A 70,598-nucleotide genomic window follows, 5' to 3' on the forward strand; every position below is an offset into this window, starting at 1 on the left:
AAGCATTAAATCGGTTGTTATTCAGAAAAAAAAATTGTAAATCACAAAGAATAATTTGTATCATGAACTGAAGCAAATGAAAATCGCGGACTTACATGTATACACATTGACCAATACGTAGTATATATAGTACACAACTACATACATACAAGCATATATATATATGAGTACTCTGGTACGTATGATCTACAGCAGTTATTACAACAGCAGTAAGCTGGCCGCACGACGTAGTGCCGGGACTGCCACAAGAGAAAATGCACACAAGTCCTTTGAGCTCTTTGGCCCGTGAAACGATATATATTCCCTTCTTCGTATCTTATACATATCTTTCGTTCTTGTTTTTTATATATATTTTTTTTTGTATAAACTTTACGTGTAGTATATAAAAGAAAAGAGACAGAGTATATGTATATACACATATATATATGCTCACCTTGTCGAGTTTAACCGGTGTGTCTTCTCCCGCGGGGTCAACCGAGTATCGCTCCGGGATACGAGCGAATTCTCATGCATCGATTCATTGTTCTTTTCAAATAGACACTAATTTTTATAACTTAACATTTTTTTTTACTGTTTATTTATTTACTTAAACGTTTGTTGACATTTCAGAAAGAAATCACATATGTATAGAGTACATACGTTTCTTAGTTCATATATTTTCTGTAGATGATGAATGGATTCAAAAATTATAATTTTGGGCTGATAACGAATTCTGTAAACGAAATCTGATTAATATGTAGATCAAATATAATCTTTTCAAAAATTTAGTCGATTCATAAATCTGATCCATAGATTGGTGATATAGGGAATGGAAAAATTATCAAAAACACTTTTTACAGACATAAAATTCGGTCTAACGTCAAGTACCGGATTCGAACGCTAGACCTGCCGCGTTATGGACTAAAGCCATACGGAACCAACCACTCGGCTATGGCTGACTATAGTGTGCTGTCAACTGATCCCAACAATTTCACACCACGAAAAGTGATCCCTGCAAATTGATCCCATCGACATACGGTTGAAAATGATAAAGATGAAGATGATGATTGTGAAAGTTATGGAAATCTTGATGAAACTGATGAATTAATAGACCAGTTGTCAGTTGGATCTAGTTTGTGGGATCAATTGTCATGTGATTACTTGTCTGGGATCAGTTGTCATGGAGCACCCATACAAAAAAAAAAGAATCAGCCCATTACTGGGTTGTGAATGGCTGTCAGTTTTGAAGCATCGGCCGAAGATCGGCTAAATATCGGATGATATCGGTATGCCAAGCATGGCAATCGCAAGCATTGGCCAATCGTGACAAGCAATCATCGGCCAAAGCTTGGTATCAAGCATCAGCCAAAGCTTAATTCATCTCAATTATTTAATAACAACTATACTAAATAAAAATGATGAATTCGCGTTTCTACGCATTGATATGAACCTCTGACATGGTAAATAAATTGAAATGTAAGATTTGTTCTTCAATAAAATTTGAAATAATCATTTATATAAGTTGAGAAAATAAATAACGGACACAGAATCAGCTAATATAAAGCAAGTAGCGCTTGCGCGAAGAGCACTCGATCAAACCGTTGGCCAACGAACGGCTGTTAATTGTACGCCATTTTCATAAGCAAAAAGACGGCTGCCATGCACGGGCCAGTAGTTAGCCATTTATTGGCCAATCATTGCAAACCAGGCATCGGCCGATCTATGGGAAAATTTCGAAGCTCGGCGACTTTGTATGGGCATAGTAATGGTTACATTACTTTATAGTTTGTATAAGCAATCACATAGGAGCGACGTGACTCAAAAATATAAAGTAATGTAATTTTTACTATGCTGCATAGGCATAATTTACTTGACATTTCTCTCTGTGTAGCAAATAATCATACAAGTGATATCTGATTGACGTATGAATCATATAAAGTTTAATCGAAGAATGATTCCTTCATGGCTAATATTTGAACCAAAAACAGTCATCAGATTTATAATTACGGCTTGGACCAAATATTGAACACAGTTATGACTTACGAGTCAGATATTTACTAGGCTGATTATTGCTAAGCCGAAAAATTTGAGTGATTATGTTTGAGAACTCAAAAAATGCAACTTTGAACGAAAATAATGCTGAGGTAATTTAAATAAAAGAGATGAACATAAAATCAAGCGGGAATCGTATAAAAAATTGACGAGGATCCCGGAGTGCTATGGGTTTTATATTCAGTTATACAGGTTGCGAGGTGAGCTGGGCTTGGAGACGAATAAAAAAAAAACTAAATAATAATAAAAAGAAAAGGTGAAATGAAAGAGGTAAAGAGAGGGTTGAGAGTAAAATGGAAATAAGAGATAGAAAGGTGAGTGTGAGAGTGTGGTAGTAGGGCGCAGTGACAAATGAAACAGCTACAAATTGCGCTCGCTGGGTTCTCATTCTCATTCACCACTTGTTCGCTATCACGATCTTTAAATCATTTGTTAAATCTAATGCTTTATATATATTTTTTATTTTTATTAATAGAGATTTATAATTTTTACTTTTATTTTTGTTCTTTGCAAACAAATTTTTTTTTTATTGTAGGATTATTTAGTTGAATGAGTGATCGCGGGCGAAATGATTCTCATAAATAATTTTGAGGTAAAAAATTCGAATTAATAAATTATTTTTGGTAATTTCGAGTTGAGCTGCAGGTTATGGACTAGGGACGATAATTAATAATTAGGAAATTTATGGAAGAAAAAATAAAAATATGAAATATATACTTAAAAAAAAAAGTATATGTATAATTGGATAATGTCAATATTTACATTTTTATGAATCATGAGAAGAAATGACTCAATAAAAAGTATTATAAAATTCTTGGAAGTTGTCATCGACGATCTAATATAAGCTTAAGGATTAAAAGGAGGAGAATGAGAGAATAGAGAAAGAGGAAACATTAAATTGTGGCATATTAACACGTAACATATCAAGAGACTATAAATATTTTATATGTATTATATATTATACTGAAAAAAATTTGCATGGGTTAATATTTTTTTTTCCACTTTATGTTTTATGGTTTTTAAAAAAAAATTTTAAAAAACTTTTGATTTATTTGAGTAAAAAAAAAATAATTCAGATTGCCAATGAGAATGAGATACTGCTTATATATATATTTTATAATTATAACAAACAAAATTTTATTCAATGCAAAATAAAAATTTTAAGTCACAAATTTTGTTTGACCGAAAATTAAATGGAGCCACTAAATTACCAAAATTCTCATTATTATTTCAATGCCTTGTATATTTTTGAATTAATAATTATTTAATTAATCAATCGCTTCCCTAATTATCCATATTTTGAGTGAAACCGTTGCGTAAATATTCAACGATCCCTAATTACTTGCAAAATCTTAAGAAACTGTACTCCGAAATTCAAAAATAAAATTTCGTACTAACGATACAGGCAGGCATTCCTTTGTAGGAAAAAAAATATTGACAAGGGGCCGGTCTTGGCACAATACTGGGCTGCCCAGGCTCGGCCTCCAAAGGTTGGTCCGAGATCCGACCAACGTTCAAGTGACGAGCCTCGGTTCGCCAGTCTTGGGCCAAGATTCAGCCACTACTCAAGTAACAAGCCTTGGTTTGCCAGCCTTGGGCCAAGATTCAGCCAATACTCAAGTGGCAAGCCTTGGTTTGCCAGCCTAAATAACAAATGGTATCTAAAAACCTCTGGGTTCTATGAATATTGTAACAGCCTAGTGGATAAGACACTTGCCTAGCAGCTATGAAAGACCAGGTTCGAGACCCAGCAAATGCAAAAGAAATTAGTTTCATCGATCTACCTGATATCTCTGTGTACAAATTTATTTCCATATGTTACCATCACGCACATGTCTACTAATTTTTTTTTTTTTTTAATTTATTTTTAATAAGTATAGGTGCTTATTTAGCAACAATGTTGGCACAATACTGGCTCTCGATATTGGCTCAGTGTTATCATTTCGATGCTTAGACAAACTTGGGCCAAGCTTAGATTTCAAGCTTCCCCCAGAGTTAATAAGTCTTGCGCCAAGCCTCGGCCAAGCTTGGGCCTTTTGTTTTTTCCTATAAGGGTTAGACAGAAAAGTAGAAGAATTTTTAAGTATGTGATACATTTGCACGCAAGTAGCAAAGTTATGAGATTAAAATAAAAAACAATTCATAAAACAAACAACATCCTTATTTTTGAATTTATGAATACATAAAATTTGGATACAGCTGCCATAACATAATAATGCCCTTATTATTATAATAAATAACTTATTTGTTTTTTTAAACGATCCTTGAAAAATCATAGTATTATGCTAATGCAGTGATTAATATATATAGGGGGAGGTCCGATGTTAATATTTCAAATTTCTCACTATTCTCTTGGGACCCATCCAAAATATTCCACACTCGGCGGTTTATAAACTCAAGGCGTAAGGTCAGATTTTCAGGAAAAAAGTTAAATGATTTAATACAAGTACTTTTTTTATTTTTAATTAATGGTTGCAATTTTTTATAAAATTTGCAGACCTTAGTTTACAAAAAAATATTTAATAAGATTTAGATAAAATGTATCACAATGTCAGGGTTGCTAATAAAAAATAAATAATTTTGCGATAGATATATAGGTGATGATAAAATAATAATAAAAAAAAAGGTTGAAATGGCCGTTGGTTGTAGGCCCTTAGGTAAGACTTAAATGTAATTAGCGTGAGCCTATCATTATGTGGTAGCGAGACCACTCCCCCGTCACATTATATGTTTATAAATCAGCCCCGTGTGGTAATAAAAAACGAGCTAGCCCGAGTAAAAAAAGCAAAAAGAAATTAAGGAACGCAGAAAAAAAAATGATAGAAATGGAAAAAAATAAAAATAAAGTTCCAGGATCAGACTCGCGCGCGCGGTTCCCGCCGAGATGCTTGTTGATCAGGTAGAGGAATTCTTATGCTAATGATTTTATGACTTGGGGAAACGAATACTCTCGTCATATTACTTTTTAATCGTTTGTTGGGATTTTCACATGGATGGATACACAAGAACTAGGCGAGAAGAGACATGGAAATTATTTCCTGGTGAGTTTATTTTACTTATATCTTTAACTATTTTATTACCCCTGTTAGGTATAAATTGTTATCATGATTATAAATGTATCATTCATTTTTATGTCCATTTATTTTTAAATTACATTTTTACAAGATCTGTTAATTATTTAATTTTTTTATTTGCCCAATAAAAATTATTTTAATTATTATTTAATCATGTGATTCTGTATATTTATTTATATTAAAAACAATTGTTTACTGCAGTACAACCTGGTTATAAAATTCTTCCGCTCAATTCTTTGTATATTACTTGTTGTTTCACTCATTTTAATGATTTGGGTATAAATAGTGCGTATGGCTTCCGCTAGGTGGCTTATGCCCGAAAATTATCTCGCATTTGGTATCAGCTTTGCCTCGGCCTTTATATCACATGCCCCAGAAAATCCACCATTCTGGCCTACGATCGTAATATATTACACGGAGAAGAAAATATAGTAAATTTTACTAAATAATATGAGAATAATTATTAAATTTGGATAGTAATCTTGAAACGCTTATGATTTATATGAAAAATTCATAAACAGATTAGCATACTTTACAAGTTGTTTAGTAAATTCTACTGTATTAGAATGGAAAAAAATAAAATAAAATTTTTAATAGTTTTTCAACTTTTTATTATTATTACTATTATTTCTGTCATCTGTATGAGTGTTGGTGTAGACTTTTGTTTTTTAAAAAATCACTTCATTCAACCGAGATTCGAACCCTGATCCCCCGCGCGCGAGTCCTTTCCTATGTCTGACGGCCTGATGTCTCCTTTGAAAAAAGGTTTCAGAACTTGTAATACATATTTGTATATGCTATCCCCACCAACTTTTAATTTTATCTATACATAGTAGAAGTTACTATACAGATAGTAAAAAAATATAATCTTGTTAGCAAAAAATACATTGCGTATAGTAATTTTTAATATTTTGTATAGTAACAAATCCTATATTGTATTAGAAAATTTACTTTCTTAAATTTGTATTTATTAATAATACTGATAGTAAAATTTACTATACAAATAGTAAAAAATGGAATCGTCTTAGCAAAAAATACATTACGCATAGTAATTTTTAATATCTTATTATGTAATTATTACTAACTAGTAAATTTTACTAAACGTTTAGTAATAATTACAATACAGAATGTATTTTTTCATATCTGTTAGTAAATTTTAATATAATATTGTAATTTTTACTATATTTTTTTCTCCGTGTATTAATTATTTAATTTTTTTATTTGGCCAATAAAAATTATTTTAATTATTATTTATTCATGTGATTTTGTATATTTATTCATATTGAAAACAATTGTTTATTGCAGTACAACCTGGTTATAAGTTTTTTCCCCTCAATTCTTTTATATTACTTGTTGTTTCACTTATTTTAACGATTTGGGTAAAAATAGTGCGTATGGCTTCCGCTAGGTGGCTTACGACCGAAAATTATCTCGCATTTGGTATCAGCTTTGCCTCGGCCTTTATATCACATGCCCCAGAAAATTCACTATTCTGGCCTACGGTCGTAATACATTACTTATATTTATTTCCCTTTCTTACTTTTCGGCGTAAGTTAATAATTAGAATAATTGGCAGATAATAATTTCTGGCAATTGTTAAATTTGTAGAGAGTAGAGTAAAGAGGTCAGAAAAATAATAAATAAGGAATAAGAATAAATACAAACAAATATAAATAAGATAGAGGATAAAGTGTAGGTGGTTCTCAGCTGTTGCATATGAAAGATGCACCTGCTCAAACCGCATGAAGCATGTATAGACATGTTGCAGAAGCGAGAGAATGTAATGTTACAAACTAAGCCTACTAACAACAGAATATAAGTAACGAAAACAGATTGTGTTAATCCATGATGTAACATTTCATTTACATACTCATATATTTCGCCTAAGTTGCAATAGTTGCCTCATGCATTATAGTTTTCCATTTATTTCCTTTCTACGCCACGACTACTTTCAATTTAAAATATGTCTTTTTAGTTCCTATTCTATTGATTTATTGACTATTAACGGAACAGGATTTCGATTAAAGATCTATAGGGTTCGATGTAAACGTTTATTAATCCGTTTTAAATACTACGGATAATGATATTTGTTATATAAATTTATTTAAGAGTTGGAGTAATTTTTATTGAAGGTGTTGATACTCGAGGGAGTTTACAAACCAGCAAGGAAGTGATAACGAAGCGAATCCTGATGGCAGGTGGTCTTACGTTTGATGTTGAACGACGACATGACGTGCTCGGTACACGTGTTACGTACCATGTTAAACTGCATTGCACATGCTCATGTAAAATGTTTTTTTTTAAACTTTTTTACTCTTTCTATATATATGTATATATATATATATATATATATATATATATATATATATATGGGTCAAAATTAACATAAAACGTTAATTGCGGGTGTAAGTGCGTGCACTCATCTGCAAGTACATATACTAAAAAGTATAATATTATTTGTTAAGTCTTTATAACGCAGTAACAAGTTAATAAAAAATAACATAAAAATTTATTTATATCCAGTGACCTCTGGAGGTCAAATTTTATTTATCAATTATATTTTATTGCCCATTTAATTTTCTCGAATTAAAAAAAAAATAACTCATCAATAAAATTTATTATTAATAAGTATTATTTAAAATTATTTTTTTTTTTATTAAAAATATATGATGAAATGGTCGCCATTTTGTAAACTGCCTACCTCAGTAGTAGTTTGATATATGATCCCATTGGCTACCAAGCTGTTTAGACACTCACTCAAAGAGTACTGGAGAGACTGGAGACGCTCAAGACTCTCGACCTCAACCCTTGCATTATATTAAACATATATATATATATATATATATATGTATATATACATATACCGGTAAGCGAACTGAATAAGAGTCTGAGACCTATAACCATATAAGTAAAAATTTTTTTATCTTGTTCTCTGGCAATTAAAATTCTTTACTCCCACGAATCACGCTTCTCTTTCTTCTCATTCTGTATTATATATTTATAAATATATACCTCTTTTATCTCGTATAATGCTTCCTTCATTTATATACTTTGTCTGTGTTGCCAACTATCAAATCTTTTTCTCCTTCATTTCGATGACGTTTACACGGTTCTCGACTCCTGGTGAACTTTGGGGTTAAGCTGATTGACAGACTACTTCGTTTCAGCTTCTCCAGGTGTTATTACACCTTTTTAATTTTTCCTATTCATATTTATTTTTTTTTAATCATAAAAAAAATTTTCATTATTTATTTTATAATTTTTCTATTTTGTTGCCATTGTTTAACTTTTTCGAAGCACTAACTTGAGAAAGCTGTTATGAGAACCAAAGAAGTTCATAAATGTGCAAGTTCATATATATATATAGGTATACGTTGTATGTACGAAAGTATATTCCTCGTGGGATATGGTTCTTATATATTCTCTCTCTCTCTTTTTTTCTCTCTCTTACGTATCTTTGGTACATAAATAAAAGCGCATCTCGAGAGGTATTAAATCACGTAAAATCGCGTGTATGCATCGTAACAAAAATAATATTAAAAAATATCATAATAAGGGTATAAAAATATAACTTTTGTTTCCTGACTGACAAAATATAATTTATGAATAAATATAATTAATGAATTATTAATTATCATTTTTTAGACTAGACCTTGATCGAGTGACAGCGCGACAGAGAAAACGTAACCTCACATTTAGTGAGCGGTAAGATATTTTACTATGATAAATATTATTTACAAATATATAGGATAGTAAACATAATAATATTGATATATCGAATAGATTGTGGGTAAGACAAGACATTAATGTAAGAAGCTGGTAGGTGCTCGGGAATGTTGACGTGGAATATCAAAACGGTCAGTGGTGAAGGTTAGTACGCATGCGCCACCCCCCGCAGAGCCAATCACCGCCCGAGAAATGGTAGTAGCCGCGTCCAAGTCAGCTTCAGGAGTATTCAACTGCTTCTCTTCTCTTACTTGCTCTCACTTATTCTGGCTGACGAATAATAAGGAACAGAAAGAGAAGAAACGAGTTCAGCTTCTCAGCTTCTATTTTAGTACTCCCTCTGTATGAAATCATCTTCACTGTTGTATAGAGTATGGAGTAATGAAAGATGACGAAGAGAAGACGAGACAAGAGTAATAAGCTAAAAAATAATAATGATGATAATAATAAGAGTAAGACGAAAAGAAGGGGTTAAAGACTGTATACAAGGATCCGGTAAAAGAGTAAAGTTGATTGCGTCGAGGCTGCGTAAATCTTGTTGATGGAAATTGTCCGCGTACCTTCAGTTTGTTCGGCAATTACATCCTGCCGTGAATGCGTTGGTCAGTAGCACTATACTCTCTTCCATATACTTATGTATAACCTCTTCCTCCTTTTATTTTTCTCGGTATGTAGTCCGTAGTTCATCGGATGCCTTTTACCTTCAGTACTTATCCAACCCCTGATCGCGCCTTTTATTCCACCCCGTCGAGTCTTCCAGAGATTAATGATCCTCTCTCTTAAGATTTTTTAATTCTAAAGACTGTGCACAAATAACTACCGTCATCTGTCTTGACCATCCAATTACCGTCTCAGTTATGTGTGGAATAACATTTTCATATTATTCATACTTTTTTTGGTCATTTATTCGTCATCAGTTATCGTCAACCAAATTCACTGTCGAAATAACTGAAACTGCAAGAGTTCCTAGTTTTTTTTCAGAGCTTAACATAATATTGTATGTACATAATAATAGAAGGAGTTATCGTACTGTTCCTTACAAGACGCTTCTGTTGAAAATTTAAATTAACTCTTAATTTAAAATTAACAACTCTGAGAGTCACTGTAGTGTATCAACATCCAGCGAAGTAACTGTAAAAAATTAATACTGTCTATCAATAATAAGACATTGATGCTTATATAGACGAATAGAAGAAATAATTGAAAAAAAAATAATACACTCGATGGATAGAGGACGAATATCGTAACAGTAAAATATATATGTATATATACGACAGACCGTGACAGTAGTAGTGTAGTGTACTAGATGGAGTAGTGTTGAGAAAGAGGGTGCAGAGGTGGGTTGGGTGAAAGCTGTCACAGGCAGAGACGGCCGGGGAGATGGTTCTCATCCCCTTGTACCTCGTCCTCATCTGTAATCGCGGGGGCGGCGACGTCCTGTCCTCGACAGGATCACATTGCCACTGAACTATACTACTGTATACGCAACACAGAACAGACCGACGCGGCTTAAACCCTCCTGGCATCATCCCTCTTCACCTCTCTACACCTAATACCAACAGCAAATCTCTCTCTCATCATTGCAAACTTCTCTCTTCTGTAGGTTGCCAGTCGACACGGTGCCAATTCCATTCGCTTAACGCAAAATCAACACTGAAATTGTCGATCAGCTTCATAATATAAACATAATACCAACAATATCGATAACCAAAAATATTCTTATCCCAACATTTTGCTTAACAAACTACTAAATAACAAAATTAATAAGTAATTTTATTTTTAAATAATGTACTGTTCAAAAATATTATCACGTTTCTTTTATATACGTCAATCTCCAAACAAATGCATATATCTATATCTATATATGTATATATAAATTGATTCGATCACCAGTAGCACAACATTTCGTCTCAATACGTCGAGACATTTTTTTGTTAGTATAAGCAGTAGTTTAAAGTTTCATCAAATGACAAGATCCATGGGAGAATTATATAATGAATAAGACAAAGAGAAGAGTCAAGAAGAATAAGGGACCTACACGTGTGTGTCACTCTGTTATGTTCCGTTTGATGTTGGATAGTGATCCCAGAGCTCCAGCTTGGCGGATTGCCACATACATATTGCATGCCCGCGAGCGACGACCACCGAAGACATATTTATTGGCATCTCCACGCATTGCCGCTAAAACCATGCTAAATATGTCCCTATGTAACCAAGTCAATACTTGTTTATAATATAACCACATTTATCTTATACTTATATAGATGTTTATTTATTTTTAAAAAGTATTAATAAGGATACATCGATATATATGTGAACAATAAACGCATGAGCCTTTTTTTGAGGACGCGTGGATGGATTGATAAAATCGATGATCGATATCGAGATAGCTTTATGACATTTCATTGGCTATTTAATTGGTTACGAGAATTATCGATACTTTTTTAGGGCTGACGAATAGGGAGTGAAGAACAGTTTATCGTTTATTAGTGATTAGAAGACTGAATTAGTTATTAGTTATTAGGTTATTAGTGAGGGTGAGTAAGTGCGATAATGTAGGATCGATAAAAAAGAAGATCAATTGTGTAGAACAATGTTGATTGAAAGGAATTGTGAGAATATTTATGTGGGTATGGATGGATGTTAGAAGAAGAAGGAGAAGAAGAAGCGTGGATTAACACAGGAAACGCATCGGGTAGTCGCGGATCGCGAGATGGATAGACGATTGACTCTGATGTGGAGAAGCAAAACATTAAAGAGAATCGATGGATGATTCGATTGAACGTATTAACGATCTCATCAATTAAACTCGCGTCCCCCAGGATATATGTGTATTCTCTGTAGCCATTTTCGACGAGCCATTGAAAGATACAAAGAGCCAGCAGACTAAAATTTATACATTGTTGAATACTGTAATTACGTTATTAATTTTGTTGGTAAAAAAATAATGTTTAATGCATTTTTGGTGAACGCTTTTTACTATATTTATTTACATTTTAAATTTATTATTGTTTCTTATAAACTAATGAGATTAATAAATAAGGGAATAAATGGAATAGATTAATGGGAAGGAAAAATTAGAGAAGAACAGATACTACTGTTGGATGAAATGATGAACTGTTTGATGGATTGTGTGCAGAATTTGGTGATAAGTTTTCTGGAGATGTTCCGGATGATGGCAGGCAATTTGTTGATAGAGAGTCTGTGGAAGCACCAGAAGAAGCAGGATTCGGTATCATGCAAGGATTAGGTTTTGGGTTGTTTTGAGATGAAGTAGGGTTTGGATATGCGGGTTTAGGGAATAGAATTAACTCAAGTGGATTGAAGGTAAGATGGATGCCAGAATGAACGGATGAAGGTGTTGCTGATGCAGATGAAGATGGAGTTGTTGGAAGAGAATCTGGGTTCAAAGCAGATGGAGGCGCTTGTGAAGGGTTTGTTGCAATAGAAGTGTTTCGAGAAGGATTGAAGGAAGTGGAGGATGGGAAGACATGTGGAAATGTAGAGGTTGAATTATTATATGGATTTATGAGTGAAGGAGGCAAATGTGGAGGCGTCCTTGTTGTTGTCGTTGTAGTAGTAGAAGTTTTTGATTCGTCAGATGGCGAAGAATCATTGGAAGGGTCTATTGTTGATGATAATGTCGTATTAGAGAGAAGAGGCACAGAATTAGATGTTGCTGAAAAAAGACTATCCACATGAGTCATCCCAGACAGATCAGTTGAAGATGTTGTTGTTGAAATTACACGCTCCGAATCGAAAGGGGTTTCATTAGACAGTATTGGAACGACTGTGCCAGGGCCAGCTGGCGTGGTGACGATATTTACTGTAGCATTATTGGTATTATCGATCGTATTCACATCCATTGACGGTTCTGTTGTTGATACACCAGTAGCAGGCAAAGGACTGTCGGTATGAGTCGTTCCCAATGGATCAGTTGAAGTCATTGTCGTTGAAATTACGGACTCAGAATCAGTATTGGTTGTATTAGACATTATTGGAACGACAGTGCCGAGGTCAGTTGGTGTTGTGAAATTATTTACTGTAGCATGATTAGTGTTCTCGACGGTATTCACATCCATTGACGGTTCTGTTGTTGATACTTCACCGATAGGTAGAGGACTGTCGGTTTGAACTGGTTTAGACGGATCAGTTGAAATCATTGTCGTTGAAATTACGGACTCAGAATCAGTATTGGTTGTATTAGATATTATTGGAACGACAGTGCCGAGGTCAGTTGGTGTCGTGAAATTATTTACTGTAGCATGATTAGTGTTCTCGACGGTATTCACATCCATTGACGGTTCTGTTGTTGATCCTTTATCGATAGGTAGAGAACTGTCGGTATGAACCGGTTTAGTCGGATCAGTTGAAATCATTGTCGTTGAAAATACGGACTCAGAATCGGTATTGGTTGTATTAGACATTATTGGAACGACAGTGCCGAAGTCAGTTGGTGTCGTGAAATTATTTACTGTAGCTTTATTGGTGTTTTCGACGGTATTCACATCCATTGACGGTTCTGTTGTTGATCCTTTATCGATAGGTAGAGAACTGTCAGTATGAACCGGTTTAGTCGGATCAGTTGAAATCATTGTCGTTGAAATTACGGACTCAGAATCGGTATTGGTTGTATTAGACATTATTGGAACGACAGTGCCAAGGTCAGTTGGTGTTGTGAAATTATTTACTGTAGCATGATTAGTGTTCTCGACGGTATTCAAATCCATTGACGGTTCTGTTGTTGATCCTTTATCGATAGGTAGAGAACTGTCGGTATGAACCGGTTTAGTCGGATCAGTTAAAATCATTGTCGTTGAAATTACGGACTCAGAATCGGTATTGGTTGTATTAGACATTATTGGAATGACAGTACCGAGGTCAGTTGGTGTCGTGAAATTATTTACTGTAGCATGATTAGTGTTTTCGACAGTATTCACATCCATTAACGGTTCTGTTGTTGATCCTTTATCGATAGGTAGAGAACTGTCGGTATGAACCGGTTTAGTCGGATCAGTTGAAATCATTGTCGTTGAAATTACGGACTCAGAATCGGTATTGGTTGTATTAGACATTATTGGAACGACAGTGCCGAGGTCAGTTGGTGTCGTGAAATTATTTACTGTAGCATTATTGGTGTTCTCGACGGTATTCACAACCATTGACGGTTCTGTTGTTGATACTTCACCGATAGGTAGAGGACTGTCGGTTTGAACTGGTTTAGACGGATCAGTTGAAATCATTGTCGTTGAAATTACGGACTCAGAATCAGTATTGGTTGTATTAGATATTATTGGAACGACAGTGCCGAGGTCAGTTGGTGTCGTGAAATTATTTACTGTAGCTTTATTGGTGTTTTCGACGGTATTCACATTCATTGACGGTTCTGTTGTTGATCCTTTATCGATAGGCAGAGGACTGTCGGTTTGAACCGGTTTAGACGGATCAGTTGAAATCATTGTCGTTGAAATTACGGACTCAGAATCGGTATTGGTTGTATTAGACATTATTGGAACGACAGTGCCAAGGTCAGTTGGTGTTGTGAAATTATTTACTGTAGCATGATTAGTGTTCTCGACGGTATTCACATCCATTGACGGTTCTGTTGTTGATCCTTTATCGATAGGTAGAGAACTGTCGGTATGAACCGGTTTAGACGGATCAGTTGAAATCATTGTCGAAGAAATTACGGACTCAGAATCGGTATTGGTTGTATTAGACATTATTGGAATGACAGTGCCGAAGTCAGTTGGTGTCGTGAAATTATTTACTGTAGCATGATTAGTGTTCTCGACGGTATTCACATCCATTGACGGTTCTGTTGTTGATCCTTTATCGATAGGCAGAGGACTGTCGGTTTGAACCGGTTTAGACGGATCAGTTGAAATCATTGTCGTTGAAATTACGGACTCAGAATCGGTATTGGTTGTATTAGACATTATTGGAACGACAGTGCCAAGGTCAGTTGATGTTGTGAAATTATTTACTGTAGCTTTATTGGTGTTTTCGACGGTATTCACATTCATTGACGGTTCTGTTGTTGATCCTTTATCGATAGGCAGAGGACTGTCGGTTTGAACCGGTTTAGACGGATCAGTTGAAATCATTGTCGTTGAAATTACGGACTCAGAATCGGTATTGGTTGTATTAGACATTATTGGAACGACAGTGCCAAGGTCAGTTGGTGTTGTGAAATTATTTACTGTAGCATGATTAGTGTTCTCGACGGTATTCACATCCATTGACGGTTCTGTTGTTGATCCTTTATCGATAGGTAGAGAACTGTCGGTATGAACCGGTTTAGACGGATCAGTTGAAATCATTGTCGAAGAAATTACGGACTCAGAATCGGTATTGGTTGTATTAGACATTATTGGAATGACAGTGCCGAAGTCAGTTGGTGTCGTGAAATTATTTACTGTAGCATGATTAGTGTTCTCGACGGTATTCACATCCATTGACGGTTTTGTTGTTGATACTTCGCCGATAGGTAGAGAACTGTCGGTATGAACCGGTTTAGTCGGATCAGTTGAAATCATTGTCGTTGAAATTACGGACTCAGAATCGGTATTGGTTGTATTAGACATTATTGGAACGACAGTGCCGAGGTCAGTTGGTGTCGTGAAATTATTTACTGTAGCTTTATTGGTGTTTTCGACGGTATTCACATCCATTGACGGTTCTGTTGTTGATCCTTTATCGATAGGTAGAGGACTGTCGGTTTGAACCGGTTTAGACGGATCAGTTGAAATCATTGTCGTTGAAATTACGGACTTAGAATCGGTATTGGTTGTATTAGACATTATTGGAACGACAGTGCCAAGGTCAGTTGGGGTTGTGAAATTATTTACTGTAGCATGATTAGTGTTCTCGACGGTATTCACATCCATTGACGGTTCTGTTGTTGATCCTTTATCGATAGGTAGAGAACTGTCGGTATGAACCGGTTTAGACGGATCAGTTGAAATCATTGTCGAAGAAATTACGGACTCAGAATCGGTATTGGTTGTATTAGACATTATTGGAATGACAGTGCCGAAGTCAGTTGGTGTCGTGAAATTATTTACTGTAGCATGATTAGTGTTCTCGACGGTATTCACATCCATTGACGGTTCTGTTGTTGATCCTTTATCGATAGGCAGAGGACTGTCGGTTTGAACCGGTTTAGACGGATCAGTTGAAATCATTGTCGTTGAAATTACGGACTCAGAATCGGTATTGGTTGTATTAGACATTATTGGAACGACAGTGCCAAGGTCAGTTGATGTTGTGAAATTATTTACTGTAGCTTTATTGGTGTTTTCGACGGTATTCACATTCATTGACGGTTCTGTTGTTGATCCTTTATCGATAGGCAGAGGACTGTCGGTTTGAACCGGTTTAGACGGATCAGTTGAAATCATTGTCGTTGAAATTACGGACTCAGAATCGGTATTGGTTGTATTAGACATTATTGGAACGACAGTGCCAAGGTCAGTTGGTGTTGTGAAATTATTTACTGTAGCATGATTAGTGTTCTCGACGGTATTCACATCCATTGACGGTTCTGTTGTTGATCCTTTATCGATAGGTAGAGAACTGTCGGTATGAACCGGTTTAGACGGATCAGTTGAAATCATTGTCGAAGAAATTACGGACTCAGAATCGGTATTGGTTGTATTAGACATTATTGGAATGACAGTGCCGAAGTCAGTTGGTGTCGTGAAATTATTTACTGTAGCATGATTAGTGTTCTCGACGGTATTCACATCCATTGACGGTTTTGTTGTTGATACTTCGCCGATAGGTAGAGAACTGTCGGTATGAACCGGTTTAGTCGGATCAGTTGAAATCATTGTCGTTGAAATTACGGACTCAGAATCGGTATTGGTTGTATTAGACATTATTGGAACGACAGTGCCGAGGTCAGTTGGTGTCGTGAAATTATTTACTGTAGCTTTATTGGTGTTTTCGACGGTATTCACATCCATTGACGGTTCTGTTGTTGATCCTTTATCGATAGGTAGAGGACTGTCGGTTTGAACCGGTTTAGACGGATCAGTTGAAATCATTGTCGTTGAAATTACGGACTTAGAATCGGTATTGGTTGTATTAGACATTATTGGAACGACAGTGCCAAGGTCAGTTGGGGTTGTGAAATTATTTACTGTAGCATGATTAGTGTTCTCGACGGTATTCACATCCATTGACGGTTCTGTTGTTGATCCTTTATCGATAGGTAGAGAACTGTCGGTATGAACCGGTTTAGTCAGATCAGTTGAAATCATTGTCGTTGAAATTACGGACTCAGAATCGGTATTGGTTGTATTAGAAATTATTGGACCGACAGTGCCGAGATCAGTTGGTGTAGTGAAATTATTTACTGTAGCATTATTAGAATTATCGATCGTATTCATATTTATTGATGGCTCTGTTGTTGATACATCTGTTGCAGGCGAAGGTCTGTCGGTATGAGTCGTTCCAGACGGATCAGTTAAAGTCATTGTCGTTGAAATTACGGACTCTGAATCAGTATGGGTTTTATTCGACAGTATTGGTACGACTGTGTCAAGGCCAGTTGGTGTTGTGAAATGATTTACTGTAGCATTATTAGTATTATCGATCGTATTTATATTTATTGATGGCTCTGTTATTGCTACTTCAGTGACAGGTGAAGGACTGTCGGTATGAGTCGTTCCCAATGGATCAGTTGAAGTCATTGTCGTTGAAATTACGTGCTTAGAATCGGTATTGGTTCTATTAGACAGTATTGGGACGACTGTATCAAGGCCAGTTGGTGTGGTGAAATCATTTACGGAAGCATTATTGGTGTTATCGATCGTATTTACATCCATTGACGGTTCTGTTGTCGATACATCAGTGTCAGGCGAAGGACTGTCGGTATGAGTCGTTCCAGACGGATCAGTTGGAGTCATTGTCACCTTTTGACTATCCAAACCCAAACTATCTCTATTCAGAATGGGTGGCACATTCGTTGGAGATTTGGGTGTCAATAACGAAATTACTGTAGTTGTATCTTCTGACTTTGTTGTCATCCATGTATTATTAGAGGATTCTGTCGTGGCCATTGGCGAATCTGATGTCAAATTATTTATATCACTAGTCATTGAAATATCAGCAGGAGTTTTGGTTGTCGATACTAATCTTTCAACAGATTTAAGAGTCGAAGACATTGTCAGTAAAATTGAAGTAGTGGTTGTAATTATTTCAGTATCATGATTTATTGGAATTGAATGGGGATTTTCTGTCGTCGTTGTAAATAATTCTTCGTTCAAAAGTGTTGTTGTTTCCTTGGTTGAATCTGTAGCTGGATTCTTTTCCAATCTCGCGAATGTAGAATTAGAAGCTGTTGTATTGTTTGTCAATTCCATCGGTAATGTTGTCTCTTCTGGAGATGTTGTCGTTGAAGTGGTTAGAGTAGAATTTTCGGTCGAAACTATTGATGAGTCTGTTATTGTCTCCGAGGACGGTGATTCAAATGAAGTTTGCGAATCATAAGATATCTGTTCCATTATCTTTTCAAATACTCTGTTACAATTTACGATCTTGCTGAATACACTCAAGTTTTGTAACTGCAAATAAAATCACATGTTCTGTATTATTTCCGTTATATTTCTTCGTTTGTCGTATTTATAAAATATTCAACATTTACTTACATTCTTTAGCTTAAAATAAACATTACATACATAGGTCTTAAATTGTTTGCTATGAACAAAATCAGTGGGTGACTCCGTAGATCCACTTTGATTTGCTTGCTGTTAAATAAAATTTTTTAATATGATTGATTGCTCCATTTATTAAATAAATGCTGCCTTAGATAATTGAAAATTTATTATCCATCCAATGACTTACAATTTTCTGTTTCGATTCCTTTCTAATACGAATTCTTTCTAATACCAACTTTATAGTTTGTGGAGATAATTGATTTTCAACTTGAACATCTTTTATCGCATTCAATTGTCTCGGCAACGATAGATCATTTTTTATTTCCCAATTTTGTGAATTTTCTTCCTCTAAAACCTGAAAATAGAATCACATGTATTTCTGCTATAGCTATAACTCTACTATATATTATTTGATTATTTCTATTGCTATATTCCTGTTCAACTATAGTATATAATTTGAATAATTTAATTTTCGAGTGTTTTTTTGTTTTTAAGAGAGTTCTGACAGCTTTATCTCAAAAATTATTTTATTTTTAAATTTTTATATATTATTTTGATCAAAAATTTTTGAAATCAGTCGTTTTTCAAAACTTCGAATGAAAATAATTTACCTCAATTTTTAGGTCTTTAACTCAAACGGTATTCGAGAAAAACCTGTTTTTTCGAAATTATTTTTATTTTTATAGTCAAATCCAAAATTATTCAATGATGATTTTTTCCCAAATTCTTACGAGTCCAAAACATGAAAAAATCACATGATCATGATTCTCAAACGGAAAGCCGATTTCTAACGGAGAAAAGAAAATTATAATCTTTTTTTTTTAGCCTTTTGAAGTATGTCACTCATTAAAATTCATCAGAAAATGTCTTTTATACTCCTCTATACTTAGAATTCCTGATATATTTTTTTGAACTTTTTAAAGTTGTGGAACAATTAAAAAAAATTTAAAAACTCATTTTTTCCTTAAAATCTTGCGTTTTAAGGAACTTCTATTTTTTTCTAGTACAAGTAAATACGTAAAAATTTTTTTCATTATAATTTTTTTTTTCGGTATCAAAATTCAAAATATTTCCCAATAGTATGAAAAAAATATAAGTATTACCTTTAAGTATCTTTTAAATCATTATTAACTCTTCTAATTACTTTAGGCTACTGATTGTTAATGTTTATCTGTTGCAAAGATATGTTTTTGGTAAAAAAAAAAAAATTTTCGACGTATTTATTTGTACTAAAAAAAAATGTAAGTTTGTTAAAACGCAAGATTTTAAGGAAAAAATGAGTTTTTAATTTTTTTTTAAATTGTTCCACCACTAAAAAAAATTTTAAAAAATTCTTGAGTATAGAGGAGTATAAAAGACATTTTCTGACGAATTTTGATGAGTGACATCTCAAAAAGGCAAAAAAAAAAAGATTATATTTTTCTTTTCTCCGTTAAAAATCGGCTTTCCGTTTGAGAATCATAATCATATGATTTTTCTATGTTTTTGACTCGTAAGAATTAAGAAAAAAATCATCGAATAATTTCGAATTTCACTATAAAAATAAAAATAATTTCGAAAGAACAGGTTTTTTTGAAATTTCCGAATACCATTTGAATTAAAGAGCTAAAAATTGAGGTGAATTATTTTCATTCGACACCAAATCGATCCCCTAGGTATGAGTCAAAAAAGCCATGGGGGCAGAATTTCCATATTAACCCGGCTATACACTTTATCACTATTATCCTCTATCATTCTTCAAAACATATACTTTTCAAAAATATAATCGTTGTAAATAAAGAAATTAATAAGAAAATTTTTTACCTGACAATTTATCCCAGCAAGTAAAATAAGTATAAGTATACGTAATAACATTTTCATTCAGTATTTCACACATGTAACGACAACTAGTTTACTATAATTCACTTCCTCAGGAAATACAATACTGCCTTCAAAAAGGGATTTCCTTGATCTTATATAACTTCATTATCTTTACAACCAAATTCGGAGAGACGATTTCTTATGAACATTTTTTTTATCATTTTCCTTGGCATTGTGAGTTACAAAATAACTAACAATAAAATTTAGTATCAAGAAACAAGTTTATTGTTTAATAAACAATATTTATTAATTGATACTACCGAGTGGAAACTCATCTTGTTCTGTAATCTAAAATAATTATCACATCACGTGACTTAGGTCCCGAACTATCACTAGATAAATATATAAAATTTATCTGAAAATAGAACGGGTTATTTTTTATCGGTCATTTAAAATTTCATTTTTAGATAACAATATTTTTTTTTTTCGTATGGATTTAATTTTGAATGTAGTGGGTAATTTAATTTAAAATGAAAATATTTTTAGTAATATATATGAATGAGATAAAACTCTATTAGCAGGAAACTAAAAATGTCTGTGAATGTTTTAAACGAACAAACTAATTGACATTACGCAGATGGAGATGGATAAAGTTGAGGTGTTGGTGGTATCAATTTTAGTTGCGCGTATACTAGGATAAATAAACTATGTATTCGAGCATTCCCACACGTCGACTCAGATGTTAAAAAAAAAAAAAAGAAAAATTAGACAGTGTAGAGATAATATTTTTTTATTTTCAATTTACATCTATTTTGTAGATCATAAATATTTTTAAATTAGTCATAATATTTATTCATCAGAAAATAGTTAAATCCTCAATTTTTTCATCAATGCTTATTAATATCACTATCATGAAAATTTATAAAGGAATTCAAAAAATTCCAGGAAAAAAATTCGATCCTGAAGTCAGCAGACTAAAAGATTTCCGGTTTTTTTTTATCGACAAATTAGTTGCCAAGTTGCTAAAAAAACAGTGTTCTAATCGATTCTGAGAACGTGACATTAAAATGGAAATAACTAAAAGAGAATGCAGAATTTAACAAAAATTTATCAAAGATAATTTGTAAGAAATAAAATTGTCTACAAAAAAGATTCTACGGCATTTTATGATAAGTCCGAAAGTTTCGCCGGAAAAGTAAAAAGATCTCGAAATTTACTCTAACGTGACTTCAAGCTCCAATAACTTTTGAACAAATGGATTTATCAAAAAATGAAAAGAGACTTTTTTTGTAGAGCATTCAATTTCCTACAAAAAACTGTATCGAGAATTTCTAAATTTTCATTAGTTGACATGGTATAAAATTCAGAACGAGCAAAAACAAGTTCTTCGAATTATATCAAACTTTGACATCAGATATCTCGTGAATGGTTGAATTTATGCAAAAATCATAAAAGAACTTTTTTGTAGATCAGTAAATTAGCTACAAAGTTTTTCAAAAGAGACTTTTTGTATCTTGATTTTTTCGGAACTTATGTATTTTTTACCATGTTACTAAATAAAAAATCGAAAATTATCAATAGCCACCTCTAAATATCAATATTAAGAGCTCAAATTTTAACTGTCATCATATTTTAAGATACCCTTTCGATTTTTCAATGTTCGTAAAAAAAAAAAATAGTCTCCTAATTTTGAAACAGTCTAATATACATATGATATATCCGTAGATATTAATATATTTTCTTTTCATTTGAAAACTACATCCCCTTTATTTATTTTCTTATACTGTTTTCAATATAAAAATATTTTCATCATCTATGTTTTAAAAAAACCATCAGTAAGATTCATAATTCATAACAAAAAAAAAAAAACATTATCATTTTTTAGATATATATGTACAGTTCTTATAAACGAAAACATTAAGTGAGATTTTTGTTAGATAATTTTCTTAATTTTAAGAGTTCAACGACTTTACTTTTGTTATCAGGCATAAAGCTTATCGAAGGTTCAAGTAATTCGGTCGCATATAGTATCAGCTGCACTAAGAGATAAAAAAAAATGACTCTTATTAATTAAAAAAAATTTCAACACTCTTTTTTTTGAGTTGGGAAGTTACTACACGTTAGTTATATAGTATATATAGATATAAATATATATATATAGTGTATAGTGAATCTCACACCCTCCGGTGATTCCGGTCTGTGCCAACATCCGGAAATCCGTGAATCCCCATAGAGAATCCACCAAGCATGGAACATAAGCGTAGGGTTACCACGATATTTTTTTGTATATATGTATATGTATATATCTATATATGTATATTCTATCTTACTCATACTTTACACACCCGATTATGATGAGTATAAAAAATACCGAGGGTCTGAATTATTATATTGATAGAAAAGTGAGTGTGATAAAGATCAAGACAGTTAAAACGACTATAAAAGAAAAGAGATATTAGATATAAATATATAATGTATGAGAGCAAAAGACATTAGGCGATGAATTCTAGACGCACGATTATGATTTAGTTTCAAGGGAAAATTCGGGGGACAAAATCTTTGTCCTCTCACGCGGTGATTGCTTACATTATTTATGATAATGTCTTTTTTGTGAATTCGACACTACAGGATTAAAATTTTTAAATATTTTGTTTACTAATTTTTATTTTTTAATTTTAAGTTTTGTTGGAATAACTATTATTTAGTTAAAGTGACAAAATTAAAAGCTAGAGAGATTTCATTGAGATAGAGAGAGTATTAGTTAAAGTCCACGTGCGTATCACAGGTTATATGGGGCATGGAGAAATATAGGGGATGAACGTGTCACGAGCAGCCCCACGAGCCTAGTTATGAGCTCGGTTGAGGGTGGTTTAGCAATCATTTCCTCTTTATTTCCTATCTCTGTCTCTTTCATTCTCTCTTGTTTTTCAGTCAGTATATAGATATAAACTTGACAAAGTATCAAATCGCCTTGTTGACCCGAGAGTATCATAATCGACTTCTCCCGCCTTTAGTTAATCGACCGAGGAATATATACAACTATAAGACTTTATTGAAATATTATTGGAAGCTACAAAAAATTATTATTTATCATAAAGAATTTAGTAACAGATCAAAAATATGTTAAGCAATTAATTAGTCACTTACAACAAATCAGTAGGTAATTAAAAGATAGAAGATAATAAGTAAATATTTTTTGAAAATAATTAAGTTATAGAGCATTGAAAATGGAAATTTTTTTTTTTTTAGAGTTATAGATTTGATGAACTTTACGTTGGTCGTCGAAAAAAAAATAGACACGAATTTCTTTGCATAAAAATATTAGATGCGAAATTTACGAATATAATTAAAATAATTTTCCTTGAAATTACCTGTAGCATTGAAATAATTTTTTTTTTCGATGTTAATGTCGATGGACACATTAATATTATGCACAGAATGCACAGGATCAAAAAAAATTAGCAAGCAAAAAAAACTCATTGGACCCCCATCACGACCCTGAAACGACTTTACGGGAATTATACAGCGAGAAATTGGGGAGATATGTAGCCGCTAAATGCGATGTGGTCATCCGTCACTCGAGTGAGATCTTTGCAGGTGTTTCACCTACACACATTTTTATTCTGCCTTCACATCATTTCTCTACACCTTCATTTCTATAAATGTGTTGCGAATCCATTAAATATGTGTATCAATAAAGCACCGCCCGCAACATGAAAAAGTCCGCGGAAAAATAATATTTTTTGAATGAATGTGTGGCTCAAAAAAATGATAATAAAAATAATAAAGATAAAATAAATGATGAAACTGAGCAAAAAAAAAAAACCTTGGAATGCATTGTAAAAAAAAACTCATTAAAAGCTCGCAAAGAGGACTACATGAGGATCCCAATGATCCTGATCCTAGTAGACAGGCTGGAGCCGCTTTCACAGAACCTATTCTCAGAAGTGGATCGTTCATTTCAGGCTACGCCTACCTGGACAGGTGCTCTTGCTATTGTAAATTCATATACATGAGATTTAAAAAAAACTCGACAATGTCAAAAATTCATTTGAATTATTGTACTTTTTTTCCTTCGAAAATTTTTACTTACTTTATTACCATTATATTCTTTCGATACCCGAAAATATTATTGTGTTCTTAATGATTTTTCTTTGTTCACCAAATTCCCACGAAATGAAAAATCGGATTTCGAAGTAAAAATATAATAAATCAATTCTCTTATAAATTTAAATCAAAACAAATTTTTAAAAAGTGTAATTATTAATTTATTAATTCATTAAAAAAATTGCATTTTATAATCATGCATTAATTAATTTTGAATTATATAAAATTTTGAAAAAATTGTTAATGTCATTAACGCTTGAGATGTGTAGGTGTGAAAAAAATCATGGAATTATTTATGAAGTAGTCTTAATATTTTTTTGTGAGTTCTCACGCCTGATAATTACCGGAAAATTTTTTAGCAGCTCTGGCCACCAGTCATGAGAAAATAAATCTTTTTGTCTTAATCGATTTTTAAACTCTACAAATTATCGATAGTCTTTTTCAATTATTTTTTTTTATTCTCACGCTCAGTAGCAGATAATTTTCTACCTAATTGTCTTAGGAAAATTTTGAAAAATTAACACTTGCAGTAATTGATTTTTTTAGTAAATTCTCACGTTCAATTCTATGAAAAAAAATTTTCTTTTACTTCAATTTTTATTTTTAGAGCAACGATACTATTATACTAAAGTTAGCCGACGTCTTAAAATTTTTAGATTTTTTTAAAAACGCGAATTATAAAAAAATAAATATTTTTAAAAATTGCACTTACAGTTTTGTAAATTTATAACACGTGCATATTTTTATTTATTTATTTTTTTTTTTTTTGTATGACTTATTAAAAAAAAAACGAAAATCGCTAATCGTCTGTTAATTCAGGATCATTTTATACTATAGAAATTAAAAAAAATTTTTTAAGTCGAGTAATTTGTGAAACAACAGAATTTTTTTGATGATAAAAAAGTCAATTAATAATATATATATACAAAGAAGAAAAAAAGATAGTTAAATATATATATAGCATAGAGCAATGAAACATATAACGATGGACCGTAACGGAAATGATAAACGACCACGGACTTCATAACGTAAACGACCGAATGATACACTCACCGATTTCATTGTCCTGCTAAAGTTTTCCACGCACTTTTTTCCATTGTCATTGTATCTGTATTATTGTTATTATATATGTATATATATGTGTATATGTATATGTGGATTTCAAGTGTAGGCGTAGGCGAAATAAGCCGAAGAGAATGTGTATATAAGGTGTATGTTATATATACGTTTTCATAGTGACATTTCAAATCGAGAGTAAGGCAAAGTACCTTTTCGCACCTTGTACCGGGGTATTATTCCTGGGGCGTGGATGAGTAGCGTTTAAAATAAAAATCATTTGAGTAGGTTAAGGTCTCTGCATCAAAGGCCAACACACATTTTATTGTATCTTTCATATTCTCTCTGTCTCTCTCTCTTTATTCATCTTGAGTTGCGTGATGTTGTGTGATATTCTTCTTTAATACCAAAACGAATCAAAAAGGCATTCGGATAACTTTTCCTAAAAATATGACAATGCATTAACCTTTTTTCGATTTTTTACACAATAAATACTTTAATTAATTTTTTATTTCAATTTTAAATTTTTTTTCTTTTCAAAAAAAACTTATTGAAAAGCAATATTGAAAATCCATTTATCTTTTTTTTTAAAATGAATAAAATTTTTCATTATTTTTTAAAAATTACCAAAATAAAAATATTGGAACGTTTTTACAATTCAACTGACATCAATACATTTCATTAAAAGAAATGTTTATTGACATTCCTTGCCCATATATACATTAAAAAAAAAAAATATATACTGCGAATTAGATTTAGTTTTCTCATCAAAATTGCCTTTGACTCAACGACACCGAATATTTGAATGCAATGTGTTCGTTTGATCGGATGGACGGTAGTTCGCACATATTTTTTTTATCAGTTTGTATGCTTTTGTATTTTGTGTTATGATGGTGAATGAAATTCTATTTATTTTATTTCCTACACAATCTTATGGTATGTCAAAGTCATTAAATAGAGCCTCATACTATTAGAATTTATCAAGACGAATTTGTACTTAGTTTAAAAAATCGTCACTAGATGACTGTAACAAATTTTCTCATTTACAGAACTACTCAATAACGAATATACCCGAATTGAAATATTTTTTAATCAAAATAAGCAATACTACTGGAATTGAGAATTCTCTGTGTCCAAGGAATATTTGTTCAAAAGTTTGCAATTCATCATATCTCAAAATTACCCAAAACATACCTTATATTTTTTACTCTCCGTTTTAAAAATAAAAATCTCATAAATTACAAAATCCATCTCCACATGATACATAATCAGCCTTCCGTGTTATCAAAGTTTAAAAAAATCTATTAGTCACAATATAAAATACTTCTTTTTTTTAACTAAATTTTAGCATCATAAAAATCTAACTTACGTCATAAAATACATTAAGCAATAATTGATGTTAAGAATTGTCTGAGTAACTATATTAAATATAACAACATCTGAATCACTTGATATAATGTCCGTTGTATTGTTGTTTTACCTACATATACATATATAGATTATTTAGCCCGTTGGTGCGTGTCCCACGAGTGTATCGATTGCTCCGCCCCCTGCTGCGTAGTCATGACGACACACCCTGTCCTATCTAACCCCTAGTCTAACCTCCAACTTCGATGTGTCCTTCGTCCTTTTTGCTCATCCTTATATATCTTCCTCTTTTACTATACACGGTATACACTCTAGTCTATATACTTCATGTGCTCTCCACTACCCGACTCTCGCTCTATACTAGCTCATCACGTCAACCAACAGTAAAGGTACTGTTGGTTGTATAAAAATATATACACAACGCAAAAGAAGACATTTACTCTTGTGTCGTCTTCTCATCAGAAGTTCTACATACAACTGCAATATTTCATCTCACACATAACTTTTCTACTCTGAAATAAATTTTAAGTTTTTCGCAAAAAATCATAAATAAAAAATTTAGTTAAAGTTTTTTTTTAATTTTATTAAACATAATTAATTTTTAATATATTTTTTTTTTTCATATATTACACTGTAAAAAAACTGAGGTAAGTCCAGGCGGTGTTGGTGTTAAAATTTTCGGTGTTGAAAAAATTTCCCGGTGTTACAGGATTTTTCGGTTTTGAAAATATTTTACTGTGTGAATAATTTTACATACTCGAGCACTACAGTTAAACAGTGTCTTCATTAATTAATTAAATTATTGGTGATTGAAATGGCGGGCATAAAATTGTGTAATTTTTAAATAAATTTCGTAAAACATAAGTAAATATTTAAATAAGTACATAGCAAAATTTATATTTCCTTCAGACAATATTCAGTAAACTTTTATGTTCTTTTATATGTAATACATTTTTTTTTTCTAATTTCTATGCGTGGAATTTTTTGTACACCGATTTAATAACGGAATTTTAACACCGCCAAATTACACCACCTACATCGGTGTTATTTCATTTTAACACCGCTCTTTTTACAGTATAATAATAATAATAATAATAATAATAATAATAATAATAATAATAATAATAATAATAATAATAATAATAATAATAATAATAATAATAATAATAATAATAATAATAATAATAATAATAATAATAATAATAATAATAATAATAATAATAATAATAATAATAATAATAATAATAATAATAATAATAATAATAATAATAATAATAATAATAATAATAATAATAATAATAATAATAATAATAATAATAATAATAATAATAATAATAATAATAATAATAATAATAATAATAATAATAATAATAATAATAATAATAATAATAACTATAGCAACAACAACGAAAACCGATTGGATGATGAGTAAAGGTGAATTAGGAAAGAAAAAATCATCCATCACTATTCGAAGATCATATATGTATATATATATATACAAAACGATTTGATTTTGATGGACGGATGATGTTTTAGACTTTTAAGCATTCTATAGGTTTCACATCATAGAATTGATGAACGTCTTTGACTAATTTATTATATACCAAAAATAAACGCATGAGATTTATAGTAATGATCCGATATACCTTAAGAAAAGCTTTGTTCTTTATATATAAAATAAAGAATATATATCATAAACATAGATACACAATTTGTCCGTTATAAATGTATCTTAAAAATTCCTAAATCAAATTTACGGCCGAGCATTTTAAAATAAATTATAGAATATAAATACGTGTGCTGTATATATATGTGCGTAAGTATTTCATTATAATATTAAATTAATATATATTATTATTTATATTATATTTTCAAATAAACAATTAGATAGTATCTATAAAATTAATATCTTGTTTTATCATGTGTATTCACTTATTCGTTTTAAAAAATTACGTTAATTTTATCTGTCGTATCAGGAATCCGTATCTATATTTTTTCATATTAAGATTAATATTTATATTTTTTACTTTTTTATTCACTGTCTCTGGTAGTGGCTTTGTAATGTTGTAATGTACACTATTATCACACTGGCTTTTAACCGTCTATCTAAAAATACAATACAATATATGCTGTATGCACGGTAGTTGTTTCATTGTTGTATGATATCATATATGTACATACACATTTGTGGACAGGTTACTTAATATATGACGTTTCGCACAATGAGTGAATGAAAAACTTTTTAATTATAAAAGTTTTTGCTTTTTTTTTCTACTAGAAATAAATAATAATATACAAAGTGATTATTTATGCGCAGAAAATTTTTACTTGTCCTAAGAAATTTTTTACATAATAAATTAAAAGCAAAAATTTTCTTGGGGCGAGAAAAAATCCGAAATGGTGTAGAAAAATTATTTACTTGTAAAATATAAAAAAAGATGATTATTTATAAAAAAAGTTAATTATAATGTAAATATTAGGAGCTAAATTTTGCCGTTGATATTTAATTAATGTATTAGGATGTATATATGTATGTAAATATGTACGTGAGTGACAAGTTTATGAAAAAGACTGATGAAAGTGAGGGCGTGCTCTGGAACATCTGGTGGTGATGTGTCCCTTGATGTCGATCAATTACATTGTCCTGTTTTCACCGCAGATACAATATATAACTAAATATCTACTGTATCTTATGTATTATAATTGGTTCGAAACATTGTTATAAATAAGATAAATATTTCCAGAGTCTGAGATTAAATGAGCACTTAAAATAATATGTAATTAAATTTTTTTTATAGGTATGTATATACACAGAAAAAAAGGAAATCTTGAAACAAGAAATAAAATGTCTTCGAAATTTTTTTCTTGAACCAAGCAAAATTTCTTACTTTATTAAAGTAAAAAAATTATTTGGATCAAGAAATTATTTCCTTCGCGGAAGACATAATTTTCTTAGTCTAAAACATAAATTCTTTAAACCAAGAAAAAAATTTTTTGGTCCCAAAAAATTTTTTTTTGGTTCGAGAAGATTTTTTTTTCAATTCAACAAATTTTTTTTTTGGCTGAAAATTTTTACGTTTTTAAGTCAAGAAAAAATATCTTGAGCTGAAACGAAAAAGTTTTTGAACCATGAAAAATAATGTTTTAAACCAAGAACAAACTTTCTTGGCCCAAGAAAGTTTGCTCTTGGTTTAAAGCATTATTTTCTCGGGCCAAGAAAGTTTGTTTTTAACTCGAGAAATTTGTTTCTTGTCTAAAGACTGTTACCTTATCGAGTCAAGAAACAATGTCTTGAGCTAAAAAAAAAAGTTTTTGTACTGAGAAAAAAAATTTTTTAAACCAAGAAGAAACTTTCTTGGGCCAAGAATTTTTTTATTTGTCGCAAACAAAAAAAAAATTTTCAGCCAAGAAATTAGTTTCTTTAATTAAGCAAATAAATCTATCGAGCTAAAAAAATTTATTTTTTTTGTTTCATTTTTTTAATGAACAATTTTTTTTTTGTTTAAATATTACAAACAATGCTGTGAAGCAAATAAATACTGTATCAGAAGCATTTATAAGGGATGGGCAAGTTTCGCAATGAGCTAAATATTTAAACAAATTGAGAAAAAACAATTATCGCTTAAACGAGGAATCGAACCCAGATCGATTCGGCGCCACGCGAGAGCTTTACCAACTAAGCCATCCCAGCCTTTGCTAGGCTACGTTTACTTTGCCCACATATACTGAACCACACTGGCTTATGGTCAGTCACATTTTTAAATCCTAAACCCAGAATTAATATTACAAATGTTATCGCTAATAATTTAGAAAAATGTTAGTTTTGACATTTTACCAAAATACTGAACGGATTGTATGAATCATTCATAAATGAATTTCGACATAAATATAAAAAAGTTAAAAAAAAAAAAAAATTTAATTACAAAAAAAATTGAGAAATTATTCAATATTATATAATTACATTAATCTATTAATTTATTATAATAATATAATTTGGTTATTTAATTTTGAATTTATCTAAAATAAAAAGGTGAACTCAAAATCCATTTGCTGCGCTAGTGTGAGAAAGAGAGAGAGTGGGGAGTATTCATTCCTTCGGGTGCGAAGGAGGGAGCATCTATGAGTGAGAATCCAAGAGAAAACTTTCTTGGCTTGAGACTCTAGAAATCTTGGTTTGAGATTTTTCGTGTGATTGGTCAGAGAAAGTACACTATGCTCAAACCAAGAGTTTAAATTTCTTGAATCAACTCCCTTTATTTTTAGTTCGAGTTCGTACCGTTTATTATTTCAAAACATCATAGTTCTTTAATTAAGTGTATAACTTTCTCGAACGAAATATTTTTATTTCTTGGTTTAAGTAAGTAACATACTCAGATTAAGAAAAATTATTATTAAACTAAAAACTGCAAGTTTTTAAAACAAGTAATTCTATTATTGGACCAAGTATGAAATATGTATTGGCTTAAGAATTTTTTTTCTTAATTGAAGATTTAAAATTCAAGAAATTATTTCACTTCGTTCAAGAAATTTTCGGTTTTCATTCCACTCGCTGAAAAATTTCTTGGTTGAAGAAAAATTTTCTTGAGTCAAGATTTTTTTTTTTCTGTGTATGAATGGTATACTATTATTTTATATGTACATATTTGTTTTACCCAGAGAGGAAAGTACGACGGGCCAAGGCTTGGCCCAAGTATGTAGAACCTTGGCCCAAGCTTGTAAGCCAGCCTTGGCCCAACCTTGGCAGGACTCTGGAATGATAAAATTGGGCCAGACCTGGTTGCTAGACCTGGCCCATGCATCGAGAAAAATAAATTTAATTTTAAAAAAATTTTATTATTATTAACCTCGTAGAATTTATGATCATTAACGTTTAAACTATCTAAAGGAAGTAAATGATGTGCAAAAAACTCGGTCTTGGCCCAAGCCTGGGTTGCCATTGAATAGCCAAGGCTAGGTTACCCAGTCTTGGCCCAAGCCCGGGTAATCATTGTAATGGCCAGGACTAAGTACCCAATCTTGAGCCAAGCATGGACCAATATAGATGTGCCAAAGTTAGGTTCCCCAGTGCTGGGCCAAGTAGGGCCCGTCGTTCAACTCTGGCAGCTCCTGCATAGGTACTGATTTGTTTGATTAAAAATTTACGAAAATTATATGTTGGTTTTGTACAATAATCTATTGGTGATTTTTAAAAAATATTTTCATTAATTACAAGCCATGTAAGCAGACATACGAAACCGGGGTAAAATAGACCCCCTCAAAAATTTGCTAAAATGAATTCTTTTCTTGTCATCGTCATATTATTATGGGTTTCATATGTTTACCAAATTTCAGAGCGATACGAGATACCTGGGGTATAATGGACCCCCAAAAAATTAAAAAAAAAATCACTTTGTAAACTCGATGCTCAAAAGTCACAAAAAATAATTAGCGTAGGGGTCCTTCGTACCCCGGTATCAGCTAATTTATCAAATATTTAAATATTTTATTTTAATTTATATTTTATTAACTGGTAATTTCTTTTGTAGTTACTATAAAGAAAAAAATAAACTAGGCGTGAAAAGAAAAGTACTGAGGTAAAAGTATTCAGAGAAATGAAGAATACAATGAATAAAGAAATGCTCATAATCTGGAAAAGCCGAGCTGACGTTCGAGATCGAACAATAATAAAGCAACAGCAAAAGCAAAGAAAGTATATACGTATATAAGATCATAGTTTTCTTGCACGTCGGCAAAGGTCTTTTATTCGCTTACTTTCTTATATTTTTTCCCTGAAAATATATGTCTTAGTGAGTGTGTGTTTTCGTAAAAAATGTTGAAAAATTTCGTAAGAAATGCTAGACCAGTAGATTCAAGAATCTAAAATCTAGAAAATATATATATGTATGTGGTGAAAAAAACTAAAACGGTGTAGTGGAGTCAAGCCAAAGCACTCGAGCGCACAATGCGGGTACAAAGGACCAACAATAGAAAACGATACACAGCTGGCTTGTAAAACACAGAGATCCTGTGAAGATACAGATAACTGAAGGCTACCGCCGTTTTATATGTTTTTTATTTTATTTATTATTTTTTTCTACGTGTCCACGGGTGTGGTCCAGCTAATGTTTACCAGGAAAAGTTTACGAAAATTTATTTAGGCATTAAGAAGAAATTTATTTTTGAAACTTGGTAATTTTCTCAAAACGAAAGGTGTCTAATTAAAGTAAAAAAAATTTTTTTAAATGAATCGTAGTAAAGAATTTGAGTTATTTTTTGTGAAATCTTCTTAAGATGAATGGCGTCGTTCTCTTTACTTGGTGTGTATCAAAAATAAAAAGTTTAAGGAATGGAACGGAATGGAATAGAAGAAGTTTCCTGCTGTGAGAAGCGGAAGTTTCCGCACTCAGGGTGAGATTAACCCTCTTGGCTTGCATCGCGATTTTTTGTTGAACCGATTTCTTACACTTGAAGACTGTACAAAACTATCCTCGTGTACTAACACAGTACTACTGTATTACTGCGACAGCTAAATGAAAGAGAGGCCGTCAAAGACTTGAGTACGAGTGTTGTGAAAAAGGATGAAAGTGTAGAAATGCGATGTACTGTCTTGATCTCGAAGGATTATTGTTAAGATCTTTCGGTAGATTTAAGTGCGTCCTTGAAGCTTAAAAAAAAATATTTTTTTAAAGGATATATTTATTATAACAATACATAGACATATAATAGTTAGTTATTCTTGTGGTAGTTATACATACACTGTAACTGTTACAGTGCAAAAAAAATAATAAGAAAGATTTTAAGAATAAAGAAAAGCTTTTGAAGATTTGTTTGTCGATTTTTACGGATTACCGGTCTTTGGATTACGGGATTTTCGTCCCCTCTTCAAAAGTGATTCCTCACACTCCAAAGGAAAAGTCGAATCATTTTTACTAAAGAAGAAAACATCAATAATTTATTTGTAATTATTGTTGAGAAGAATAATAAATATTGTATGAATTATTTGTCAAGTAAAAAGTAAGGTAAAAGCACCAATCATTGACACTATAAAAGACAAGATATAATTTCATTTTTTTTACTATATTACCGATGAATATTTTTAAATTTTTATTCTAACATTGTCTTAATTAGTCTTTTAACTAATCGAATTCATGCTTTCTGATAATAATAAAATTAATTTATTAATTAATTGCAAGCGATAAAATAAATTACCCAGATACACCAATTATTGACAGGTTAAAAACCCGACTGTTCTAATTATTAACATACTGTTGCTCCAATTATTGACACCCATAATGCGCATGCGTCATCAATCTGTAAAACTAATTATAAAAAATCAAGTCCTTAAATAATTACTAATTTATTAATTACACTGTAAAAAATCCGGAGTGAATTGGGAGTGAAATAAAATCCGAATTCACTCCGAATTCACTCTGCCACTCGGAGTTCCGGAGTTTTTAAAAAAATCACTCCGCATGCGGAGCGAATAGCGAGTTTTTTTTTAGCGGAGTGATCTCGGAGTGACGCGGTTTTTATTTCACTCCCAATTCACTTCGGAGTTTTAATACTTAAATAAAATTTGTATTAATTTATATGAAACTGCTAAACAATATGTGTGTGTGTGTGTGTGTGTGTGTGTGTGTGTGTGTGTGTGTGTGTGTGTGTGTGTGCGAGTCTGTGTTTGCGTGCATGTGTGTGTTTGGGTGTGTGCAGGTGTTTGTGTGCGTGTGTGCAAATGTGTGCGTGCGTGTGTGTGCAAGTGCGCGTGTGTGCCTAAATATGTATGTGTGTGCATATCAGCTGATCAATAATGTAATACGCGAATTTTTACTTCGATTTTATTATGTGGAGTTATATTTTATTAATAATATTTTCAAAACTTCGCTCCGGAGTGAATTCCACTCCGAGGGGAGTGAATAATTAAAAATTCATTCACTCCGCATTCACTCCAGATTTAATCCGCATTCACTTCGCGAATTTTTTACAGTGTATTATTCAATTAAACATGAAATTATTCATTATATTTTTCAATTAAATAAAAATTAAAATCAATTAATCACTTTTTTATAACAATTTAATATATGACAGCGTGGGTTTTCCAATGTTGTCGTTTAGGTTTGCAATAGACTTATGTTTAAAAAAAAAAGACGTTTTGGCGCTGTCTACTAACCTGTCAATATGAGATACAACTTCAATATTACGTACTAATTATTGACATCCACTATTTAAAAATTAAAAAGCCTAAAATTTACTGTAAATATATTATATTGTTAATTTTGCATATGTTACTTATTTAAAAAAAAAAAAAGTTGATGTGATTAGATGGAAAAAATAATTGAAAAACATCGTTTCAAAAAAACTCCTTTTCTAAACGGAATAGTTAAGAAAATTGACGCTCACAAGCTGTTTTGATAGACACGAATAAACTTAATTTTTTTTATTAATAAATACTTGATATTTTTCACTAACAATAATTTTTTTTCAATTTCTTAAATTGTAAAGATTGTTTAAAAATGTATACGACCATTATTCATATAGCAGGTAGTTAAATATGTCTTAAAATGTGATAAGGTGTCAATAATTGGACCCCTGTCAATAATTGGTGCTTTTACCTTATTTTTTTTTTTTTTATGGGGTTTACTTTGCGATGGAAAATTATTATTTTTTATAGTGCAATATTTTTAACTAACTATTAACATTTATTTTTTAACAATTATTCCGTTAGCAGAATTAAAGCAGAGTAAAAAAAAAAACAATTCATATAAAAAAAATGTTGGTTATAAATATATGAAAATGGTTTTTAAGGAATGATTTAAAGGAAATTTTTGTATAGGAAGAAATAAAAGTAACTGATAATAGAATTTTGTGCCGAATAATAGTGAAATTTTGACCGAAAAATATATATGACTAAAGATAACGTTTTTTAAATTTATGTTTAGAATTGAGAGGTCGATTTTAGGTATAAAATCTATACATATTATGTATATATATGAATATATATACATATACGTGCGTGTGTGGGTATTGGTGATGGTCTATAGAGATTATTATTTAGATCTGTTTGACTTGCCACGCCTACAATCAAACGATTCATCTGAGAAATATAATAATAGATCTAAACATGAGATAACAAAAATATTCTGTCATTTCTTCGGAGAAATATCGTAAGAATTTGCAAAATTAATTTTTAAATTTGAATATTCATTTTTTTATATTTTATATTCCATTTAAATTTATATACATTTTTCGGACAGCAAATATAATAAATTAATAAAAAAATATATATATGTACAAAATTCGAATATATATAATTTTTTATAACACTTTTAGTAAGAAATTTTTTCATTTATATTTGAATCATTTTTTTTTTTTACAGAAATTTTAACACAAAAGATTTATATTTAGTAGTACATATATATTATATATGTATCCCCAAAACATAAATTTAAAGTTTTTCGGAGAATGGAAAAAAAAATATTGAGAAAATTTAAAGATGACCTTATTTTAACACACCTGTTTTTTTTTAATTGACATGATACTATACCTGAAGTGTGATGAAAACGTTCAAAGAAAAAAAAAACTCATAAAAAAAGGGGAAAAAACTATTCGAGCTTGTTAGACTCTATTGTGTATCCTCGTATATATTTTATGACTTAAATACTACAATCCTAGACCTATTATTTTCTTGAAAATAATAAAAATCTCAAAGAAAATATGAAAATTTGAAGAAATCTTTTTGAAAATTGAACTATCAAAAATAAAATTTTTTTTAGTTTGTTTGAATATGCTAACCGATGTAAATGAAGTATAAATAAAAATATATACATATATATAAATTGAATAAGTAAACAAAAACACGTGCCAAGAGTCCTAAGCAAACAGAATAGCAAAGCCAATGAGAAGCATTTACGTCAACTTATAATGTCATTAAATGTTGATCCTGAGTAAAGAGAGTAAAATGTGTAATGTGTGAACGAGTCAAAACGTTCATTTAGGATTAAATGTAAAAATTAAACCCCCGTTCTCTTATTTACGTCTTTGGTTTTTGTAAGCTCACGGATTATCAAATGATCTTTCAAGCATTTTCAGCCTCACCACTGCACGTGTTCAATCTTTCTGCATACTATATATATTAACAGGATTGAATATTAAAACTATAAGGCTACACTGCTATGGGGCTTGTCCCTGATTCATTCATATATATTTATAACTTGAATAAGTATGATACCCCTTAATGTCTTCGCAACGAATTTTTAATTAGATTATGAATGATTGGTGGTTGGTTCTCTCTGTATCTGCACAACCCTTAATGTTTTACTAAGGGCGAATGTGGGGTGAAATGAAGACGATAAAAAAATAATGAGAATATTGTGTGGATTTAAATGAGTTGTTACTATTTTTTTCTTATGGCACAAAATTATTTTTTTACTTTCAAAAATATTTAGACCTAGCACAATTAAAAAAAAATTATTGAAAGGAAAAAATGAAAGTAAAGTTAAATTGAAAGTTGTTTTATAATTTTTCTTATAAAATATATATACAAATCATCTTCATTCTGTACTTTTATTATTGTAAGTATATTTAGTGTTATGATGATCCGCTAGATGGCTTTTGATCACTAAATCCTTTCGTACGTGGTAAGGAATCTGTACTGACCACTTCTTATTGGCACAACTAAATGGTTGGCTTGCAATCTTCATAGAACATAATCAAGAAATGACAAGATTGTAGCATAAAAAATAAAATTTATTACAAGTAGAACATGGATTTAATTTTTTTTTAAACGCTGAAAAATATGTCGTGTACGCTAGATATTTTTTTTTATTGACTCTAAATTTATTTTTTGCTAGCAATGCGGTTTGATTCCAAACTTTCTTTACTAAAATATATTTTCAGAAAAATAATTTTGAATTTTATTAATGAGGTAAGAGACCCAGTACCCAATCAGGAAACTAGTACCCTCATGTATTTATATATCTATATTTACTGAATTTCACTAAATATATCTATACATGGAGTGATCGAGTACTAGTTCCCTGATAGCCCGGGTCATAATATCTAGCCTCAATCTAGCCTCATCGCACCTTAAAACCAAGTGTGTTACAAATGTATTATTTTAACACATATTAAATGTGTTCTATGTTTAAGGCCATAAACAAATCTATAGTTTTTTGTAGTTACTTAAAACACGTTTCACGGTGTATTAAATATCTATAGATTGCTTATGGCGTTCAATGTTATTCGACAAGTGTGTTAATTTCGACTACTCTTGGTTTTAGAGTGTGACCCCAAGTAAGCCTCAATCCAGCCTCACTGAGTAAAAAAAGCATTTTGAGCCTCAAATAATGCTCACAGAGCCTTAATGAGCCTCAAATGGTGAACAAAGAGCCTCAAATAATACTAATCGAATTTAAATTACATAGTCGAGGCGAGGTTCATTGAGGCCCATTGAGGCTCTGTGAGCATTATTTGAGGCACAAAATGCTTTTTTTACTCAGTGAAGCTGGATTGAGGCTTACTTGGGTTCGATAAGGCTAGATTGAGGCTAAATATTATGACCCGGGAGAGTACTTGGTCTTTTACCTTATTATGGCTCTGAACGAAATAGCTCAGATAAAATTATATTGTACTTTTATATTTTTTTGCTCATTATTATATTGTATCACTATCAATATATGTATCTATGTTCGATAATGAACATTAATTATTAATTAGGTTACGCAATAGTTACAATTTATTACAAATACAAATGTAAAAAAAAAATCATGTTACGAGTATAAGAATACATAAAACAAATAAATAATAATGAAAATTTTTATTCAAAGATAAGGATCTTGAGTATGTGAATACAGAGGTTGAAAAAGGCGGAGCAGGAACCCACGAAAGCCTCGAGGGCACCACGCCCCTCGAACATGAACCTGTTGTGTGTATAAAAAACCTAAAAGAATTAAAAGACTCTCAAGAACGTCACACATGATACACAAGAAGGAGAGAAAGACAATTACAACGACGCTGAAAATATCAGCGTAAAATAAAAAAATAAATCAAGATCGTTTAACGAATCTGTTGAAACCTTGCAAATAAAAACTTGTAATTAAATTAAAACTTGACGTAATTAAATTTTCATTAACTTTCATCACATTATAATTGAATGGATTTTTTCGATTGTCAGAAATTACAACAGACGTTAAATTGATACAAAGTGATGTCTATTTAACTTCACTAATCAAAATGTTTATTCCTATTGTTTACAAATGTATGACGATTTATTTAATAAATAATAAAAAATAGTGCGGCCATGTGTGTCTTATGTGCAAGGATAAAATATATCTTTAAGGATAATTTATCAGATCAAAAGTACATAGGGTAAAGGATCGTGTAAATCAGTTAGGATCACATGGAAATCAGATTCATTAGTGTTAAACCAACGTGGGGGTGGAAGTCTGACGCTCGCGGCAACCCTCGACGTAAACACAAAAACGGGGGTGTGTCAACCTACGACTCTATATACTCTGTTCTGCCACTGTACAATGTGGGGTTCGTTATTGCGCGGTCACACGCCCTTATACGTTTTTTTCCTTTTTCCTATATGCGTATATATATATTTATTTATATATGTTGGTATGAATGCACCTATCTAATACCTCTTTTGATCTATAGATTGGATTGTTAGGAATTCATGATATTTATTCTTGTCAAGCTTCAAAGGTTTGTCGAAATATTTGCTTATTTGTGCTGGACAGATATACTTTACAAAACAAATCAAAATATATGAGAAATTCATTTATGTTTTTATTTGTTGTATTCTTACCTATAGGAGTTTGTATTATTTATTTTTTTTAAGTACTCATGTGGTGTGATGTGAGAATACACCCTTTGAGTCTTTAAAAGCATGCGACAGCGTTAATATAAAATGATGAAAATTTTTTGAAATTGTTTGAGTCAACGGTAATAATTTACTGACAGAATTCACGGCTGCCATATTCCGAAGCACAGTAAGGGACAAATTTTTCAAAATCGATTTTTTCTCAATAAAAGAACTATAAAAAACACTGAAAACAAAAATCCGGTGTAAGTCCACACTACCTCGGTGTTAAAAAAAAATAGTTTAATTTTTGAAGTATTAGAAGTTGAATTGTATTTCAAATACAAAAAAAAATTTTATTGAAATTCTTACTTACACCCTCATACTCCGATGGGAGTTAGTTTACTTCATATGTACACCGCCCGAGTCGAAATTTAGAGCCTATATAGGTCCCTATAGCCCTAAATAGATCCGATTTAGAGTCCTGCAGTTCTGTAGTTCCGACTTTGAACCCGGAGGTCCTAACATTCACTGAGAGGTCCGATTTTGAGCCTTCAAGTCCGACAATATTAGTCCCGTAATAATAATAGGCCCTAAATCGGACCTAATTCTAATTTTCATCAGGTCCTAGATTGAGCCCGCAAGTGCCGAAAACGGAAATTTGTAGCACCTCAGGGACCAAAACCGGACCTAATTTAACATAAAAACAGACTCTATTTAGAGCCTCCAAGTTCGAAATAGGTCCGGCTTTAGAAGGCTCTAAATTTCGACTCGGGCGTTTTAACACCGGTATACCGATGTGAGATCACTAACACCACACCGGTGTTACAAATAGTCCATTTTATAGCGCTTTTTTATAGTGTATTAATTTTGATTCTAACAGCTTCTGAAGGAAGCAAATAAATTTTCTGACATTTATAAAAAAATCGAACAGAATTTATCGGAAGTATTCTTGATACATAAGTAATTAAAATAATCATTAATGATTCAGTTTACTTAACAGTTGACAGGAGTAAACATTAGATATATACCCTTGTGTATCACAAACAAGCCCTCGGGGACTGTAAAAGACGAGGGTTCGTTGACATCTAAAGAGCGATACCTTCAGGATTACAAGGATTAAACAGAAATTGAATCACTTGTCACCCACCCTTGGCTTTTACGCAGATATTTAAATTATTCCGTCTCTGTGTCCTTTAATCATCATGTCTTTACAGTAAAATTCATTAACCGTTCATCAATTCTGAACTATCGAACATAAATAATGAATGACAATATCTATGATACTATCGGTAATTTTTATTATGATCAACTACATTGAAATTAAATCAGTTATTTACGAAATTGTTAAATTTCGTTGGCATAAATAATAGAGCTGAATGTAAAGTTAAATGTGCATAGGGATAGATGATTAAATAAATTAAAAAATAAACTTCGAACAGGATATTTTCACCCTAATGAAGTCGTGTTTAATATAAAACTCGTGGAAGATCCTAGAGACTCGTTCAACGCGTTTCTCTTCACCTCTGCCACCCTCAGACTACTCTCGTTTGCGCCCCGCAAGCTAATCTGACTTTGATTAAACTTTTAGCGACACGTACGGGGGATGAGTGAGAAAGAAAGTAGCTAATAGAATTGCCAGTTGTTGTTGGTAGTGTTGTTGTAGTTGTTAGATGTAGAATGTTGATGAGTAAGTCGATTTTTATTACATTCCAGTGCATGAATTAACTTTACCCTTGTACGCGAATGAATAACTAATCTCAAAAGACGTCACAGGATTATTAGCTACTAAAATTTTGTATGCCTAAAACAATTTTCTAGTTTTAGTATCTAACATTTATGGTGATTTAGTAATTATTTACACTGTAAAAAGAGTGGTGTTAAAATGAAAAAACACTGGTGTAGGCCGTGTAATTTAGCAGTGTAAAATCGGTGTATTTAAATAATTATTTATGTTATACGTAATTTATTTACAAATTGAACGATGTTACGCCCACCATTTCAATCATCAATAATTTGATTAATTTATAAAAACACTGTGTTAACTGTAGTGATCGAGAAAGTAAAATATTTTCAACACCGGAAAATACTTAAACATCGGGAAATTTTTTTAACACTTGTTAAGATTATGTACACCGGCGGGGGTGTTATTTTAACACCGCTTTCAGTGCTGAAATTTAACACCGAAAATTTCATACCTACACCACCTGAATTTACTCCGGATTTTTTTTACAGTGTATTAATTGAAAAAACACCCGAGACGAAAAATTCAAGTCTCTCGGAGTCTCTGAGAGTCGCTAGAAGGCTCGCTGAGTCTTGCTGAGAGTCTCTCTGAATCTTCCTGAGTCTCTCTGAGTCTCCATCTTAAAGACTAGCAGACAATCGTGTTTCACATGGTCTCTCTGAGTCTCCCAGAGTCTCTTATTCTTAGACTGTAAAATTTCCCAGCAAACATTAAGACTCCCAACACGAGACTTGAAGAAACAACTTACAGACTGTAAAATTTGCCAGTAAACATTTAGTCTCCCAACATGAGACTTACAGAGACTAAAAACTGGGAACTTCCCATCAATAACACTACGTCTCTCAACACGGAACTTACAGAGACAACAGCTTTAAAATTTACCTTTTCAACAAGGCCAAACAGTAACAAAAATTTTATAAGTAGGGTACGTTTATCTACAAACAATAGTATATGTACATATAATAAAATTGGTACTACATTAGGCAGTAATATTTTTACACGTACAATATTATCGTAGATTGTTGTAAATTTGTAGCTTTGTGTCCAGAAAATAATATTGTAAAGATTCATTTCGAACTGAACTTTCGAATCGGATAGTTTGCTTGAAATATCAGTGGATATTGTGTTGTGCTTCACAGTGTTAAAAAAATGTTGATTTTAGTTTTTTGGATTACAACCTTGCAAAAGTCTGGTATTGACGAAAAAGACATTTGCATTCCATCGAGCCCTGATGTTACAGCAGAAGTAGGTGGTATTGTACTAGTGAAATGGGGAAAATCGAAGTCTCAAGCGAAGATTCTCCGATACATCAGTAAGTAATTAAAAATAATAAAACTTTTGATTTAACAAAATAATTTTTACAACTTTCGTAAAAATTTTTCATTTTCTTTTTCTCTATTTATTCTATTTATTTAATGAGATCTCTTTTTATATTCATAGAGTTTAAAGAACAATTTAAAAAAATAAATGTTGGGAAAGATGGGGACATTATTGATAAAGCAACATGAAACTCAAAAAAACGATTCAACAAAAATATTGCAGAGAAAAAAAGTTTAAGTAAAGTTAAACTATTATCTAAAAAAGCTTGTAAGCGAACAGAGAAATGTTGTAATGAAAAAATTTTATCGAGTTTACTTGAAAAAAATTGCGAAGATAAAGATAATTGTGCAGATGACGATGAGATAGTAGCCGATACAATTCAAGATGACAATAAAACCTCAGAAATCGATGAAATCAGTAAATCATTTTATATTTCAGTGTCAGATAATAGCATTAGTACACGTGCGAGCTTTGTTCATAATCATGTGCAAGTAAGTATTTGCATTCATTTCTATATCAATAATTTATTATTGTTTATTCTCATTTTAATTTTTCATAAATTTATTTATTTTAGCATTAGTTACTGCATAGGCTATCATGGGCATTAGGGTGAGCCAAAAAAACCAACCTATCGAATTTACGTCTTAAAAAGGACCTATATATCGAGAAAAAAATTCTCCCCTTGGGCAAAATTTTTAGATCAATTTTAAAAGGTGTCGATAGCCATTTGAAATTTCCCATTTAAATAACATGCAAAAAAATTGTTTTTGATTAAAAATATTCTAACTTTTGAACCATGTGGGACAAAAATTTGGCTCTAGAAGATTCTTGTAGGGCATTAAATTTCTTAAAAGAAATTTCCAGGAGTCGAATTTGTAAACTTGATATTTCGTATACTAACAGGCCATCAAAGTCTAGAGTAAACAGAATCATACAAATTTAAGGCTTTATTTGGATTTTCAAAATATTTTTCTTTTACTGTGATCGATAACAACATATTATTTGTTACAACGTGATTATTGTTGGTGATTTCATTACACTACATGTAGAACAAATTTTCTCATAGTATTGATATTTTCAATAATAAAGCCTTAAATTTGTATGATTCTGTTTACTCTAGACTTTGATGGCCTGTTAGTATACGGAATATCAAGTCCACAAATTCGACTCCCAGGACTTTTTTTAAAGAAATTTAATACTTTACAAGAATATTTTTGAGTCGAATTTTTATCTCACACGGTTCAAAAGTTATAATATTTTTGATAAAAAAAAATTTTTTTGCATGTTATTTAAATGGAAAATTTCAAATGGCTACCGACACTTTTTAAAATTGAGATAAAAATTTTACCCAATGGGAGAATTTTTTTCTCGATATATAGGTCCTTTTCAAGACATAAATTCGATAGGTTGGTGTTTTTGGCTCACCCTAATGTGCATGGAATATGTTTTAAAATTTTTAAAGACTAGATATTATCAGAAAGTATCTATTGAGAAAGCAAATAGTAGCGTAAGTAATGAATAAAATAATAATGCATTATATTCCTGTACATGAAAATTTAAATTAATTTTAAATGTAATATTTAATAATAAAAACTATGAATATAAAACTATATTATAATTTTAATTATTTATATAAAAATATTTTAAGAGTTGGTCCTCAGTCTCTCATTCAGAGACTCTAAAACAGTCTCGCTCAGTTGTATCTTTACTCAGTTACAACTCTACTCACGGATTTGAGCCTATCGATAAAATAGCAATTCTTTGTGAGTAGATAAAGCTGTTTAAAGATATAACTGAGTAGAGTTGAACTTCAGTAAAAAAAACTGTGAGCAGAGTTGAGGCTGAGAAAAATTGTGAGTAAGTAGAGTTGTAGCTACTTCCTGTGAGTAGAGATGTTGTGAGTAGAATTGTAACACTGCCAAATATTGCGCTACACACGCAATTTTTAAGAAAGACTAAAATATATTAGAGTAACGCCATCTAGCAGCACCATTCGGTAATCAGTTCATTAAAGTCATTAGTAAACGAAAAAAAAGTAAATCCTGAGGATAACAGGGCACAATTCATACTCAGATAACCATTTGAGGGGAACTTGACATCAATTTTCTGCTAAAACTTGACATTCCTGCAATTTATTCTTACGCGCAACAAATTTGTAATAAGCGAACAAATAAATAAACAAAATACGGATAGGAATAGTAAAAAATTAAATAACCCATTGATTTCGAATGCTTCCCTGTGGAATAGCTTTAATTCAGAAGTGCTCACAAATAACATGGATCTGCATAACAGTAATATTCAACAAAATTGAAAAAATGATCATTATAATTATAGCTACAACTACATAGAGTTCCAAACTTACGAACAATAAATCGGAATAACAGCAAACTTTATTTCTTGAATCTTTATATAACTATCGATTCAACCGTATCAGGAATTTCATGGATTAGCTTCTGTGACGGGTTTACTTTCCGGAGTTGGAGGTGCGTCTGTGACGGGTTTACTTCCCGGAGCTGGAGATGCGTCTGTGGCGGGTTTACTCTCTGGAGTTGGAGGTGCATCTGTGACAGGTTTACCTTCTGAAGTTGGAGGTGCATCTGTGACAGGTTTACTTCCCGGAGCTGGAGATGCGTCTGTGGCGGGTTAACCCTCTGGAGTTGGAGGTGCGTCTGTGACGGGTTTACTCGCTGGAGTTGGAGGTGCATCGGTGACAGGTTTACCCTCTAGAGTTGGAGGTGCGTCTGTGGCAGGTTTACCCTCTGGAGTTGGAGGTGCATCTGTGGCGGGTTTACTCTCTGGAGTTGGAGGTGCGTCTGTGGCAGGTTTACCCTCTGGAGTTGGAGGTGCGTCTGTGACGGGTTTACTTCCCGGAGCTGGAGGTGCGTCTGTGACGGGTTTACTTGCTGGAGTTGGAGGTGCATCTGTGACAGGTTTACCCTCTGGAGTTGGAGGTGCGTCTGTGACAGGTTTACTTCCCGGAGCTGGAGGTGCGTCTGTGGCGGGTTTACTCTCTGGAGTTGGAGGTGCGTCTGTGGCAGGTTTACCCTCTGGAGTTGGAGGTGCGTCTGTGACGGGTTTACTTCCCGGAGCTGGAGGTGCGTCTGTGACGGGTTTACTTGCTGGAGTTGGAGGTGCATCTGTGACAGGTTTACCCTCTGGAGTTGGAGGTGCGTCTGTGACAGGTTTACTTCCCGGAGCTGGAGGTGCGTCTGTGGCGGGTTTACTCTCTGGAGTTGGAGGTGCGTCTGTGGCAGGTTTACCCTCTGGAGTTGGAGGTGCGTCTGTGACGGGTTTACTTCCCGGAGCTGGAGGTGCGTCTGTGACGGGTTTACTTGCTGGAGTTGGAGGTGCATCTGTGACAGGTTTACCCTCTGGAGTTGGAGGTGCGTCTGTGACAGGCTTACTTCCCGGAGCTGGAGGTGCGTCTGTGACGGGTTTACTTGCTGGAGTTGGAGGTGCATCTGTGACAGGTTTACCCTCTGGAGTTGGAGGTGCGTCTGTGACAGGCTTACTTCCCGGAGCTGGAGGTGCGTCTGTGGCGGGTTTACTTGCTGGAGTTGGAGGTGCATCTGTGACAGGTTTACCCTCTGGAGTTGGAGGTGCGTCTGTGGCAGGTTTACCCTCTGGAGTTGGAGGTGCGTCTGTGACGGGTTTACTTCCCGGAGCTGGAGGTGCGTCTGTGACGGGTTTACTTGCTGGAGTTGGAGGTGCATCTGTGACAGGTTTACCCTCTGGAGTTGGAGGTGCGTCTGTGACAGGTTTACTTCCCGGAGCTGGAGGTGCGTCTGTGGCGGGTTTACTCTCTGGAGTTGGAGGTGCGTCTGTGGCAGGCTTACCCTCTGGAGTTGGAGGTGCGTCTGTGACGGGTTTACTTCCCGGAGCTGGAGGTGCGTCTGTGACGGGTTTACTTGCTGGAGTTGGAGGTGCATCTGTGACAGGTTTACCCTCTGGAGTTGGAGGTGCGTCTGTGACAGGTTTACTTCCCGGAGCTGGAGGTGCGTCTGTGGCGGGTTTACTCTCTGGAGTTGGAGGTGCGTCTGTGGCAGGTTTACCCTCTGGAGTTGGAGGTGCGTCTGTGACGGGTTTACTTCCCGGAGCTGGAGGTGCGTCTGTGACGGGTTTACTTGCTGGAGTTGGAGGTGCATCTGTGACAGGTTTACCCTCTGGAGTTGGAGGTGCGTCTGTGACAGGTTTACTTCCCGGAGCTGGAGGTGCGTCTGTGGCGGGTTTACTCTCTGGAGTTGGAGGTGCGTCTGTGGCAGGTTTACCCTCTGGAGTTGGAGGTGCGTCTGTGACGGGTTTACTTCCCGGAGCTGGAGGTGCGTCTGTGACGGGTTTACTTGCTGGAGTTGGAGGTGCATCTGTGACAGGTTTACCCTCTGGAGTTGGAGGTGCGTCTGTGACGGGTTTACTCTCTGGAGTTGGAGGTGCGTCTGTGGCAGGTTTACCCTCTGGAGTTGGAGGTGCGTCTGTGACGGGTTTACTTCCCGGAGCTGGAGGTGCGTCTGTGGCGGGTTTACTCTCTGGAGTTGGAGGTGCGTCTGTGGCAGGTTTACCCTCTGGAGTTGAAGGTGCGTCTGTGACGGGTTTACTTCCCGGAGCTGGAGGTGCGTCTGTGACGGGTTTACTTGCTGGAGTTGGAGGTGCATCTGTGACAGGTTTACCCTCTGGAGTTGGAGGTGCGTCTGTGACAGGTTTACTTCCCGGAGCTGGAGGTGCGTCTGTGGCGGGTTTACTCTCTGGAGTTGGAGGTGCGTCTGCGGCAGGTTTACCCTCTGGAGTTGGAGGTGCGTCTGTGACGGGTTTACTTCCCGGAGCTGGAGGTGCGTCTGTGACGGGTTTACTTGCTGGAGTTGGAGGTGCATCTGTGACAGGTTTACCCTCTGGAGTTGGAGGTGCGTCTGTGACAGGCTTACTTCCCGGAGCTGGAGGTGCGTCTGTGACGGGTTTACTTGCTGGAGTTGGAGGTGCATCTGTGACAGGTTTACCCTCTGGAGTTGGAGGTGCGTCTGTGACAGGCTTACTTCCCGGAGCTGGAGGTGCGTCTGTGGCGGGTTTACTTGCTGGAGTTGGAGGTGCATCTGTGACAGGTTTACCCTCTGGAGTTGGAGGTGCGTCTGTGGCAGGTTTACCCTCTGGAGTTGGAGGTGCGTCTGTGACGGGTTTACTTCCCGGAGCTGGAGGTGCGTCTGTGACGGGTTTACTTGCTGGAGTTGGAGGTGCATCTGTGACAGGTTTACCCTCTGGAGTTGGAGGTGCGTCTGTGACAGGTTTACTTCCCGGAGCTGGAGGTGCGTCTGTGGCGGGTTTACTCTCTGGAGTTGGAGGTGCGTCTGTGGCAGGTTTACCCTCTGGAGTTGGAGGTGCGTCTGTGACGGGTTTACTTCCCGGAGCTGGAGGTGCGTCTGTGACGGGTTTACTTGCTGGAGTTGGAGGTGCATCTGTGACAGGTTTACCCTCTGGAGTTGGAGGTGCGTCTGTGACAGGTTTACTTCCCGGAGCTGGAGGTGCGTCTATGGCGGGTTTACTCTCTGGAGTTGGAGGTGCGTCTGTGGCAGGTTTACCCTCTGGAGTTGGAGGTGCGTCTGTGACGGGTTTACTTCCCGGAGCTGGAGGTGCGTCTGTGACGGGTTTACTTGCTGGAGTTGGAGGTGCATCTGTGACAGGTTTACCCTCTGGAGTTGGAGGTGCGTCTGTGACAGGTTTACTTCCCGGAGCTGGAGGTGCGTCTGTGGCGGGTTTACTCTCTGGAGTTGGAGGTGCGTCTGTGGCAGGTTTACCCTCTGGAGTTGGAGGTGCGTCTGTGACGGGTTTACTTCCCGGAGCTGGAGGTGCGTCTGTGACGGGTTTACTTGCTGGAGTTGGAGGTGCATCTGTGACAGGTTTACCCTCTGGAGTTGGAGGTGCGTCTGTGACAGGCTTACTTCCCGGAGCTGGAGGTGCGTCTGTGACGGGTTTACTTGCTGGAGTTGGAGGTGCATCTGTGACAGGTGTACCCTCTGGAGTTGGAGGTGCGTCTGTGACAGGCTTACTTCCCGGAGCTGGAGGTGCGTCTGTGGCGGGTTTACTTGCTGGAGTTGGAGGTGCATCTGTGACAGGTTTACCCTCTGGAGTTGGAGGTGCGTCTGTGACAGGTTTACTTCCCGGAGCTGGAGGTGCGTCTGTGGCGGGTTTACTCTCTGGAGTTGGAGGTGCGTCTGTGGCAGGTTTACCCTCTGGAGTTGGAGGTGCGTCTGTGACGGGTTTACTTCCCGGAGCTGGAGGTGCGTCTGTGACGGGTTTACTTGCTGGAGTTGGAGGTGCATCTGTGACAGGTTTACCCTCTGGAGTTGGAGGTGCGTCTGTGACAGGTTTACTTCCCGGAGCTGGAGGTGCGTCTGTGGCGGGTTTACTCTCTGGAGTTGGAGGTGCGTCTGTGGCAGGTTTACCCTCTGGAGTTGGAGGTGCGTCTGTGACGGGTTTACTTCCCGGAGCTGGAGGTGCGTCTGTGACGGGTTTACTTGCTGGAGTTGGAGGTGCATCTGTGACAGGTTTACCCTCTGGAGTTGGAGGTGCGTCTGTGACAGGCTTACTTCCCGGAGCTGGAGGTGCGTCTGTGACGGGTTTACTTGCTGGAGTTGGAGGTGCATCTGTGACAGGTTTACCCTCTGGAGTTGGAGGTGCGTCTGTGACAGGCTTACTTCCCGGAGCTGGAGGTGCGTCTGTGGCGGGTTTACTTGCTGGAGTTGGAGGTGCATCTGTGACAGGTTTACCCTCTGGAGTTGGAGGTGCGTCTGTGACAGGTTTACTTCCCGGAGCTGGAGGTGCGTCTGTGGCGGGTTTACTCTCTGGAGTTGGAGGTGCGTCTGTGGCAGGTTTACCCTCTGGAGTTGGAGGTGCGTCTGTGACGGGTTTACTTCCCGGAGCTGGAGGTGCGTCTGTGACGGGTTTACTTGCTGGAGTTGGAGGTGCATCTGTGACAGGTTTACCCTCTGGAGTTGGAGGTGCGTCTGTGACAGGCTTACTTCCCGGAGCTGGAGGTGCGTCTGTGGCGGGTTTACTTGCTGGAGTTGGAGGTGCATCTGTGACAGGTTTACCCTCTGGAGTTGGAGGTGCGTCTGTGACAGGTTTACTTCCCGGAGCTGGAGGTGCGTCTGTGGCGGGTTTACTCTCTGGAGTTGGAGGTGCGTCTGTGGCAGGTTTACCCTCTGGAGTTGGAGGTGCGTCTGTGACGGGTTTACTTCCCGGAGCTGGAGGTGCGTCTGTGACGGGTTTACTTGCTGGAGTTGGAGGTGCATCTGTGACAGGTTTACCCTCTGGAGTTGGAGGTGCGTCTGTGACAGGTTTACTTCCCGGAGCTGGAGGTGCGTCTGTGGCGGGTTTACTCTCTGGAGTTGGAGGTGCGTCTGTGGCAGGTTTACCCTCTGGAGTTGGAGGTGCGTCTGTGACGGGTTTACTTCCCGGAGCTGGAGGTGCGTCTGTGACGGGTTTACTTGCTGGAGTTGGTGGTGCATCTGTGACAGGTTTACCCTCTGGAGTTGGAGGTGCGTCTGTGACAGGCTTACTTCCCGGAGCTGGAGGTGCGTCTGTGGCGGGTTTACTCTCTGGAGTTGGAGGTGCGTCTGTGGCAGGTTTACCCTCTGGAGTTGGAGGTGCGTCTGTGACGGGTTTACTTCCCGGAGCTGGAGGTGCGTCTGTGACGGGTTTACTTGCTGGAGTTGGTGGTGCATCTGTGACAGGTTTACCCTCTGGAGTTGGAGGTGCGTCTGTGACAGGCTTACTTCCCGGAGCTGGAGGTGCGTCTGTGGCGGGTTTACTCTCTGGAGTTGGAGGTGCGTTTGTGACGGGTTTACTCGCTGGAGTTGGAGGTGCATCTGTAACGGGTTTACTGTCTGGAGTACTTTTTGTACGAACGTCATGACAAATCGATTTCAGTTCTTCTTTCATTAAGTTTTTTAATTTTTCTAATTCTTCTTCATAAGAATTTTTTTTTTTTTCTAAAATCTGGCTATATTTAATTAGCGCACCATTAAGGGTATTTTCGATGTTACGTACTTGTACATCAGATTCTCCCGCAATTTTTTCTTTGAATCCCGTGAAGTACAATTTCCTTGTGTTTTCTAACTCTGCATTCAGGCTGCTTACATATGAATTTTTGATTCTCTCTAACTCTCTATCGAAATCAGTACGATTATTATGTTTTTCGAATTCTTCTAAAATATCTTTTCGTTTCGAATCTATCTTTTTTATCAATTCATCATTATACAAACCGAGTCGAATTGTCAAATTTTGTGCATTTTTTTCTAGATCACCATAAATTTTCATTTTTTTCGCATCCAAATCAATGTCAAACGCCTGTTCTACAGTTTTTATCCGTTGTTTCAATTTATCCTCAGCATCGTCCGCTTTTTTTTCAAGTTTTTGAGCAGTCGATTCACCTAATTTTTCAAATTGTTTGACCATGGTATTATTTACCTTTCTAAAGGTATGCTTTACATTTTCTATTGTTTCCTCAACAGTACCATAAAACACAGAAATGAGGTTTTTTGAATGTGATTGCAAATCATTCATTGTTTTTTCTTTTATCGAATTACTTTCATCTCTCGCTTTTGTGACTGACTTTTTAATAATCTCTTTTGCTGTCTTCGTCATAAGTCTAACATTTTGAAGTGCTTCATTAATATTTTTATAATATGTCGACGTTAGATTTCTAGATGCCATTCGTATCTCATCGATTGTCTCATTCTTTATAGAACTTCCCTTAGTTTGCATAGTTTTTATCTTAGTTGAGATAATTTCATTTGCTGTCTTGGTGATAAGTTTAACGTTGTCAAGTGCTTCATTAATATTTTTATGATATGCCAACGTTAGATTTTTAGATGCCATCTGTATCTCAGCAATCGTCTCGTTTTTTATATTATTTCCTTTACGTTCCATCCTTTGAGTCGAATTTTTAATGATTTCATTAGCTTTTTTTGTCATAAGGTTTACGGTTTTAAGAGCATCACTAACGCTTGCATATGTTGCTCGAATTATTTCCTTTGCTTTCGAAGATAATTGGTTAATAGTTTGTTGCTTTACATTAGCTGCTTCAATTCGTAACGATTCAACCGAATTCGAATCGATTGGTTGTTCTCCCGAACTTCTGGACGGATTTGAAGATCGTGCCCAACATTCCTATAATCACATGAAGATATTATTCAAAAAATTTAACAAATATATCTCAAGACTTAGATTGGAACGAAATATAGATAAACATTTTCTCAAATGATATTTGTGTTGCTTCAATGTTTCGCAATTTACACTACCGCTCAAAAGTATTTGGTCATCCGTAATTTTTGCACGCCTCGGACGCATAAGAAAAACAATATGAAAAAAATTACTTAAAATGTGACTAGTCGGACGTCAATTAGGATGTCCGTGTGTAAGAAAAATATCTCTCGAAAAACTCAATTAATCAGTCCAATTTTTTTTTTCGATAGCTTCAGATTTTAGTAGAATAGAAGCCTTTTGAATATCCCTAGTGTAATCCTTCTCCTTCATTTATGATCAATTAAAAACGGAAACCTGATTATGTTTACCAGTGCTTAATCCTCCATTTTTTCCCCACAAATATAAGTAGGCATAAAGATTTATTACTAAAGTATCATTACGGGACATGATTATCATCAAACTACGTTGATATTATAATGCTCCACTTTACCATCAGATAGTTTTTTTTTTTTTTTTTTTTTTCCATTATATCGCGACAAATCGACTTGCCAACTGTCATTCAATTAACCAAATTAAACAAAAAAAAAAAAGAAAACAATAAATGTCTTCGTGTTTATTAAAAAATTTTGTAATTGAAAAAAAAGGCCATTCGGCAACCGAAATGGAAGTAGATTTCTCATTATTTGATTTTTTTCACCTTTCAAATAAAAGTTGATAACGAAATAACATTTTTTTTGACATTTTCTTAAAAATTCTCAAGATGATAAAACAAAAAAAATCAAAAAATTAAAAGTATAATGCCAAAAATTGAAGCTAACTAAATGAGCTTCAGAAAGATTTTCAATGATAATGCACTATATGTTTCGATTTGACGTTATTTAAAGATACCTATGCATACATTAAAACTATCGGACCAATGGTATTTCGGATCCTATTCGAAGAAATATGATAGATTATGGTTTTATTCCTCGAAAATTCTACCTTAAGAACAAAGGCAATAATTTGCTTTCAATAAAATCCACTAATAAAATAATCTAAGATTAAAATTTGATTGTGATATATCAAAGTGCCATACTTGAAATTAGAACTGATATTTGAAATAAAAAGCCTATTAGAATATCAAACGACGAGTAGATATAGAGAATATTATCATCATGACTAATGTTAATCTTGTTATTGATATATCATATCATTTATACACTGTCGATAAAACAAAATTGTATATACCCACTCAATTAAGACAATTGGATTTTGTAAGTGTCACACTGAAATAATATAAATTTAAGTAGCTCCATAAATTTACTAAGAAGTAGGAGAACTAATGCAATAGCAAAATTTCATTAAATGAATGGTAAAATAAGTAATTTCATTGGTCTAGGCACAGATATAGACATGAAAATTAAAGCTTATTTGAAGAGCTTTCAGATGAATTTTATATAAAATCGATAAGTTATCACATTCAAAAGATATTGAAGAAAGAATAAGTAAAAATATAAATTTGGACATTTTGAAAATTTTAAAATGCTACAACTTCTAAACTAATCGACCGATTGAGCTCATTTTTTAACTCGATCAGGGTAGTCACCTGCAGAATGCGTATACCAAGTTTCAAAGCGATCGGTTTAAAATTGTGACTATAGTCACAATGACAAACTACATGAAATTAGTTATTGTAATATTTTGTAACTGTTCAAAAACATTTATCTATTAGAAAAAATAGTCAAATCGATGAGCTGTATAGTCAAAATTGTAGGCAATCGAACGAGCTTTAACATAGAACAAACAAAAATAAGCTATCTCTTTCCGTTTGAAAGTGACATCCAGCTGAATGAGTAAACAAATTTTTGTTGGAAATTTTGCAAAATTTCAATTAACCATAACTTCTAAACTTATTGGCCGAATTGGCTCATCTTCGAACTCATCCAAGGTAATCGTCCATAGAATAAGTATACTGAGTTTCATTAAGATCGGTGTAGAATTGAGGACGCTATCGTTGGAGAACGGCGCGTTATATTGTATATATATAAACTTTTGAACCAAATGTATTTCCTGAATCAGCTCGTCGAGCTGAGTTTAGAAGTAGCAAAATATTTCGAAAATTCCATCATGAGGACAAATACAATAGTTAGGTTTTCATGAAATCTACTAAAAATTAATAATTTATTTTATTGTAATATGAGCGTTCGAGGCGTGCACTTTCGGATTTTCCAAATTTCTTTATATTACAAACAATACATTTATTGAAATAATTTGATTAGGTTTCATTGTTTGTATCTCACCACAAAATACGTATTATTTTTACGTCTAAGTATTTGCTAATAAACAATTGAAATTAATATAAAGTTATTTCATCCATTCACACTTTCACGGTATACCTTTTTCTGAGTGGCCAAATGCTTTTAAGCGGAAGTGTTATAATTTGATAGTTAATCATCGATTATATGAATTTTGATACACTACTATCAACGTTATAAACTAAAGTTCATTGTTTTCTCAAAAATGTTGATCATATTATTGTAATTCGATAAAAATTAATGTTTTAAAATACAAGAATAAATTCTAATACTGAATCACTAGCAGGGAATATGATTATGCAATATTACTGTGATCATCGAATCAAATTATGTCAGTATTTATCGTAATTTATTAATGATTAAAATTTATTTTGTACTTTCATTTAAAAACTAAGTAAATTAAAAGAAGAAAAAAATAAATTCATTGCGATAATTTTTTAAATAGTTTTGAATAAAATGAGAATTTGACTATTAAATAAAAACTCATGGTTCATAAATTTTATAAATGTTTTCTGAAATACGTCTTGATTGACATTTAAAAAAATAATATTGGTGGGGCTACGACACAAAATTATTTCACATGATGATTTCGTAATGTTTTTTTAAAAAATAATACCAATTAAAAATGTTATTATAAGCGCTTTTGATAAAAATGAAAAATATTGTTAGCTTACTTGAGACTCCCAAGCAACGAGAATAATTAGACAGAATATTAGACCCTTCATTGTGACTGATCTTTTCAGCTCTCTCAGAAGAACTAAACTTTCTGAATAACAATTGACATAAATGTCCCAACTAAATGCACTGATATTTTATCTAACAGATTTGTTATTGATTTTTCGTCATTACAAATGAGACCATTTGTTAAAAGATATATTAAAATGATAGAAGTCAAATTAAATTGATGATAAATGATCATTAAATAAATAGGCCGATTGGCATAGCCGGAGGAAAAAAAAAAAAAAAAAAAAAAAAAAAAAAAAAAAAAATAATTTTTTTTCTTTGTTCTGATACTAATTATTAAAATCTCTTGACTGTGTTTATCATTAATTAAAAAATGTTTTTTTTTTTTTTTTTTTTTTTCAATTATTTAGAACAATCTTGATAAAAGAGGGTTTTTTACTCTCTGCGACAAATAATTAAAATGCAGAAATAGAGAGAAGTTTTTGATTTTAGTCTGAATTTAAAACATTGACTTCTTAGGTTATAAAAAACTATTCTGATTATTTATTTTTCTGTACACAGTAAAAAATTCGCGGAGTGAATGCGGTCCAAATCCGGAGTGGATGCGTAGTGAATGAATTTTCAATTATTCATTCCCCTCGGAGTGAAATTCACTCCGCAGGGGAGTTTTGTAAATATTATTAAAAAAAAATAACTCCACTCAATAAAATCGAAGTAAAAACTCGCGTATCACATAATTGATCAGCTGATACGCACACACATACGCACACACATATTTAGACACACACACATTTGCACACACACACATTTGTACACACATATACGCACACACACACACACACACACACACACACACACACACACACACACACACATAGATACATATATATATACATACATACATACATACATACATACATACATACATACATACATACATACATACATACATACATACATACATACATACATACATACATACATACATACATACATACATACATACATACATACATACATACATACATACATACATACATACATACACGGAAAAAAAATGGGAATTTTCCCAATTTTACTTGGGGAAAATTCCTTTGTTGGCATTGTAAATTTTACCATGTCAACATGTGAATTGTAACAATGTCACATGGTAAATTTTGCTTTGTTACGTTTGAATTATTCCTATATTGACAAGGTAAATTTTCCTACGTCAACATTGGAAAAATAACTATATTAACATTGTTGGAATTCCTCTAATTCCATGGGAAACTCTCCAATGTAAACATGGGAAAATTTCCCATGTTAACATGGGAAAAATTCCCATGTTAACAAAGTAGAAATTCCCATGTATATAAAAGTGAAATATTTGTAAACTGGTGTTTTTTTTACGTAATTTATTAAGTAAATGAAAATAATTCAATTGAATTGATGATTATTTACTGTCGGAAACACAATGTAGGGGAGCCTGGGGCACAAAGGTCCCCCTGGGGTACGAAGGCCCCCCTTAAAAAATTAGGTAAAATTTTTTTTTCCGTTTTCCGTCAAGTTACGACCTCTACAATGGTTTTATTATATTTCAGGTCAATATGTGAAATGTGGGTCAAAATGGACCACTCGAAAAAAAAAATTGTAATGAAAAAATGATTTTTTTCCATTTTCCTTCAAGTTATGGCCTTTATAATGTTTTTAGAATACTTTAGGTTAATATGTGATATGTGAGGCAAAATGGACCACTCGAAAAAACAAATTGCAACGAAAAAAATTTTTTTTTTTCCTTCAAGTTGATTTTTTCGTTACAATTTTTTTTTTAGTGGTCTATTTTACCCCACATATCACATATTGGCCTAAGATATGATGACAGCATTATAGAGGTCATAACTTGACGGAAAATAAAAAAAAATTATTTTGTATAATTTTTTGGGGAAAGGGCCTTCGTGCCCTAGAAAAAAAGAAAAATTTTCTTTTCGATTTTTTACAAAATTTCGATTGATTCTTCCGAAATAGACGAAAAATACATGAATTTGATGGTTAAAAGCCACAAAAAGAAAAAACCGGCTTAGGTGGGCCTTCGTGCCCCCTAATTGATTTTTACGTACTCGTTTATATTAATCGAATTTATAAAAACATTTGTTCATTCGTAGTTGGTACAAAAAAATTTTAATTAAATTACACAAAATTTTTTCGGAAACTTTGAAATTCTATTTTCGTAAATCTTAAAACCTTCACACATCCCTATTTTATCGTTTTAAAGCCTAAATGATACAAATGACCAAAATATTTGGTATTTTAGTGATTTTAGCTTCTTGTGGACTTTTTCCATGCAACATAGCATTTTTTCCTATGTTGACATGGAAATTTTTACCATGCTAACATGGATATTTTTACTATGTCAACATGCGAATATTTACTATGTTAACAAAGGAATTTTTTCCTTGTCAACATGGGAAAAATTCCCATGTCAATATTGGCAGGGTGCGCGACGAAAACGACATCTGTCGACCGCATTAAATCATCCTCAAAAAAGCACGGAGAGAATACGGAAAGTTTTTATAAACAAATAATTAAAATTTTTAAAGATTGCGAAATATATGTGTGATACCACATTTGAAAGGTGGAAAAATATAGAGTAGATTGTACTGAAAAAAATAAGTATAAAAAATTTTAATAAATACAAAATAAATATTATTTTGAACGACATAAGGTTAGCTTGTAATAATAATAATAACAACAATAATAGTCATAATAACAAATGAGTTAAAATAATTATAATTATAATTTTTTCAAAGTTAAAATTATCAATTTGCATTAAGTAAAGAAATTAAAGTGATTTCAATTATTCGTAATTCTAAATTTTAAAACTCAATAATTAAAAATACTTCGTGTTAAAAATTTGTAATTTAAAAAATTCCCCGTAATAATTTTAGCCAAAGATGAACATCATGGATGGAAATGTATTAAACTTGCAATTACTATTCCTGTCAGCATTTTTGCAGTTAACAACACAACAACTACTTGTTCTTATTTTTTAACACTGCTTTCATTTAACTATTCACAAGACAAGTGCGATTTAACGCGTATTTCGTCCACTGCAGGCGCTGCAGTCGAATCGATTGTCCCCACCCTATACTCCGCACCCTGCCCTAATGTACTAATCTATCCTTTACGTAAACAAAGCATTGAAAATTTAATTAGTATGAGATCACAATTCTAATCGCTATTACGAGGGCAAGACCAGTTATAATTGTAGGACGTACAGGTACAATTGAAACATCATAAATAATAAAAGAAATACTTTTGAAATATAAAATAGCTGTGAAATTTATAGGTTCTTTTGTTCACAACAAGATACGACTGACAAAATTGGATTATTATGAGAAATGCTTCAGTTATGTGGAATGATCACCATATTTTCAACATTTGTTGATTTCATTAGAATTTTCAAGGCTATCAAATTATTGGAAGAAATGGTCAAAGCATAAAGTTTAAGGTCAAAAATTAAAGCTTACTAAACAATCTTTGAGATACTTTTTACTGAAATTGTCTATCACACTGTTAGAAGTATTTATTTGAGCCAAATAAGATTCATTAATAGTTAATAAATGATTTGTTAAATGAGATTGATTTGAGCCAAATAAGCCATTTCTTAATAGTTAATAAATGGCTTATTTGAATAGAAAGAAATGACACATAAAGTTAATTAAGTGAGGTTATGACAAATAATTTATAGGACTGTTTAATTTTATTTTTTTAAAGAAAATAATACACACATTTAATGTTAATTAAAGATAAAAATTTTGGTATTAACGTTCATCACAAACACTCATTTGATTGATATTTATTTAAAGGGTTAGCTTTAAAAAGAAGAATACAGTAATTACTAACTAATTAGAAATCAAAGAATCATGATTTTTAAAATATCAGGTGCTCTATTCTCACATAACATTTTTTTATTTATTCTCTCGCATTAAATATTATACATAAATTATAACATACATATATTTTCATAAATTTATGATTGGATGCTTTATCAGGTTGGCTGTCATTATTGTTAACGTATCTGTTTTATTATGATTATTTTTCTGTCAGCTCTCTCTGACAAGTGTTGGCAAAAACTTGGCGTGGCATTTTGATTTCGGACAATGTAATGTTTGAGAAACGTCGAGAATTAAGTTACCTGAAAAAAATGTCATTCGTCAGCCGAAATGGAAGGTAGATTTTCCAATTAATCTATATTAAAAGTTTCATACATAAGGTAAAGTACCCAGTTGTTGAACAGGTTTCAAAGTAAAATGTGCTGACCCTACTTTTAATATATAAAGTTGTAATTATTAGTTCAAATTAATGATTTTCATAAAAATATATACAATCTTGAATTGATTAAAGCGCAAAATAACGCAGATAATTGAATATTTAGATTTTGACAACGTTTTTAAGATACACTATGAAAGGAACAGTAGTTGAACGATCAACTCTGACAAGCCGCAGTAGTTGAACACTCCGGGAGCAGTAGTTGAACTAATAAAATATATGGCAATAGGCACACCAAAATTTTTTAACGTTTTATTGAAATATCAAAAGAATTATAATTTATTATTGAATAATACTAAAAATAATACTCTGATTACGTAATATGATGATTTAAAAATGACAAATATTTGTATTTAATTTTTTAATTACATTTTTTATTACTAATGAATTAATTATTATGAACTAAAAACAACACAAAAAATGAACTGTTGCCTGAATTGAAAATCACCAATCCTTTTATTTATTTATTATAAATATAATTTTTTTATTACGAGGACAAAACAAGAATTTAAACTTTTAGATCTAAATAGTTTCTTGTTTAATTTTTTAAGTTTTTTGTAAAGTTGTTAAGTCGTGAAATTTTATGGATTTAACAAACTTGATTGTAAATTTTAATAATTGTCACGGTTTATTTTTTATTAACAGATAAATGTTATTCGCAATTTCCATCTTACCTATATGTTGAGAACTTTTTTTGGTTAGAAAATAACAAAAATTTATTTTGATGAAATAGACACGTTTTCACACGAAATTACTTAAAATTATTACACTTTTTGTTGATGAATCACTTATACTTGATTTTCGTATATCTTTTTTAAAAAATAAATAATTAAATTAAATTATTTGTTATTGCACTAGAATAAATTTTACGCTGTTCATTTACTGCTGTCATGAAAACAACATGGACCCAATACTTGAACATGTAACGCTATCTCGTTCAAGTTTTTTGTACCGGTTTGAACATTGGGAGGTATAGTTAGACGCTTAAATTTAATATAAAAATTTTAGTTTATGTCTTTGCAAAAAATATACAGTATTTAGAAAAGACTATTTCATTGGGTGGTATAATTTTTTTTACTTACATGAAAAAAATAGCATCTATCGGCTATTCTCGACATGTCAACTTTAAAGTTAAAAAATATATAATTTTTTCGAGTTATAATTGAAAAAACTTACAGTAATTAATTACTGTATCATTGAATAATTATAACATACGCATATTACTCATAATATATATACGGATTTTGTATAACAACAATTCTAAAAGTCTGTTCAACTACACGGAAAAAAATAAATAGAACTGGCTACCATGTCAGATAGTAGTCAGTGCCATCTGTAGAAAAAAAAAATTGAGATACCAGTGGGTCCTATCTACGTAGTACTGGCTACTCTCTACATTGTTCTCAGCGCTATGTCGGATGTTGCTCACTACCCTCACTACTCAAGGTTACTAGAATAGGTACCTATACAGGTACCTATATATATATATATATTTATGTACATAACGGACTTTTGAGGACACGATTGCGTCTACAATTCTTATCCGATCTGAATGAAATTTTCTACACTAATTTTATGTGTAATTACCACAGTTAAGTTCGAAAATGGGCTGAATCGGTCGATTAGTTTAGAAGCTATGGCTGTTTGAAATTATAACGATTTTTCAAAAAAATCCGTTATTAGTCACTTTTAAAGTCCATATAACTTTAGAACTAAAACTCATAGATAATTTCGGTGAAGAGTATTTTAAAGCTTGACTAATAATCTTTAATTTATGACCCTAAGTTGATTGTTTTGATTATTTCTTTCAATAATTTGATAGCCTTGATATTGTTAATGAAATAAAAAAATGTTGGAAATATGGTTTTTATTCCACATAACTTAACCATTTCCCATTATAATTCGCTTTCGTCAGTTGAATTTTATTGTGAAGAAAATAACCTGTAAATTTCACAACTATTTTATATTTTAAAAGGATTTCTTTTATCACTTATGATGTTTCAAACGTACCTTTACGTCCTATAATTATAACTGGTCCTGTCATCGTAATAGCAATTACAATAATAATCTCATACTAATTAAATTATCTATGCTTTGTTTACGTAAAGGTTAGTTTAGTACATTACCTATATAATGTTCGGTTAAATCAACTATCAGAAGTTCTCTATCGAAAATAGTCGTTGTCTTTTTTCACCGTCACTTTTAGAAATCGAGCCTAATTTCATATCATGACTATACAATAACATAAATCACAAGATATGTATGTATGAAACTTTTTATATAGATTAATTAGGAAATCTACCTTCCATTTCGGCTGCCGAATGGCCTTTTTCTTTTTATGTCAGTATAAATATATGAAAATTAAAGATAAAAATTTGTAGTTTTTGAGCGTTTAAATTATGTGTCTGCGAATTTTCTGAACATTTGTCTAATTTCAGAGGATTATGTTTAGTGTACGTTACATGAGATTATGTCTTTTCTTGATAGTATCTAAGATTCTATCAGCGTCGGAAGTCTTCTCAGTTGTACTGCTCGGTACTGGAGCCTTCCCAGTTGTACTATTTTCAGTATCTTGAGTTGAACCGTCGGACGTCTGCTGGATTTCACTTACTCGAGCCTTCGCAGTTGTACTATTTTGAGTCTCTCGAGTTGTACTGCTTGGAGTCATCTTAGTAATTGCCTTTAGCTCTTTCTCGAGTGACTTTTTCAAATCTTCTAATGTAGTCACATATGATTCTTTTTCTCCTCTCAAGAGCACTCTGTATTTTTCTATTTCACTTTCAAAGCTTTCTTTAGCATCATGCACTTGTGCAGCAGTTTCTTCCGTTACTGTTCTTTTTAATTCCTGCAAATAAGACTTCTTTGTTTCTGCTAATTCATCATCCAGCTTTATTATAAATTCCTTTTTTATCTTATTCAACTCGTCTCTGAATTTATTGCTGTTATTGTTTTCTATTATTTCATGAATAATTTCATTTTTCTTAGAATCTATTTTACCTATTAATTCGTCATTGTGAGAATCAAGGTCTTTCATTGCGTTTTTTACTTTCTCTGCTACACCGTCATAAACTTTATTTTTTCTTTCTACTAAGTCAGAGTCTAAGTCCCGTTCCATACCATCAATACGATGTTGCACATCAATCGTTGCAGCATTCACTTTTTCTTGGATTTTTTCAATTTCCGAACCACCTAATTTTTCTATATTGTCTACAACATTTTTTTTTGCATTCTCCATCGCATCCTTTGCTGTTTGTATTGAGTTTTTAATAGTATCATTAAATGTAGAAGTAAGATCTGTTGATTGTCGTTTCAAATCATCGATTGCTTTTTCTTTTACAGATTCACCTTCAGTGCTTACTTTTTTTACTTTCTTTTCAATAATCCTGTTCGCTGTCTCAGTCATGTTTATAACATTTTTAAATGCTTCACGAATACCGTCATAATAAATCGATGTCATATCTTTTGCCACCCTTCGTATCTCATCAACTGTCTCTTTTTTTATATCATTTCCTTTACGTTCCATCTTTTTAGTTGAATTTCTAATGATGGCATTAGCTGTTTTAGTCATAAGTAAAACATTTTGAAGACCATCATCAATGCCTGCATATGTTGCTCTAATTATTTCCTTTGCTTTCGAAGATAATTGGTTAATAGTTTGTTGCTTTAGATTAGCTACATCATTTTGAAAAGATTCAATCGAATTCGAATTGGTCTGTTCTCCCATCGGTCCGATAGATTTTGCCAAACATTCCTACAATCACAAATATAAAAATAATCAGATTATAGTACAATTAATTAGTTTTTTATTCATACGGGAATCGATCTACGTCAATCAAAGCTTAAAAGCCAAAATTAAACCACTTCTATCTGAGTAATATCTACTTAGGGCAGAGGTACCGATTTTGGCAGCTTTGAAGCCAGTTTTGTACACGTAATAAATTTGAATAAAATAATTTATAAAGAACGCAATGACATAATTTATTTTCTGAATGTGTTCAAAAATACTTTTATCACACTATTAAAATGGAACATTCTATTGTTTTTTTTTTATTAATTGAAAAAGAGTAGTAAATGTCCAAAAATGGAGCAGTGGTCACAAGTAGTACTCTTATCCTAGATATAATGGCATCAATGTCGTATTCACGAAGAGAAAATTATGGTAACCGTCCTTTGTACGTTTATAATATATCAACCCGTAACGTTATGATAATAATTAATAGTTAATGCTTATGATTTCTGAGAAAAGTTTCTATAACTATGGGAGTGACTCCTTAATTATGGTAATAGTTCTTACATCGTATGTTAACTGAATTATGATAATAATTACCATACTCATGGGAATGGTTTCCATGATCGCAGAGGAATAGATCATATATTTACAGTGTAATGGTTACTAGAGAACGTATATGAGAATAAACCCTATATATCATGGTAACCGTTACCGTAACATTATGGTTATCATTCTATACTATTATGGTAAACGTTATCTTACATTGTGGTGATGGAAACCATAACGTATCGGAATCATTGCTATAAAATTATTGTAATCATTACTATAACATCATGGTAATCATAACCATAATATATGAGAACGATCACCATAATTTCATAAAAACTGTTCCCATTTTGTAAAGAAATGAAAACCATATCGACGAGAATGATTACCATAATTTGTATGGGTGACATTCCTATAATCGATATTTAAAAAAACTGGTTAGCATCCGTTATGGGAACCATTTCCATAATATATTGTAATTGTAACCATAAATTTCTCTCCGTGTACTAAAATTTGAAAAAATTATGTGATTAGATCTGGTTATATTTAAATTATTTTCCCAATAAATATTTAACATACTACACACACTGTAAAAAATTCACGGAGTGAATGCGGAGTGAATGAATTTTTAATTATTCACTCCGCTCGGAGTGAAATTCACTCCGCAGGGGAGTTTTCGCGGAGTGAATAATTTTTGATTAATTTAATCCCTCCGGAGTGAAATTCACTTCGCAGGGGAGTTTTCGCGGAGTGAATAATTTTTAATTAATTTACTCCCTCCGGAATGAAATTCACTTCGGAGGGGAGTTTTAAAAATATTATTAATAAAATATAACTCCACTAAGTAAAATCGAAATAAAGTTTCGCGTATTACAGTACTGATCAACCGATACGCACACAGACACGCACACACTCACGCACATATTCGCACATACGCACACACCCGAACACACGTACGCTCACATTTGCACTCACCCGCCCTAGCGGATCACTATCTACTAAGTATACACCAAATATACACGGTGTATACGCGGCGTATATACACTGAGTATACACTAAGTTTACACCAAAAATTTTTTTCTAAGTCCCATTTTCATAAAAATTTATAAGTGCTGTAAGCAAAGTCAAAAGTTTTTCAAGTGTGACTGGAAAAAAATTTTTTATAACAAATACATATTTTTTTTTAATATTTAAAATTTAAATAATTAGTCATGCTATAAAACAATAAATGAAACAATTAAAATCATTTGTTAAAACTACTCTGGTTTATTTTTTTTTCCTCCATTTTATCACTCCAAAAATATACTTTCAAGATCTAAATATGATTTTTTATTTATAAAAGTAAATATTTAATGTTAATTTATACCTGTACTATAAAAAATAATTGAATAAAACTATAAATATTATTATTTTTACATTTTATAGATATGTAATAAAAAAGATAACCTCGTTCGTAGTAGGTTAGAATTTGGGGGTCAACAACTTTATCACACCTTTAAAATTGAGCCTAGTTATTAACCTTAAAATTTTAGCAACAAAACTCATTTTAATGTTCTATACGTATATTAAAATAAGTTTTAATTAAATATTGATCTATCCATACATTTTTATTAAAATTTTTTTACTGAAGTGATAATTAGTGCACAGATTCAATTGTTGCACCTTCTAACGTCAACTGCTTAGACTACACTACACTTAAAAAATGGCTTCCTCAGCCACCTACGACTACATCATTTTTTTTTATTCTGTTAATAATTTCTATGTTTTTTAAATTGCCATTAATTGGGGTCAGAATAAATTACAATAAATTAAGAGAAAATTGATTTTCTTCTTAAAGTTACAGTTTTTTAAGTAAGTTAGAAAAAAGTTGAAAAGGTCAGAAACTGGGTCATGGTCAACAACAGGGTCTTTTACCTTATGTGTATATTTTTTTTTAATTTTTCTGAAAATTTTAATTTTTTTAAAAATGTTAATTTTTTTTCAGAATTTGATTTTTTTTTATTTCAATTTTTTTCAAAAAAATTTTCTTCACAACATTTGTTCTGAGGACTTAAAAAATTTTTTTTAGTGTATACTCGGTGTAAACTCTGTGTATATCGTGCGCATACACACCGTGTAAATTCAGTGTAAACTTTGAGTGTATTTGGTGTATACTCAATATGCACCGAGTATACACTAAATAAACCCCTAATTTACACTGACACTAGGTATATATCGAGTTTACACTAAGTTTACACGGTGTATACGGATCCGCTAGGGCGAACACACGCCTGCACACACGCACACACACCCAAACACACACACGCACATATTCGCACACATCCGATCAGACACACGCACGCACACACGCACACACCCGAAAACGCACACGAACACGGTGACACGACCGATGATCCCCGACAATTGATCCTTGCGACGATTGATCCGCCGATAATTGATCCACGATTGATATGTCGATAACTGATCCACGCGACAATTAATGGTAATGACAATTTATCCATTTTGTTTTTATTTTTAACTTCCCGCTAAAAAAATTGTAAATTTTCAAAAATTCGGTAAATTATTGGTTTCGGTCCGATTTACGAAAATCAAATTTTCATCAGATGTCGACGTTTTGAGGTCCTAGGAAGCTATTCTGACTAATTTCAAGGTGATGTCCGAGTGTATGTATGCATGAATGTACGTACGTACGCATGTACGTATGTAAATACCTGAATCTTTTGAACGGATGAACCGATTCCGAACTTTAAGGTGCCATTCGACGTGGCTTGTCAATATCTTAAAGCTGCGAGAAATTGAGCTTGATCGGTAAGGCTGGTTCAGAGATATTCAAAAAATAAAATTTTTTTTTAAATGTTTTTTTTCGATAACTTTTAATGTGCTCGATGGATTGATTCCAAAATGGACTGGGCTCTAGAGCTTTATAAGCCGCGTCGAATGCTACCTCAACCATCGAAATCGGTTCATTCGTTCAAGAGAAACCGTTGTCGAAAGAATTAAAAAAAAATTAATTTTTTATTTTTTTTGAAATATCTCAAAAACGACTCGATAAATCGAATTCAAAATTCGATCAGCTTTAGAACTTGATAAAACGCGTCGATTGCCACCTCAACCGTCTCAATCGGTTTATTCGTTTGAGAGATATCGTTAGAGAAAAAATGGTAAAAAACTATTTTTTTCGGAAAGAACGGCATACAAAAGTACTTTCGAGCTCGAAGAGCTCGAAAAAGTATTCACAACAAAGTTTTCGAGCTCAAGGAGCTCGAAAACAGCGGGAAGTTTTAGGGCTGGCCCGCAGAGTCAACCGACGCCCAGATTTTTTTTTAAGTTACTCGCACACAAAATTAGTTAAAAAAGGGCGTAATAATAAAATAAGTGAAAACATGTCGGCGTATAAATTGTCGGTATACATATTGTCGCGTGAATCAATCGTCTGAGGATCAATCGTCGCAAGGATCAATTGTCGGGAATCAATTGTCTTTGGATCAACGGTCAGGTAACCCACGAACACATTTGCATAAACGCACACACCCGAACACGCACATCCACAGACACGCGCACACACAAACACTCGCACTCGCACACACACGCTGCTTAACAGTTTAATATAAATTAATTGAAATGTTAAAACTCCGGACCGGAGTGAATTCGGAGTGAAATAAAATCCGCATCACTCCGAGATCACTCTGCTTTTAAAGAAAACTCCCAATTCACTCCGCATGCGAAGTGATTTTTTTTCAAACTCCGGAACTCCGAGTGGCGGAGTGAATCCGCAGTGAATTCGGATTTAATGTCAATCCGGATTCACTCCGGATTTTTCACAGTAAGTTAATTCATTAGTGATAAAATTATTTTATGGTTCAACGACACAAAATCACTCTATATAATAATTTCGTAATATTTTTTAAATAAATTATATATTAATTCAAAAGTTTATTCTAAAGGACTTTTGTAAATAATGTTGACTTACTGGAGAGTTCCAAGTGACGAGAACAATTAGACAAAATATTGAAATCTTCATTGTGGCCGATTTATTAAATCCCTTCAGAAGAACTAAACTTTTCAACTCTCAATTGAACTAAAAATTCTGCTCTGTCTTTATAGAATCAATTGCGTTTGATTCGTGCGTCACTAAAATCGAGGTCGCATCAAACTTCTAGTAACCTACTTACTATGATAAGAACTTTTATTCAAAAAAATGACGCTTAGCAGTAGCCGGAGGGAAAAATTATCTTTGTTCATCGGTAATGAGCTCATATATCAACACATACAAAGAATATACGTGTTATCTATTAAATAATTGTGAAAAATATTTCTGTGGAAAAAAAATTTTTATTATAACAATTAATGGGTATTGTAAGTTCATTTTTTAATAGTGAGTTATCTACAGTATTGTATTAAGAACTGACAAAAGGTGACTGAAGTAAAATAAGTCACAATTGTAAGAAAAAAATTTTTTTTTAAATGAATTTTAATTTGCTGTACCGTCCAGACTGATCAACTTCCCCGACATTTTTCTAGAAACTGTAACTGAGTATTTTTAAACGAAAAATTTAAAAAAATGGGTACTGGGTGTCTTCTCCGAAAGACGGGGGGAGAAACTACGTAACCTCTCGGTCAAGTGGTATTTCGACAAATACATGAAATCGGTGCTCTGGGCGAATCCTGTCTAAGCCAGCATATAGGAAACCGAATGTTCTAGATTTAATGGGTATGGATTCGTAGTGGCTATTGGTTTGGCACCCACACGCCAAAGGTTCTTTGATCTGATCATCGATTCTAAGGTCCCGCCAATAATGAGCTTATGCTCACTATTTCGCTACAATTATATTATAGTAGAAGATAAGGATGTACGAAGCGCTCGTATGTCCAAAAGAGTGAGGAAACAGTCTCCTGTCAAAAGGAGGTAGACTTCGGTCGCGTTTATTGAGTTGTCTCGAAAATGGTGTATTATATTGCCCCGGGATTCCCCTACATCTAATATCTTTTAAATTCTTAATTTATATACTCAAGTAGATGTAATTAAATTAATTTGTGTCGGTTTTATTGCTTAAAAAAAAAAATACCCATATAGTCATCGTAAAATCAATTAAATTAATTAAATTGAAATTATGTGCTTCCTTGAGTCGATAACAACTCGATTAAAAATTATTTTAACATTGTTAATATTCATTTTTTAATTTTATGATCATGTATATTCAATTTCAAAAATATTTTAAATTAGATTTTTCTTAAAAACAGCCCTAAAATAATTTTCTATGTATATATTAGTATTAGGTGTATATTAGTATTATTAAATAAAATTTTATTAACATGCTTGATTAAAATGAAATTCTTTTATTTACTTTTGATACAAACATTCAACTCATTTCAAATAAATCAAAAAATAAAAAAAATATCAATCGCTAGTTAATTAAAAAAATTTTAATCTCATATTTATGTTTATTTATCTGGGTACTCAGAAATTTTCAAACCATTACATCTGGCAAGCGGAATTCATCAAAAATTTTATCCAAATCTGAATCATCCAAGCTTGAATCATCTTCATTAATTTTCAAATCATCATCATTATTACCATGGGGCAGATTTTGTTCGGGATCAGTGTCAACATAAGGATGTTCAGTAGGTGCATAATCGGTGCCTCTATTAGAATTTTCATGAGGATTATTTACAAGATTAGGATCAACATAAGGATGTTCAGAAGGTGCATAATTGGTGCCTCTATTAGAATTTTCATGAGGATTATTTACAAGATCAGGATCAACATGAGGAGGTTTAGAAGGTGCATAATTGGTGCCTCCATTAGAATTTTCATAAGGATTATTTACAAGATCAGGATCAACATGAGGATGTTCAGAAGGTGCATAATTGGTGCCTCTATTAGAATTTTCATAAGGATTATTTACAAGATCAGGATCAACATGAGGATGTTCAGAAGGTGCATAATTGGTGCCTCTATTAGAATTTTCATAAGGATTATTTACAAGATCAGGATCAACATGAGGATGTTCAGAAGGTGCATAATTGGTGCCTCTATTAGAATTTTCATGAGGATTATTTACAAGATTTGGATCAACATAAGGATGTTCAGTAGGTGCATAATCGGTGCCTCTATCAGAATTTTCATCAGAATTATCCACAAGACGAGGATCAATTTCAGGTTCTTCAGAAGTTTCACGTCCAATACCTCTATTAGAATTTTCATAAGGATTGTTTACAAGATTAGGATCAACATGAGGAGGTTTAGAAGGTGCATAATTGGTGCCTCTATTAGAATCTCCATAAGGATTGTTTACAAGATTAGGATCAACATAAGGATGTTCAGAAGGTGCATAATTGGTGCCTCTATTAGAATTTTCATAAGGATTGTTTACAAGATTAGGATCAACATAAGGATGTTCAGAAGGTGCATAATTGGTGCCTCTATTAGAATTTTCATAAGGATTGTTTACAAGATTAGGATCAACATGAGGAGGTTTAGAAGGTGCATAATTGGTGCCTCTATTAGAATCTCCATAAGGATTATTTACAAGATTAGGATCAGGTTTTTTAGAAGTTCCACGATCAATGCCCCTATTAGCGTCAATGTTATGTATACCAGCAATCGAATGATCGAGATTATCTTTTAAACCTTGTATTCTATTGGAATATTCATTCAATTTACTGTCTATTTCTATGGTAGCTTTTTGTATTTCTGCTCTGACTTTATTTCTTAGCTGATTTTCGAAATCAGAAAAATAATATCTCTCCAAATTCAACAACTGTAGACTGTAGTTGTTTCTTTTGAATTCAAATTGTTGATCCAAGAAACTATTTACTTGTGACTTGACTTCTTGATCAACTTCCAATTTCATTTCCTTCATAGAAGACGATTTTATTGCCTTCCACTGTTTTTCAGACTCTGTTTTATAAGTATCCTTTAATACTTGTCTTAAATTTTGATTAACGCTATTACTTTTTTGATCTAATAAACTCATTAGATTCGTCGATTTATTTTCGAGTTTACTATACGATGTTGCGACCACTCCGTTCAATTCTCTTACAGATTTATCTTTTAGAGAATTCATGAAAGTTTCAAATTCAACTTCTTTAGCTCTTTCTGCTTCTTGTAATTTTAATTCCGTCGAGTGTTTTATTTTATCTACATTAGTTTTAACTATCTTAACTGCCGT

General features: G+C 33.0%; 3 protein-coding genes and 1 long non-coding RNA gene across 4 annotated transcripts; 1 reads left to right on the forward strand and 3 right to left on the reverse strand.

The window, feature by feature from the left end:
- The first annotated feature begins 8,582 nt into the window (after positions 1-8,582).
- Positions 8,583-10,154, forward strand: LOC130671661 (uncharacterized). Its single transcript, XR_008990552.1, has 3 exons — positions 8,583-8,662; positions 8,751-8,810; positions 8,889-10,154. It is a non-coding gene; the product is annotated as an uncharacterized LOC130671661 (long non-coding RNA).
- A 1,754-nt stretch (positions 10,155-11,908) lies between these two features.
- LOC130671033 (mucin-2-like) lies at positions 11,909-17,098 on the reverse strand. The gene has a single exon (XM_057474711.1). It carries the CDS (start codon positions 17,096-17,098, stop codon positions 11,909-11,911), a length of 5,190 nt encoding a protein of 1,729 aa, XP_057330694.1.
- Positions 17,099-17,210: 112 nt separating this feature from the next.
- Positions 17,211-42,423, reverse strand: LOC130671034 (mucin-2-like). Its single transcript, XM_057474712.1, has 5 exons — positions 42,358-42,423; positions 18,684-18,851; positions 18,518-18,586; positions 17,330-18,403; positions 17,211-17,273 (listed from the first exon to the last, which is right to left on the reverse strand). Exons 1-5 carry the CDS (start codon positions 42,421-42,423, stop codon positions 17,211-17,213), a joined length of 1,440 nt encoding a protein of 479 aa, XP_057330695.1.
- A 2,892-nt stretch (positions 42,424-45,315) lies between these two features.
- Positions 45,316-51,588, reverse strand: LOC130671046 (mucin-2-like). Its single transcript, XM_057474732.1, has 2 exons — positions 50,679-51,588; positions 45,316-50,591 (listed from the first exon to the last, which is right to left on the reverse strand). Exons 1-2 carry the CDS (start codon positions 51,586-51,588, stop codon positions 45,316-45,318), a joined length of 6,186 nt encoding a protein of 2,061 aa, XP_057330715.1.
- Positions 51,589-70,598: the final 19,010 nt, after the last annotated feature.

The sequence above is a fragment of the Microplitis mediator genome, chromosome 7 (genome assembly GCF_029852145.1).
Source record: "Microplitis mediator isolate UGA2020A chromosome 7, iyMicMedi2.1, whole genome shotgun sequence".
NCBI lineage: Eukaryota > Metazoa > Arthropoda > Insecta > Hymenoptera > Braconidae > Microplitis > Microplitis mediator.

Coding starts and splice junctions, on each gene's coding strand:
- LOC130671033 (XM_057474711.1), bottom strand. CDS start 17,098: ATGATTTCAACTGATCTGACTAAACCGGTTCATACCGACAGTTCTCTA.
- LOC130671046 (XM_057474732.1), bottom strand. CDS start 51,588: ATGGAACGTAAAGGAAATAATATAAAAAACGAGACGATTGCTGAGATA. Junction 50,592..50,678: donor CATCGAAAATACCCTTAATG/GTGCGCTAATTA, acceptor ACTTAATGAAAG/AAGAACTGAAATCGATTTGT.
- LOC130671034 (XM_057474712.1), bottom strand. CDS start 42,423: ATGAATCTTTACAATATTATTTTCTGGACACAAAGCTACAAATTTACA. Junction 18,852..42,357: donor CAACAATCTACGATAATATT/GTACGTGTAAAA, acceptor TTCTATTTTCAG/GTTTTAGAGGAAGAAAATTC. Junction 18,404..18,517: donor GCAAACAATTTAAGACCTAT/GTATGTAATGTT, acceptor TTTTATTTGCAG/TTACAAAACTTGAGTGTATT.